Below are 72,089 nucleotides of genomic sequence, written 5' to 3' on the forward strand. Positions count from 1 at the left end.
TCAAAGAATGTGTTTGCAGTTGCGAGTCCAATATTGTCCACAGATCAAAACAATAAATGTGCCAGCGTACCTTTCGTCACGATGACTATATTCTCACGATATTGTCGCCATACTGTCATAACACTTGTTCAACTCATTCATTGTCACGAGTCAAGAAATGAATTCGTAGCTTTAATCAAAATTATGTGTCACCTGAGCGTCGTATTCTAAACAGCTTCGCTAGTCATCCACCTTCACAGAGTGGAATGGCTCATGATTTTTTGTCGTATCTGTCCTATCTACAGCTAGATAATGTATACGAGTTCCCCATATCCCCAGACTAGAGTAGGGAACACATCCACGTTCTTCTCTATGCTTTCTGCAATCTATTTTGTTTGCTTTTCATTCATTTTTTCAAGTTGTGATACTATTGGTTCGTGCTTTACGTTAGTATTTATTGCAAATTTTAGGATTAAATGTTTCTGAGCGCTACGCAGGCTAACTTTTCCATGGTAATGTATCAACATATAGTCTAGTTGTTCGTAGAATAATTCTGAGAATTAGGCGGAACCCATAGATGAATGCATGTTGCTGCACTGCCACGTTACCTGTCCATAACACTTGTTCTCTTTGTAAACTATTATAAGGTTCTCTTCCCCGCACATATTCACCGCAAGAGAACCGTTGTAATTATTATATCCGTCTAATTTCTCCATGTGCCCATTCATATATCTCACTAACATCACCTGGCCTAATTTTTGAAGTCGTTAATATCGCTTCTAATGCAATCAATCTATTTTTCTTATTTTTATCTTTGCTATCATTACATGTGCATAGGCAAGCTTATCCAAGGCAGGCCTCTTTGCCTTCTCATGTGACGCTGTTCCGTCAATGCTCCTTACATGTCACTTTCTCGCTGTTCCACTTCATACCTCGCCAAATTAGCATGCCTACGCATCCGCCTTTCCTTCAGTCGGTCATTTGGTTTCAACCCGCACAGACGAAATTGCCATTAACAAGCCGCAGCACCAATGCTTGTAGATGCGTTTGGGTCAAGACGTAAACACTAGTAGCTTCCTAATTCAGCTGCATTTTAACGTTGTTCTACTTGTGAACACCCTGCATGTTTATGTATCAAGTTTTACACTGTGTATTCTTATCATTTGTGCGTCTTTTCTGAAATCTTTTGGTAAATTCGGCCCTTTGTTGCTGTGTCCCTAGATTCAAAATTTAATCTTCCCTCCTGATTGCCTGGAGCCTGCATAAAACGCTACTGCCCGTGCCGTGAATCGACGCCCAACAGGTGTTACAATATCGCTAAAATGTATACCGTTATTCACAAAAGCGCTTTCGCGGCCTGCTCGGTTGAAGACAAAGACAATAAATTTCATTGCCTTGGCTAGCGTCTACATTTCCCTGTTTACTGCAAGCACTGCCGTTTGAATTGCATGCCCCTGCCTTTCGACCTCTGGCACCGTGCACAGTGCAGTTTGCACTTCTTTTGATACATTCCGCAGGTCGGTAACCCTTTGGATATTTGCTTCGCGAACCATGTCCCCCATTCTTGCAGCACGTGAACCGCTCAGGCAATTATCACGACTACTGTGTCCCACTTAGGTTACTTCTTTTTCGCTATCACTTCTCTCTTCGGTATCCCCAGAAGCACGCTAAGCTTGACTCGCTCGCCGGCGCGCGCCCTATCTCTTATCACCGGTACTACTTTTCGCATGTTTGAATCCGCAGCAAAGGCAACTCGACGAAAAGCTGCATCTAAGGCCGCGATGCCCCCCCCCCTTCCCCGTCTCACCCTCACCCTTCGCTTTCTCGTCTTCCGCGGTCCTGTCGTCGCCCACGTTAGCAGTAGTCCCTTCATGACCATCACTGACGTGTCTGCTAATGTTTTCCGGCATGGTGTTTTGGCCTCCTTACCTGATCTAACTTAGGCGCCAGCCCCGTTCGCCATGCTCGTATCAAAGTGTTCACCATTGCTTTGCGGAATGGTGACCTTCAACGTTATTTCTACATTTGCTAGTTTAACTTCTACATCCTTACTAGGCTTCTGTTGCCTTTGAGCTTATTTTCCAACTTTCCAATCCGCTTATCACCGGTACTACTTTTCGCATTTTTGAATCGCAAGCAAAGGCAACTCGACGAAAAGCTGCATCTAAGGCCGCGATGCCCCCCCCCCCTTCCCCCTCTCAACCTCACCCTTCGCTTTCTCGTCTTCCGCGGTCCTGTCGTCGACCACGTTAGCAGTAGCCCCTTCATGACCATCACTGACGTGTCTGCTAATGTTTTCCGGCGTGGTGTTTTGGCCTCCTTACCTGATCTAACTTAGGCGCCAGCCCCGTTCGCCATGCTTGCATCAAAGTGTTCACCATTGCTTTGCGGAATGGTGACCTTCAACGTTATTTCCATATTTGCTAGTTTAACTTCTACATCCTTAAGCCGTAATATCCATGTAACTAATTTTCTAGAAAAGAAGACACCTATTTTTTTTACCTACTTACATCCAACGAAAAAAGCCAAGAAACTGAAAAGCATGAAAAATAATACATATTATTACGATATTACGATACTCAAGAGACGAGCCACCGCGAGAACGACGACGAAGTGGGTCTGTACCCTTGGCGCGAGCGAGAAGAAGCGTTCCACCCGGAGCATCCTGGTCCCTGCTGGCCTCGACAGAGCGACCGTTTCGTTGGCCTGCAGTGGTGTTTTGGCTGAGTATCGGGTGGTTTAAGGTGTCTGAATAACCGTATTTTAATTCCTGGTTGATTGGCATTCCTTGCCTCAGCCGTCTTGAGCTGATGTCGACCAGTTCTCCTGGCCAGGCGCGATCCGCCTGGTCAGCATCCCTGCCACCTAATGAATTGCCCATAGATTTATTTTTTCGCAGTGGCGTCAGCACCATTCCTGTGGCGCTTGTGCCTACCAATGGAGGCTCCATCAGGATCACGAATCCACAGGCTGTCCAGAAGGCACTTAAGGCCACGTCCAACCACTGCCAGACCATCACTGATGTGCGAGCGTTCGGACGGGGAGGTATAGTGTGTCGTTCACCCGACCAGACCGGTGTAGAAGACCTCTTGAAATGCACTTCATTCGCTTCCACCCCGGTGAGTGCTTTTATTCCGCCTCACCTTGCGTGCACCAAGGGTCTTGTACGGGACGTAGACTCCCGATTAAGTCCTACTGAAACCCTGGACAAGCTATCCGCAGCAGGCGTCATTGCCATCTACCGTTGTAATCAACTGGCCAATAACGAGAGGGTTCCGACAGAATCTGTTATTGCAACGTTTGTGGGCACATCATGTCCATCTGAAATAAAGGTGTGGCTTCTTGTGTTCCGTGTAGAGCCGCTTGCGTCACGTCCAATCCAGTGTAAGAATTGTTGGAGATTCGGGCGCAGCGCAGGAGGATGTAAGTCTAGCTTGCGTTGCCGCACCTGTGGGGATTGTCATTCTTCAAGTGAATGCTCTACTCAATCTCAAAAGTGCTGCCTCTGTGGGGGAGAACACCCAGCAGACTATTCGAACTGCTCAGCTAGCGCTCAAGAAATACAAATTCTTGAAATAATCGACCGCCATCGTTGCTCCCGAAGAGACGCAATTTCAGTTATCAAAGACAGGGCCTTCGGATACTCTGGTGTTACAGCGCGCAACACTCCAAGCATGGATCTGAACCTCTCAGAAGCAATTGACTCTGCTGTGGAAAAAGCAATGGCTAAAGCTATGGACAAATTGATATCCAGTCTCTCTGATTGCTTAGCGCAAATCATTTCCAGCCACATGATGCAAATAATGCAGCCCAATAAGACACCAATGCAGTGCCCAGGATGAGCCCTCTTATTCAGACACTGTTATTGTCACAGACATGGAACTTGACACTCGAGCTCCCAAACGTATGGGGTCCCCAATTTCAAAAACCATGAAACCAAAATCAAAAAAAAGTCAACCAACTCCTGTGCTTACAGAAAGTATTCTAAAGGCGGCAGTTGCCGCTGCTGTGCGTTCAACACCATTGGACAGTTGAAAGTGCTGCAGTGGAACTGTCGTTCTATATTTTCAGCTTCAACAAATTTATCTTGCCTATCTGTTCAATTCAATCCAGATATCTTACTTCTTCAAGAAACGTGGCTTTCACCAGGGAAAAATTTTCATTTAAAAGGTTTTCGGTCCTTCCGATTAGATAGAGACTCGCGAGGTGGAGGATTAATGATACTTGCTTCCAGTAAAATTTGTCACAAGGCAAAAATTTCTTTTCAAATCATGGACTGCGACTGTGAAATTTTGGCCATAGATTTATGTCTCCCAGGATACCATCCATTTTCAATTATAAATGCTTATTTCCCCAGCGGCGTGCAAAGTACACGTCAACTTGATAGGGCTGTGGCTGCCTGTAGAAAAGAAATTTTGTTTGTAGGGGATTTTAATTCGCATCACGTGTCGTGGGGTCAAAAAACAGATGTGTGTGGTAAGCGACTATGGGAGTGGACGATTCATAGTCACCTTTCATGTCAGAACACAGGACAAGTACCGTTTGTTAGAGGACCCTTCCGTTCAGTGTTAGATTTGACATTTTGTAGCGCAGGCATCAAGGTTTTTCATGGGTAGCGGTTGAATCAGCAACCAACAGTGATCATCTGCCTGTGTCATTTGAAATCAATTGTCCAATAACATCTTTAGAATACCAGGCATGCACATATATGGACCATACGAAATTTAAGACTTTCTTGCGTTCTGCCGTTTCGAAACTTGCCAATGCCAATGATAAGGAAATCGCTTCAACCATTTGCTCAATGCTAGAGGATTCCCGGAAGCAAGCTGAATTTGTCATCCCTTCGGCTAAAGGCACCGCTTGTCGTTGGTGGAATAATGAGTGTACGCGGGACTACAGAAAAAGAAAGGCCGCTTGGAAAATGCTTCAGCATAATCAGTGCCCGACAAATTGGAAAAATTATCAGTTTCATGCTGGTGTATTTAAGCGTACTGTTAATAGAGCCAAAGAGGAATACGATATTCGACATTACGATTATCTATCTAATTCAAAAAATAAGCGTGCTTTATTTGCATTCCTTCGTGCTAGGAAGGTGCTACCAACACCCTTAACATTAGATTCAATTGTTTTGACCCCGCAGGAACTGAGCGCCTCTCTAGAAGAGATTGCCGAAGGCTTAGAAAATCGATTTACGGCCAGGCTTCCGGCTATTCATTCTACATTAGGTCCTTGGGATGGCTTTACTCCAATTTCCTTAGCTGAACTAAATGAGAGTGCACTATGTTTACCGAATTCAGCCCCTGGCCCTGATGGCGTCACAAATGCAATGTTAAAAATATTGTTACAGGAACCACCTAACGTTCTTTTAGACCTGGTGAATTATTCAATTAAATATGCTTGGATTCCGTTGCACTGGAAGCTTGCCAAGGTAATATTGATGCTTAAGAAACAAGAAGGAAGGTATGTATTGGAGAACATTAGGCCCATTGCGCTTACATCAAACGTAGTAAAATTCATTGAGAGGCTTCTTCACCGTCGCATCATGAAATTTATTAATGATAATTCCATTCTTAGTCCCTGTCAGATTGGTTTCAGGGCCGGCTGCTCCATCTGGCATGCCCACGTCGACTTAGAAAGCCGAATACAACTCGCTCGACGTCATAAGCAATACGCTGCCTTAGTGACGCTCGATATCGCTAAAGCATACGACACTGTGGAGCAGACTATATTGATCAATCGGTTAACTTCCTGTGGTGTTCCTTGGTATACAGTAGCGTGGATTCAGTCATTCTTAGGTGAAAGAGAATTCTATTGCTACGAAAGTGGCGTTTCTTCTTCTAAACACAAACAAACGAGAGGCGTACCGCAAGGCTCAGTGCTTTCATCGGTACTTTTTAATATTCTCATGAGCACAACACCTTGTCATCAAGAAATAACTACTTATACTTATACAGACGATATTGCGTTTTTTGCATCTGCAAACGACATCCACACGCTATACCAACGACTGCAAACTTACTTTTATGATCTGGAGAGGTGGTTAGATGCTAGTCACTTCACACTCAATGTCAGCAAATGTGCTGTTCTCGTTTTTCCGATACGTGACATAGTGCACATTTCATTGTCTTACCACCTTCAAGACATACCACAGGTGGAATCTGTTAAATACCTCGGAATTATTATAACGCCTCTCTCAACTGGCGCTCACACATAGATTTGTTGACTGGGAAAGGTACCCGTGCAATTGGCATATTGCGTAGGCTGAGCAGTCGTCGAATAGGATTGAGGAGAGATACACTCCTAATGATATATCGTATGTACGTTCGCCCTGTATTAGAATTTGGTTGCGTGTTCTTCTCTGGAGCTCCAGCCTACATGTCCCGTCCTCTAATCCTCTTAGAAAGAGAAGCATTACGTCTGTGTTTAGGTCTTCCTAAATTTGTTGCAAATTCTATTCTTTATCTAGAATCCCGTGTTCCGCCCCTTTCGTGCAGGTTCCGGCTTTTGACGGTGCAGACGTTCTTAAGGATTTACGAATCACCACTGCGTCATCCCCAAATAATCTTTATTTCACAACCTGCGTTATTTTTCGGTGTCATCTGGCCGCGACTGCATAATCCGCAAATTATATTCGTGCAACAATTACTTGACTCTTTGGGCGTGCGCATATGCGATGTACTTCCTATTACCGACAGAGCTGTTGCCACGGATATTCAATTTGATGGCATCTTTCCTAATAATGCAAAATTACTTCCACACCGTATTCTAGACGGTATATTACAAGATCACCTGAAATACCTTCAAACAAACGTTGTAATTGCTACAGATGCTTCACAATGTGAAGAAAAGTCAGGTGTAGGAATATTTTCCCCGATTCTCGATTGGACATTTTCTCTTCGGCTGCCAGATTTCATACCGATTTCTTTAGCCGAATTCATGGCCGTGGTGCTGGCATTACGCAAATTAGGACCATCAATTACGTCAGCCGTGATAGTCACTGATTCTTTATCATTGTGCTCATCCATTACTGCTTCTAGTGATTCTCGCGTGATGAGGACATTTCAATCATTGGTACCTGGTTACTTGAGAAGCGTGCGTTTGACTTGGGTGCCGGGCCATAAAGGACTAATCATTAATGAAATTGCAGACTCTCTAGCCAAGGCATCGATAAGTGGCCCGATTCTTCCTTGCTGCCCTTTGACTGCTTATGTTACTGCAGCTAGATTTCGCAGGAGTATCATTATACAGTCAGTATCAGGCTACGCAATTACTAACTCTGAGGATTACGGACATCTCCTGCACCCTTGGAACAGAGATTTTTGCCGAACACGGAAAATTGAAGTGTCCATCACGAAGCTGCGCTGCCGTATACCTGCATTGAACTTCTACCCCCACAGGTCTGGTCTGGTCCCCTCACCATTATGCTCATTCTGTGGCGAAGCGGAGACAATCGACCATTTCTTGTTGTCTTGCAGACGTTTTTCTATTATAAGAAAACGACTACTCGAAATCCCGCTTCGCTCCATTGGTCTAACTTTATCAGTGCCTGTGATCCTATCTTTTGGAGCCTCCATTGTTGGGTTCAGCCACAGAAATGTTTGCTTGGCGATCCAAAATTACCTAATTGAAACCAATCGATTTCCATGTTAGATTGATCGTTCTCCCTCCCAACCATAGCTTTCTTTTATTTCTTATCTATTATTAATTATTATTGTTATTAGTATAATTATTTTCTCATACCCGGTTTTCATCTGATTATCTATTTTTTTTCTCCACACACAAAACATTTACTTTTAAACTCACACGCCCAAATTGTTAACTCCCTTGTTATCATTATTATTTTTAGGCACCTAATTAAACCGCCCGATTCTTGGCCAATCCCCCACTGTGGGTATGTGCCACGGCCACTCAGGACAACAACAACAACAACAACAATGTCGGCCGGACGCTCTGGCTCCAGTCCCGTGTAAATTAGTGTAAATAGCCTGTAAATAGCCTCTTCCGTCTGTGTCTTTCTACACGTAAAATTCTGGTGGAGGTGAGCGACCCCTGTCGTCGCCACGGAACTCCAGAGTGGTCGGTACATCGAGCTTGTCACAATGCCTCCCGGGGACGAGACCGCCTCTGGAACGGCTTCGGCTTGTCCGACTGATCCCGTCGTCACGGTTGCCCAACATCGCGACTCTGGTGTGTTCTCTGGACTGGAGGGAGAGGACGTTGACGAATGGATCAACCTATATGAACATGCCAGCACTAATAACAGGTGGGGCCCAAAGATTATGCTCGCCAATATCATCTTTCATTTCGGCGGCACACCACGCGTGTGGCATCACACGCATGACGACCAGATAACCAGTTGGGACAGTTTCAAAGAAAAGCTACGGGGACTGTTAAAAAAATTATGGGGTTTAACGTGCCAAAACCACTTTCTGATTATGAGGCACGCCGTAGTGGAGGACTCCGGAAATTTCGACCACCCGGGGATCTTTAACGTGCACCTAAATCTAAGTACACGAGTGTTTTCGCATTTCGCCCCCATCGAAATGCGGCCGCCGTGGCCGGGATTCGATCCCGCGACCTCGTGCGCAGCAGCCCAACACCATAGCCACTGAGCAACCACGGCGGGTGACGGGAACTGTTCGGTGGCCCCATTGGGCGCAACGTTGCCGCGAGAAAGGCTCTTGCGTCTCGTGTTCAGACATCTACAGAGCCGTACGTTTCATACATCCTCGACGTCTTGGTTCTCTGCCGCAAAACTGACGATGCTATATGTCTGAAGCTGATAAAGTGACACATGTTCTAACAGGCATCGCCGAACACGCTTTCAATTTGCTTGTTTTCGGCAACGTCTCGACAATCGACGCCATCATTAAAGAATGCCGTCGCCTTGAACAAGCTAAAAGCCGCCGTATCACACACCGCATCACGCGGCTACCCAACACTGCTGCTACGTCGACATGCGAGGGTCGACCATGTCAGGCCACCACCTGTGACGACGTCACTCGCATTGTTCGCCGCGAGCTCGAGGCCACCTGTTCGCCAGCTTTCTCCGCGACGCCTCCCGATCCGCCAGCAACCACGATTCCGATGATTCAGGCGCTAGTCAGACAGGAATTTGTGAACATGGGTCTGCACTCCGTGCGTTCAACATCTCAACCGAGCGTTCCCCAGTTCTCTACCGGCCCTCCTCGTCCCCGGCAGTCATTTTCTACCATATGTCGCCGCAACCCGTCGGAATGGCGTACCCCTGATGACAGGCCAATCTGCTTCCACTGCTGTCGCATCGGCCACGTCGCTCGTTATTGCCGCAACCGATGGCCACCGCCTCTTCGGACATACGCCGCCACTTATTCCCGCACCTGTGGACCTTCTGTTCCCTATGCCACCCGCCATGAACCCATTGCCGCTGATGCCCTTGCTCTGAACCTTCGCTGCAGCCACTCGCCCTCACCTCGACGCCATCAGTCTCGTTCGCCCCAACCCCACCGCTTCTCTTCGCCGCCTATCGCCTCCCGGACAAGGCCGCAAAACTAGGCACTGCAGCTTCTGAAGGTGAAGCTTCGCTGTCTACCCTGCCCTCAAATCCTCTTCTCACGTTACCTACGAACCAAAACCTTCTTGACGTTGACGTTGACGGCTATCCTGTCACTGCACTCATCGATACAGGCGCTGATCTTCCTATTTTGAGTGCTACCTTCCGACGACGACTCAAAAACCTCTTCACCCCAGCGTCGGCACGCGTCGTCCGCGTTGCGGATCGCAGTACTGGGCCCATCGTAGGCATGTGTATGGCGCGTGTCAGCATCGCCGACCGCCACACTCCTGTCCTCTTCACCGTGATTGCTGATTGCCCCCACGACCTAATTCTCGGCCTCGACTTTCTCTCCGCACATTCTGCCCTTATTGACTGCTGTGCCAGTACCCTTCGCCTTGAGTTGCCGATTCTCGCAGAATCTTCTGACGCATCCCAGTGCCGCTTACGCCCCACCGACTTTCTTCGCCTGCCGCCAAAGTCAATAGCCTTTATTCAACGGTTGCCTTCCCCGCTAGTTCCTGATGGCGAGTACCTCGTCACTCCTCTGCCCGATTTTTCCACTACATTATGACATTACCGTGTCTCACACTATAATTACTATTACTGCGAACCGCACTCGCATACCTATCTTTAACTTTGGATTGGCAAAGCAAATTTTGCCGCAAGGAATTTGCCTGGCCAACATTGATTGTCTCAGCGACCATCATGTGGCAGCGTTATCAACCGGTGGTTCTTGCGAGCTTCGCAGGCCCGTCGCGCCCGCCTCAGGCGCCGATCCCAACATAAAGAAAATGGTTGCTACGGACCTGTCCTCCGCGCAGGCTGAAGACCGTTGCCAAGTATTCTCGTCGTACCGAGATATTGTCGACTTCGACGATCGTCCTTTAGGCCGGACGCTCGCGGTCAAGCATCGGGTTCTTACTTGTGATGCTACGCCTATTCACCGACGACCGTATCGAGTTTCTGCGTCGGAACGCCGAGTAATTCAAAGTGAAGTGCTAGATAAAAACATCATTGAGCCTTCTTCGAGTCCCTGGGTGTCACCTGTGGTGTTGGTTAAGAAGAAGGACGCCACATGGCGCTTCTGTGTAGACTACCGTCATCTGAAAAACGTTACTAAGAAGGATGTCTACCCGCTCCCACGTATAGACGATGCCCTTCACTGCCTCCACAGTTCCAGCTATTTCTCTTCTATTGATCTTCGTTCTGGATATTGGCAGATTGCTGTTGACAATATGGACAGAGAAAAAACTGCGTTTATCACACCTGATGGCCTATACCAATATAAAGTATTGCCGTTTGAATTATGCAGCGCCCCTGCCACCTTTGAGCGTATGATGGACTCCTTGCTCCAAGGTTTCAAATGGTCCACATGCCTCTGCTACCTCGACGACGTCATCGTCTTCTCGCCAGCGTTCGACACACACCTTGAGCGTCTAACAACTATACTTGATGTATTTTGATAGGCGAAGCTGCAACTTAGCTCGTCCAAATGTCGTTTTGGCCACCGTCAAATTACTCTTCTGGGCCTTCTAGTTGACGCCTCCGAAGTACAGGACTTTCCGGTTCCGAAGACAGCCGCAGACGTCCTCAGTTTTGTAGGACTATGCTCGTACATTCGTCGTTTAGTTCCAGATTTTGCGACAATTGCTAGACCCCTCACTAATCTTCTGAAAAAAGGCATACAATTCCCGTGGGGCACTTCAGAAGCCGCCGCCTTCTCTCGTCTCGCCACTCTTCTAACCCCACCACCTATTCTCGCCCACTTCAACCCTGATGCCCCTACAGAATTGCGTACAGATGCCAGCGGTCATGGCGTAGGTGCCGTCTTAGGCCAGCGTCAGCGTTGACAGAATCGCGTTATTGCTTATGCGAGCCGCCTCGTGGCACCATCGGAGCGCAACTATTCCATTACGGAACGAGAATGCCTTGCTTTTGTCTGGGCGGTTGCGAAGTTCCACCCTTACCTTTACCGTCGCCCTTTTTCCGTAGTCACTGACCATCATGCTCTCTGCTGGCTCTCATCGCTAAATAATCCTACAGGCCGGCTTGGTCGATGGGCTTTGAGGCTACAAGAATTTTCATATTCCGTGGTCTACAAGTCTGGCCGCCTGCACCAAGACGCTGACAGCTTGTCGCGTTACCCTGTTGACGACACTGACTCCTCCAATATTACCAGTGCTGCTTGCGTATTCTTTGCATCACAGCTGCTTCATTTCGCCGACGAGCAACGTCGTGACGCCTACATCAGAGCACTCATCGACCGTTTTGAACACTCTCCAGCCGATGACACTTTACGACTCTTCATCCTCTGCGACGGTACTCTGTACCGTCGTAACCTTCATCCGGACGGCTCTGAGTTCCTACTTGTCATACCTAAACACCTGCGCTCAACTGTTCTAGAACATCACGACGCACCAACGGCAGGACACCTCGGCGTATCTCGAACCTATGACCGTGTATGTCGCCGTTTTTTCTGGCCAGGCCTTGCCCGTTCCGTACGACGTTATGTCGCCGCTTGTGAACTTTGTCAACGACGCAAGAAGCTCCCCTCTGGTTACCTGCAGCCGCTCGACATCCCTGCCGAGCCCTTTCATCGTGGTGGCTTAGACCTTCTCGGCCCATTTACTGAATCTACATAAGGAAACAAGTGGGTTGCAGTCGCGGCGGACTACGCAACCCGCTACGCCGTAGCCCGCGCTCTTCCGACCAGTTGCTCAACTGATGTTGCGGATTTCCTTCTACATGATATCATTTTAATGCATGGTACTCCACGTCAATTGCTAACAGACCGATTTTGGCCGAAGTCATTGACGACAGCATGCGAGCCTGCTCCATACACCATAAATTTAACACCTCCTACAACCCTCAAACGAACGGCCTCACTGAGCGTTTGAACCACACCCTTACCGACATGCTGTCGAAATACGTTTCAGACGACCACCGTGACTGGGACCTGGCTCTACCTTACATTACCTTTGCGTACAACTCTTCCCGTCTCGAAACAGCTGGCTTTTCCCAGTTTTACCTCTTGTATGGCCGAGAACCGATGCTACTTTTAGACACGGTCCTTCCGTCCACCAGAGCTTCAACTAGCGCTTATGCCCGTGATGCAATCGCCCGGGCTGACGATGCTCGTCAACTTGCGCGCGTTCTTCTACAAGTGTCTCAAGACGAACAGAAGCAACCCTAGGACCTCCATCACCGTGATGTCCATTTTGTGCCCGGCACCCTCGTGTGGCTTTGGTCACCATGGCGTAAAGTTGGCCTTTATGAGAAACTGCTTTCCTGTTATACAGGCCCATATCGCGTGCTCCGCCAAGTGACCGATGTCACCTATGAAATTGTTCTAGGCACGCCCACTACGTCTTCCGCTGTGACAACCAGTGACATTATCCACGTCGCCCGACTCAAGCCCTACAACTCTCCACGCGCCTTTGACATTTAACAGCACCGTGACGGCAATTTGGCCGCCGGGGGGCAGTATTACAATATGGCGATACTCAACAGACGAGCCGCTGCGAGAACGACGACGAAGTGGGTCTGCGCCCTTGGCGCGAGCGAATGTCAGGTTGGCACTCTGGCTCCAGTCCAGTGTAAATTAGTCTAAATAGCCTGTAAATAGCCTCTTCCGTCTGTGTCTTTCTACACGTAATCTACACTTAAACACTTAAAGCCTGTTTCACATGCAAACGATTGCGCGAATGGTGCGAACAGCGGCGCGGCGCAGCGAAGCTTTTCGCGAGGTTTCATTTCACATTCATTGCCGCCGCGCGTTTTCCGCCGCTGCGAATAGCAATGTTGCTGGCAAAAAACACGGGACTTTCAGCTAGTTTCGGTAGCTTGCGACTAACAACAAAAGCATTGCTTTATCCCTGCCTTTTAAAGTTTTCTGAATATGTATCCTGCGCTTAACAATTAGCAATTCGTTGAAAAGCTGTACCGAGTGGAGGAGCCGCCAAAGATGAGAGCGACAGGGCGCGCTGCGAGTGATGAAAAAAAGTGGCGAGAGCTAAGAGGAGCGAGGAGGAAAGTGGAGGAGGGTACGGCTAAAAGAGAGTTGAAAAGCGGAGTGACGGTGGCGACGAGGCATGCGGCGAGCTCGGAAACAAAGCGCTCGCGTGGGCTTCGAACCCACTGCGCACATGCGCTGCTTTGCTTGTGACGCCGCCGCTACTAGATAATGCACTCCGCGCGATCCATGCATTCCCGTTTTCACACTTTTTTCTGAACAGTGAGCGACGCAAGCAGTGGAAATGCTTTGTGTGGTGCTGCTGCTAGAAGACATAGCCGACCATAGGCTCAGCGCCGCCGCCGAGAGCACCCTGTCTTTGAGAATGAAATTATTGCCAAGCTATATCGCGAATTCAAAACACCTGAATAGTTGGGCTCAACATTCGCATTAAGAAGCATCGTAATTGTTGGCGAAATTTTTTACAAGGCGAAAGCCTTAGTGGCTCATGGGTTCACAAATTAACCATCCGGCATTATGGCATCAAAATTCAATGGCACGAAATGTGGGGGTCAGACCCTCGACATTTCGTGGGAGTTGAACATGGGATCTTTGGCGGCAATTAAAGCGAAGTTTATTAGGGCATAGTTAAGTAAGAAGTAGGTAATTAGGGCACTTGAGCGCCTGCAACATTTGGTGTTGGTCGAGCACTCGACTTTTGTAGGGAGTCGAATACATGACCTGTAGTGCTAATTAACACCAAGGTAATTAAGGAAAAGCTAAGAGAGAGTTAATTAGGGCATTCGTACGTGCGACCTTTGGTAGCAGTCGAACCCTCTAGTTCTGGTGGAGGTCGCACCCACGACCTTCACATTAATTTGGGCACATGTAATTATGGTGGACCTAATTAAGGCACTCATAACTACGATATTTGGTGGGAGTTGAACCATCCACCTTTGGTGGCAGTTGAGGCTAGGAACTGCGCGCGCCATATAATGCTTTCGGATTTAAACATATCACAAGAATACAATAGACAGGAAACCACGCATTCGAATGTCCTGTAATTTAATGTGTCATGAGCGCGCAGGCTTTCGCCTTCATCCTCGTCAGCATATGCTAAAATGACTGAATTTCTGAGTTGTGGTCATGCCATTTTGATCGTTCAATTGTCTTAATGTTGTCATTCTCATTCGAGCGTCTTCAAGCCATGATGGCCATGCTATCGTCGGCATTGCCTTGTCGCCATGCCGTCTTCTTCATGCCGTTGTCGTGCATGGTTGGTGAATGATCGAATGCCACAAGTATATGATATAGACGGCAGTTCCGAAGAAAATAAGTACAACTGTGCCGTCTGGTCTACACTCAACAATACTCGCTAAGCAGAAGCACCATTTTTGAGAAACATCTATCACAGCAGCCTCCTTACCTGTTTCCACTGCGCGTATCTGCCCAATATTCGTGCGCTTACCTGTCATTGCCGTTCTTCCCTTGTAAAGGTTCACACAACACTTTCTTTCAGCCCACGTCGCTGCATAGACGTCTGATATTGTACATCCGCCTGATTTATAGTTTAAATATGGACCTAGCTTGTGAGCAATGTGTGGCGGATAAACATTAAAAAAGTCGCAGTTTCACTTGAAAGGGGAAGCATCAAATGCGATAATAAATTAGTAGACAGCTATACGATAGTACGCTAGTAGCTTTATCAGCCGGATAGACTTCGAAACATTCGCTTACTAACTAAAATAAGAAGCAAGGTGTTAGCGCGCACGAGCAAACATGAACACATAACGCTCGATAAGCGACGACACTCGCTGCAAAACGCTGCACGCTAATGTGAGCAAGCGCGGTACCAGCAGCCAGGGAAGTGACCTTCATGCGGTCTATCAGTGTAAAGCAAGACTAGCGTGACCACAGCGCGCACAAGGGTAGACCCCTTCCCGATACGGCGTGCGACTGCGCGCGACCGGGCGAAGTATACGCTTGTTGGAGTAGTCGAAGCCCTCCCTCCTGCGCGGCCTCCCTGCTTTCCTTCATATATGGCACGCGAGATTGAGCCGCGATTGTAGGCTTCCCTCGTGTGTTTTCACTCGAACGTACAGTCTACGACGTGCGGCGACGGTGTTACCGCCCTTGGACTTAATGCGGAACATCACGGTGACGGGAAAATGCGACTGGTGCGTCCATTTAATTGCTATCGCAATGCAATGCATGATAGTATTTTTTAACGTTTGTGGTGTATAAACATGGCAGGAGATGAAAGCAAACAATTATCAGATACGGACCATTACTTAGCATCGGTCAAGTTCTCCGAGCGCAACCACTCGGCGTCGCATTCCAATTATCGTGTGCCGGTGGGCGATGACCATGTTACCGAGCCAGCAAACAGGCTGCCCGTCGCGCCCTTGTGTGTCGCGCCTGTAGCTTTTGTATCCCCCCTTTGTGACACTTCCTGAAAGTGTACCCGGAGCTCGGCACGGTTCTAGGTAGTTGACCTTACTCCTGAGAAAAGTTGTGTTTTCACACTGGAAAGTCGTTCACGGAGGACCAGGTGAGGAGGCAACGCCCGATATATGTGGCTATCGGAGCAAAAGCCAAGAGAGTGTCCCCATTGACCGAACGTGTGGGCGCTTGCACGTGCCCTACAATTGGTTGAAAATTAAGATACCTGTACGGGCTCGCCGATTGAATTAAAATTACGAAACCTGGTATGGGGTTTACGACTGGCTGAAAATAACGCGACCCCGGCAAACTGAAGAAGTTCTAAGCAAGAGAACCATCGAAAAGAGAGAGACGTTCTTCTTGCCACAGCCCTCAGCGTAGGATTTGCTGCTGGCCGTCGATGAACTTTTACTGTTATTTTACCTGTTTCCAATCCTGTACATAATGTAAATAATCCTTCATTTCTCTAAGTCCCCCTCAACGTCGGCCAACTGCTACGTACAATGTCAAGATCCAATACAATGTTTCAAGGATCGTTGTCAGTTATGAGGTACTCTAATTTCCACTTCATTCAAGCTTTTCTTCGCGTTGCTTTCAATGTAGGCGTTGGATCTGGAAAAATTTCCTACCAGGGGCAACATAAAATTTGTACTGTCAGATCACGATGCAGTGGTCATGTAGTACCAGAAGTGTAATCTGCAGAACGTTGCATGATATTCCGAACACCACAACGTAATATTTTTCATGGCGACACCGCAAACATGAGGTGAAATGTGAAAGAGAAGGTGCACAGACTGAATGCTGTAAACAGTATCGCTTTCTTCAATTAGGTCCTCACAAAATTGTTGGTGTTCAAGCAACATTACGAATAATTGTTTTTTTGTGTGCATTGAAGATCAGGCCGCATATTTGTACATGTTAGAATAGGGAGGGCAGAAAGTTCGGAGTGAAAAAATCTCAATTCTATGGTTACTTTTGGGAGGTACACAAAGTGAGATCTTAAAGTACTCAAATTTCCGCGGAGACCCTTAAGACTGCTTACGTGTGGGAATGCGAAAGCATTACATTAGATTTGGTGAAATGTTTATTTCCCAGCGTCCCCTGTACGCGCATGCCCTTTCCCGCAGTCCAGCTGGTCTTCGGGAACGCCAAATCAAAAGGCGCCAAGCTTCTCAACTCGTTCGCCTGCCAGCAAGTTTATAACTGGAAGGACCGCTCAATGGAGCCTTAATGCTTTTTATTTTGAACGCTCACTTTAAACACTCATGACGTGACGCCACGTTAATCCTATTGGTTGCGCCGTCGCGTGCCTAACGACGCATGCACTATGCCACACGATTAGTCAGCCAGGTGGCTACGACGTGACGTGTATAATGACACACGCACTAGGGACAACTAGGTACACCGTGTAGTCACCGTGGCACCGGGGAAGCTCGTCGCGCACACCGGAGCGTAAGGTTTCATACACACCCAGACCGAAGTCTATTAACTTTTTTCAACGTCATAAATTTGTTTACACGAACGTTTGAGAAATTCGACGTCAAACCGTGCATTTGACGTATTTCGTACACCTTGTTCCGTCGGCCACATTTGGTGCAATCATTTGGCCACTTTTGCTGCCATCATACGGTAATGGGCCATATAATGCTTCCAATGATCGCAATGTTGTTTACTACTTCTTTTGTAGAGTTATAAAACGCCAATGCTCCAACGAGGCTAAAGAACTGCAGTAGCGCCAATACGTTTTAGAGCTAGTGAAGTAGTATGTTAAGGAAAAAGAAAATTGGGCGCTGACATGGACGCGCACTAAGTGAGGGCATGGCAGCGTCTGTAGTCTTCGCGTATGTCTTCTCAGGACATCATGTACGCAATTTGCGAGGTAAGAACAGGCAATTAAAAAACATCGAGCCCCGGCTAATCAATTAAAACCTAGAGCCCAGCATGAATATTACGATTTGTCGAAATATAGGACGTGGATTTTTAAGTATTGCGATATGCACAGTTGTGCCCACTTCAAGAATTCATAAGTAGAGAAGAGCTCGATCAAACACGATTATTGTTTAAAACGCAAACGCTATTCTACTCCAAAGTTATCACCAAAACATTTTTGTATTTTATAGTACCGTAGCTCTTAGATGGCCATACTTCATACACGCGTTTGTGCATTCTGTTTGCTGGATATAAATTATTTTTAATAGGAAATTCTAAATGTGGACATAAAATTTGAAATTTTGAATTTATTTTCTCTTTCAGGGGACTTTCTGTGAGCGTGGTTCATCGAGAACACCTACCGCCCACCCTCCAGCTACATCCATTCAGTGAGAGCTCAATCTTTTTCTAACGCTTTGTTTTATTTTCTTTCAGTATATTGCTTTTTATTTATGACTACTACTGAAGCCTATTTAAATATATAGAATAGTATAAACGCCCATACACTCCTTACACTGAAATGTGCCAAATAGGTGCTCACATCAGGCACAAAGACGGCCAAATATCAAATTGGTATAACCTAATAACACTGCTTCTGCGGGCTTTTCGTGAGATTAACTTTTTCATTGTGCATAATGTTACTCTACGATTCCGCATAAACGCGACAGCGGCACTTTTAGTTAAGGAACACGATGTGGCGGGGAGGCGACGCGCGAGTTGGCGATCGTTTGCTTTATGATACCTTTGTATATAGTGCATACTTACTCACTTGGTTTTTTTTTTTTCGTACACGTAATACCTGTTTAAGCTTAGTCGTGGCTGTGGTGTGCCCCTAACCCGAGCACGTAAATATACGGTGGTCGTGGCTTCAGTGTTTTCACAATCCCGCACGAGTCGGGGAGCACGGCAAAAGCAACATGAACGATTGTCCTTTCGCACCCTCCCGACCAGAGACACTCTGTGGTATGGATGGCATTGACGTTGAATATTAGTTGGACTATTACGAGCGTGTGAGTCACCACAAGCGTGGGCATCCGATGCGCATGCTCGCGAACGTGTTATTTTACCTCAACAGAAATGCAAATGCACACATTCACAACCACTACGCGGATCTTTGAAGCTGGGACGCCTGCAAGGAAGAACTGCGCGAATTAATGATCAGTCCATTAAGAATGAATGTATTAAAAGGCTAAATTGGCAGGAGTTACCATGCTTTGTTGACTCATGTTTCTCCTGCATGAAAAGAAAAGAAGTTGTTTTTTGAGGAGTTGCGATAAGTAGTACAGTTGCGTGTAAAACCTGTATATATTAAGTTGTTTTTCTTTATATGACTAGTCGATTTGAAACCTTCGCCGTATGTAGCGCTTTCAAGCTCTTAATATGAAAACTCTACAAATGCAGTACTTCATTCACACACATTTCACATTGCTAGAACATTGTTAAGATTTCTTCTAACCTCCACCGACCCCCACCGCCCCCACCAGAGGCTGTACAAACCAGTTTTCACTAAAAGTGACCTCATTGACGTTGACAGTTCTCCTAGGGCAAAAGGTTAAATTCTGCTTGTTCGTAAACACACCGACAACATCCCGGATTGCTCCCATGCAATAATTACCTCAAATGGTGCACTTGGCGTTCGTATCTCGATCGAATCCGGACCAGGACGAATTCTTCTTTACCTGCGAAACTTCATTTCTAAGAAGCTGCATGGGCTTTCTCTTTATCTCAGTGCTATATTTAGGTGAAGATCAGTTTTTTTTTTCCGTTTTATAAAGTTTATGTAGCGCAGCTTTCTCAATGTATATTGGGAAACGTCAATGATATCGGCCCCTCTACGTGTTCTAAAGGTTTCGCAAAAATGCAGAAGCTTTATTTGATCCACATATATTTGACGTCGCACATAGATTTGTCATTGTAGTTAGTCCTTTCTTCCTGAAACCCCCATGGGTTTGAGCTTGATGGCACTTGTAGTTATTCCAGGTCAGTGTGCTCAATTGGGCGCAGATCCTAAGCCACAGTGATATCACAGCGAATCACTAACACATGCAATTTATTGCAAAGCCCAGGAAATTTCCGACATGCATGAATGTTGGTGTTAGTGCAGTACATGAACTGCATCTTATTTTCGCTATATGTAAACAAGGTGTTTTTGTTCAGCTTACTGGTGCAGCAGCAAAAGCAGCTACAAGCGCGCTCATGACTAGTCCTAACTGGCAGTAAACGAGGGTTACATTGTTATGAAGAGATCCTCTAATTGAGCCAGGGAAAACACGGGGAATGCGGGAGATGGAAATTTAAGACGATTAGCAAAACGTGAACAAGGTGAATGCAGGAGCCAACGTTTCGAGAAGTGGACTTGTCTTCTTCAAGGCGACGTACGCTTTCCTCGCCACAGTATATATAGGTGGGGTTCTTCTAAAAGGGAGAGGGTGTGAGCGGGAGGGTGTGGAAACGAGGGATGGTGTGCTAGCGTGTCGAATTGACATTACAGGAACCCTGTGCACAAGGTCAATGCCGGGGTCACTCCCCCCCTCCCCCCCGTTCTGTCAAGGCACGCGTGTTAGCCGGTGTGTCAAGGGCGTATGACACGCCAGCTGAAAAAAAAAGAATGAAAAAAAAAGAAAAAGAAGGGGGGGATACGCTAAGAAATCAAACTAAGTGTTGTTGCCTATAGCTTGAAGTTTAGCGTAGCGAATAGATTCTAACGCTCCCTTTGAAACGTTTATGCTTATTGGTTGCAATGTCTTGAACTTATGGATAAGGTATGATTCTCTGTATTTTCTTTCTCGTTCAGAACGGAAATTTAACTGTAAGATGTAAAGATTAAGTTAATCAAAGTTATGACCTGGTTGGCTGAACTGCTCGGCGACGGCTTTGGAGAAGCTTTTTAGCTGTGTCCGCGCGATGTCCGTTTAATCTGACGTTCATTGATTGTCCTGTTTCACCGATATATTGTTTCTTGCAGAAGGAACATTCAAGCATATAAATCACATCCGAACTTGTACAAGTGCCTGATATATCATTTGCTGAAGCCAATAATTGGTGCACTCTACTGTAAATAAAATAAACTCCCTAGTGGGACATGTCACACTGTGTGCTAAGATTGTGTCCAGTCGAATATTTATGTTTGCAATATATATAAATGTGCAGCGCTGTCATCAACAGAGGCCATCAATATCATGAAGCTCACTCCGGGGCAAGCGCCCTTGGCACGCGGCTGGGCTGGCCCGGAAATCTGGAAAGTAGCCGCAGCAGTCGGTACCGGGGTTGGGCCAAGTAAAGGTAGTCTTCTATGCTTGCCTGCCTGTTTTGGTCTCTGAGTGCTTCAAGTTGCCGCGTACCTCAGCAACCACGGCCCTCATTCCAGCTTGACTCGCACAGTGGGGCCAACTCAGGATTTCGGAGAGCCACTCAGGCAGGCAAGCATATAGCACCACCTTTACTTCGTCTAACGAGGCACCAACTACCACGACTGCTTTCGAGCTCCCAGCGCTGACTCCGGCGCGTGCCGCGGGTGCTCGCCCCGGAGCAGGCATCATGGTGGATATGCCCGATGTTGGTGGCAGCGTCCCACATTAGACCTCCACTTATATGTCTATATATAGTCATAATCATAAATATCCCTAGTCGTACGTAGGCCACAATGAAATCCCATATATAGCCCCCACAGGACTCTACGTATACCTATGGAGCACATCGTGGATTGTGGTACAGATGGACGGAGAGGCAGACATATCTCTAAGATATGTAGCCCTAGTATGATAAAGTAATAAAAATCTACGATTGAAATAGCACAAAACAATGTGGAGCCAAATTCAGGAGCAATAATCTATATTATTCCAAGTGATGCAAACACTCAAGTGGCAGATTGTTTTATGCTGAAGAAGCGTTTCGCCAGAGAAGCCCAACAATGATAAGGGCCATAACGCAAACGTGAACATTAGAAGCCGTATTACACTGAGAACGTTTGTGCAAATACCAAGAGGACGTATAAAGCCTGCTTAAATTAGTGACTACATACCACACACTGCATATTTTGTAAGATACATAGGAAGGGTCAAGCATATAAAAATGGGAGAAAATTGAGCTCTGCTCGAGGAGCCTTACGCAACTGCTTTTTCATTGTAGCGTGATCACTGTGACATTATGATAAAACGAGAGCCTTATCTTTGCAGGTTCTCGAAGCCTACCTTCAGGTGCTCAGACAGAGTACGAGGTTTTGCACGCGAATGGAGACTGCATCATTATCGGCAAATATCCGCAACGAGGAAGTAAGCACCTACTGTTTAAACAACAGTCAAGATTCCTTTACAGTGCCTTCAAAGTAAAAGTATGACTAAGTTTATTAGGACTACATGGGTTGTGGCCCGAATGCCTCTTGCAGGTGTGGTTTATTCGTTTCGGTGGCCACATTTTTTTTCAGGTGGTGTGTGCAGTCACCAGATGTACGATGAAGATAACATGTTAGCTGCCTTTAAAATGTCACAACTATGACCTATGAGTATTTTTTATGTAGATTCACGAAAAAACAGCATTCGAAGACTTGTCCATCAAACGTGAAAATTACACAGCGTTCGTGTTCAGAGATATAGATCTTACAATGGAACGCTCAGTACAATAGGCGTAAAGATAAATAAATATAAACGCGAAATACAGTAGCATATGCCGTATAAAAGACCAATCTGGAAGCGAAGTGGAGATGAGGACAGCTGCATTCCACCCCGCGGAGTAGCAAGCGATAATTGTGCTGGTTTCTCCCTTTCTCAAACAAACAAATATCGCATGGGCGAGGCGATTTGTTTGCGTTGACCTATCATTGAATTAAAAAATAGCGTACTGGCCTCTAAATTTGATCAGAATTATGTCTGAACAAAAGCGCTGTTGAAGTGTCACAAATAATGCAACTATATTCGAATGTGATTTTTTCTACACTGTATATAAATGTACTGGTATTGTATAATCATCAAGTATAAAAGGCATGTAATTATATTTTTAAGTATTTACCAACTACATTTGTCTGATGAAAAATTTGACTCATCGGGACGCGCAAGGAGCCTGGGCAAGCGTTTAGAATTTTAGAATCATCAAACAAAATATTATGCAGATCCCACGCACTGTTGGAATCGCTGTAAGAGGAGCTTTCGGTGCTGTTTAGTTTGATTGACGATAATAACGATGATATTGACGGCAAATGTTTAATTTGTTCATAGTTTAGCCCAGCACGAGAATTTTGAGTTGACGTTAAACGTTACTTTGCGTGCACCACTGCCGGTGCTCTGCGTAGTACAAAGAACACGCAGGGGAGGTTTTTGCTTGATGCGTTGTTGTGCTGCATACTTCTTGAGAGGGCTGAGCATATTCATTAGATCACATGGCACATCTCACCGTGGTAGGAGAATTATACCCTAATTGAATTGTGGGGCCGTACTTACCGAAACCACAATCGGATTATGAGGCACGCCGTAGTGGCGGACGCCGGATTATTTGTGCCACTGTGGTTTTCTTTAATGTGCCCGTAAGCTTAACTGCAAGTGCGTTTTTTTTTATTTCGCCACCGTGGAAATGCGGCTGCCGCCTTCGGGATCGAACCCGCGACCTCAAGCAATACCATAGACGCAAAGCTACCGCGGCGGGCACAGAAGTATTGATTGGGCGTGTGACCGCTTCCACAATGTCACCTAGACCCCGTGGTGTACTTTAATGCGGCTCGGCTCCTGCACGCCCTGTGTAAGTTGTCCGCTTGAGAAATTTCATTGGGAAATTCGTTTTATTTAGAAATAGCAGAAATGTACCTTACTGTGCCTTTAACTTAAATTTATCCCCTTTTTCCGCAACCACTGTCGTGTCTGTATAGTAGCGTTTCCTCGCCTTTTGACGTCACCTTTTTATATTCCCCCCTTGAATGGTACTCCGAGCAAAAAATGGGAAGGCTTATTTACTCGTTTCGCGACTGCGTCGCTTTCATCAATTCTCTGCTTCCCCTCGCCCCTTCTCTCTACCATTCTATCTAGCTTCCCTCTGGACTTGCGTCTTAGTAGAAAGTAAACACTGCAATTTATGCAATGCTCTTGCCGGTGGTCATGGAGAATTACAGCTGCCAAACCACTAGTATTACAACACCCAGGGAGCTCCACAGGGCATTGTGCAAAGTCAACGCTTTGCAAAGGTCCAAAAGAGTTTCTCGCATCTTCTTTCCTCTCCGCCGCGCTTTTGTCATGTCTACACGCGCGATGAATTCCCTCGCCCGACACGGTGTGCTAGACAGCAGCAGTAACAGCAGAGGCAAAGAAAGCTTCGCTTTGAAGAAGTACAAGGATGGTTACGAGTGTGTAACCATATTTTAACCGTTGAGGCCGAATGTACAGGCAAGCTTACAGGCGCGCCTGCGCATTCGCACATGGTGCGGGGCAGATGGTCGGCCCCAAAGCGCGGCGTGAGCATGGATATCTGCGCCAAACAGATATCGGGGTCTGGCGTGCTGGCAAGATTGCATGCAGTTTGGTCTTTAGTCGTGGTGCAAGATACCGCTTTAGATCGCCATGTAGACAACGAAGAATCAACTGGGAGTTTGAGCGACCATCCTCCTGCACTCTGTTTAGGGGTAAATGATGTTTTGTGGCGCTCATGCTTAAACTGCTACGCTTCGCTTTAATGCTCCAGTGATCACAGGAATTCTAAGCATACAGTGGCCCACACTGGCACAGAGCAGTGCACCATGTGAGGCACCGCCTCTGGTGTGGCGGGTTCTGTGATGTTGTGCACAACCTGGCAAAGCCGACGTGGCATCCAACGCCCGCCACGTATTCACGAAGGGAAAACGAGGAGTGCCGTAGACGTGACATTACTTCCACAATATGGAGCGAGCAATGGGGGGTTCTCGCCATCCGTGATGATGATGGCGATTATGTGGTAATTTCATTGGCTTCTTCTTTGAAATGTAGTGGGGCAAAATATAACTGACCCTGCCGTAGATGTTCATGTTTTATTACAGTTATCACAGTTTAGCATTTTGCCTAACTCTCCTTGATGTTTTCTTTCTTGAATAAAACATATATCTCTATATTATGCAGTTACCAAGGCCTGTGACGACTCTGGTCCTATCCATCACTTCCCTGCTTTTTTTCCAGCGATACTCTAAACGCATCTTACTTATATCGGCTGCCTCGCCAGTTAAACCTTCCACCCACTATTAATTTCAGCGTATTTGGAATGTGGTCATTTCCTACCGGTGATTGTCGGATCTTGGCATTATATTAAAACGTCATAAACACATTGAGGTCTTTTGCTGCACGAGGCAAATGCGCCGTCTTGTTGCTAATGTTTTTTCTGATATAATTTGGTCCTCAAGCAGCCAACTCGTCCCTCGGATTCATAGATAGGCAGTGTTCTTTTTTTTATTGTAGAAGTTTTCACTCCTGATATATATCTGGCATCATTACTAAATATCCATGGTATTTCTTGTTAGCATCCTTTGCATTCAATTTACCGTCTCTGTTTCTCCCGCTTTCTTTCTGACCAACTCATAGCTGTTTCCTTAGACTTTCATTTGTCATGAAACTGCCTGCAAACTTGCTGGAACTTCTCTTGAGCTTTCGAGCCTAAGTGAATTACTTCACCTTTTTGTGACACTTTTGAGCTACATATAAATGCGCCCTTAAGTCGTTGGGTTACTTCCAATCAGAGGCCAACCCCATCTGATGGTTTTACTGGGAACCGAGGGTGCACTTTCCCCAATAGAGCCGAAGTACCTTCTTGCTCTGAACGGTGCCAATGCCGAGAAACTGAGCGAGAGTTAAAAAACGCTTAGGCATTCAAAAGGAGTCGTCTTCGGAAGTGATCGTCTTTAAATGTCAATAGAGACGTAACACGTAACAATGAAATTAAAATAGTGTTTTCAGAATTCCTGTTGCCAATGTACTTGCTCTCTCTATACAGAACAGTGTGTTACAGAAATTAGAATTGCACGGTATATTGTGCCTGTGGACAGAAGAATGCAGAACAATACAATTCTACGTTCGCAAGGGTGCAACAACAGGATATTCAGCAATTTTTGTCTGCAATCAGCGGTAGCAAATACAATTGCCATTTATTTTTATTCTTTATTTTAATACATTCAATGCCCGAAGGCGTTATAGAAGAGAAGGGAGTGGCGACGAGAGACGAAAAGTGCATAGTTACATGATGAGGTTATATTGCCCAAGTTTCATCGATGACAGCTGTAAATACAGAAATAATAATCACGCTTACGATGGAGGTGGACAGGCAATTCTCACAAGTTCCTGTCTTCGGTACAAAGCAGTAAACGAAGTGTTACACACAAGGAACAACAAAATTCTTTCAGTGCTCTGTACGCAACGAATCATATGAGGTTATCTAAGTAATTCACTCAGTCAGGCACTGTGAAACATATAATTTTGTAAAGTGTCAATAAGCGAGACATTTTTCTGTACAGGGGAAGTTTAGAAACCTGTAATTATGTTTTCTTAAGCAACGCTTTTGAATGATGTAAGTAATATCCACACGCAAGGGTGTTCTCGAAATGATTTTGAATATCAATCTAAGGAAGACTAGTGGAACAGAGAGGATTCTTAATTTATTTTTAAGGCAATATTCTGAGCAGATTTCTGTATTTCTTACGGTTATTTTCAACGTATCACTGAGATCACACGATATGCCATATGATTCGCTGATGGCATGCATTGTGCCAATTTATCGAACAAGGGAGTCGCCTGCTGATAACTATCGCCCAGATTCTATCACCAGTTCAATTTTTGAAGCAGTTGTGGCATATTATTGTAAGTTACCTGCAGCAATTCTTGGTCAAATATAAGATACTCTCTTTTACCAGGACAACTTTCGGAGAGGTATATCTACAGTCACGCAGTTAGTCTCAACAGTTCATGAATTGTTTAGTGTTCTTGACATCTCTGGCCAGGTGGATGTCTTGTTCTTGGATTTTTTAAAGAACTTTGACGAGGTTCCTCATGGTAAATGATTGTTGAAGTTACAGTGCATTGCTCAACCGTTCAATATCGTAGCATGAATTGCTGCGCATCTTAAAGACAGACAAGAATTTGTTCAAGTGCAAAATAATTCATGCAGCACGCTATTACCTACCTCCAGAATTTCCGCACGAAAGTGTATTGCGACCGCTGTTGTTCTTAATTTATTTAAGTGATTTAATAGATATGTTACCGCATGATGTTTCAATTGGATTTGTAGATCACTGTGTTGTTTTTAAAAAAAGATGTTGTGCACGGACGAGTATAATCATCTAGAGGCAGCTCTCCAGGTAGTTGATGGCGGGCACGTAGAGTGGCGCAACAGGGAAAAAACAAGAAAGAAATGTATCCACGCATCCACGTATCACTTCGGTTGGAGTGCGATTTGCGAAGTTGACGAGTATAAATACTTAGTAGCTACCCTTTCGAAGAATCTATCATGGTCCATACACACACCCGACGTTTGTGCTTCTACTTTACAAAAGTTATGTTTTCTTAAATTGAAGCTTAAAAAGGCCATAGCGAATACAAAGCTTTCAGCATATAATGCATGTATAACGTCCAAGTTGGAATATGCGTCGGTTTTGTATGACCCCTACGCAAAGAAGGACACTGAAAAATTGGAACGCATTCAAAGAAAAGCGGTAAAATTGATATGCCATAAATATAGAAGACGAGGTTCTCCTTCCTTGCTCATGGAAGAACACCACATTCCAACGTTACAAATACGCCGGAAAAGAAGTTGCCTTCTGTTCGTTTATAAACTTTTTTTTGTTAAAAATGACGGTCAACCTTCCAAATTGCATTCAGCAAGCAACTACCAGGCGAACAAGGCATACAACACAGCACATTGACTACAATTTTTTCAAAAGCAAACTCCTATGAGAACAGTTATTTTCCCTAGAACAATGAAAGAATGCAGCGAATTACCACTAACCGCTTTCGAATCAAACGACTTCCCCGCTGAAATGGAATGTATTTTTTGCAAGCAAATGTGCCTTGAGTTTTAATGTGTCCTCGATTTGTGAAGTCCTTTTGCGATGGAAGATTAGGGTTGAAATGGTGGTGTCGATCTTCCTCTCTCCTTTTCTTTTTAGTTACGTATTTGGAAGCCTACTTGCACTTTAGCAATACTTGATTTTATGTTCTGGATTTGTGTCCTTTTTCTTGCTGATCTGGATGGGGTTTTATTACAGGCAGATCTTGGTTCTTATTGTTGTAGAGCCTCATTACTTTTCAGACTTGCAATTTCCCTCCTCTTTGGGCCATTGAATAGGCCTGCGGAATAGGCCCAGATTACAATATGCTAAGATACTAATTACACATATGTATTCATGTTCAGAACGCACAAGTGGTTTATACTGTATAAGTTTGAGCCTTGATGGTTCTCTGCAAAAGCAGCGACTTAAGCAACCTAACATTCAATTAGCGTCATTGACTACATAATGTTTGGGAGGTTACCAGGAGAGATCAGCAATTATGTGTTCTCCAAGATATTTATAGGAAATTATTTTAGCAACACAAATCCACCTATCGTATATGAAAGAGGGTTGGCTGGAGGCGCTTTTCAAGATATTTTCATGGGAAAACTTGGCGAGACAACGTAGGGTTAAAATTTTTCAAATGGAAAGAAATGCCAAGACCAATTCCCGTGGACCTAGTGTGCGTGTTTTCTGCGGTAGCGAAGGACAATCACTTACCACGATGGCTGCTTATGTACAAAGCTCCAATTTTGACCTTGCTACCTCCGAGAGTGAAATGTTTTTCAATTTTGCTCTCCTGTGACATCAATCTCTATAGATGACCTCCAGATTAGACAGGTCAACTTGATTTGCACGAAAAGAATGGATTGACATGGCAGCACTTCATTCGTCACTGGAGCAAGTGCTTGCACACAAATCAACGTGCTTACAAATCCCCATGGTGAGTTCAGCCACGAATTATTAAAGGGAACAAAACACGAACATCAAGCGTGTTTGGGTTGCAGTCCGTTAAACCAATTCAGGCTGTCAGTTAACCCCAAAATCCACGACATCAAGCGTCTGCTATTGTGCCTAAGCTGATTATCCCTTCCCAGTCTCATTAGCACGTCTAGACAATAGAACCACTGTAACGTGATGGCTTTCGTCATGGTGGTGGAGTGCCACATCATGCCGCTGGAAAACTGAAGCCTGGCTGGCCCTAAAGCGCGCTGCTTGATAAGAAAGATATAAGAAAGCGGGTTCTGGTCAGTGACCACACTCACTAGAGCCCCGCAAAATCACGTGCAAGACTTACTTAATATATAAATTAGTGTCAATGATGCCAGTTCTACTGTGAACTACCGAGCTTCATTTCGTATAAAATAATATCTTGAAAAAGAAATTGGAACTGTCCGTCCTTCACTGAGAAAGTTCACTGATTCAGTGAAATCTGTGAAAGACAAGCACCAGCAGTGAGAGACGAAATGTCTGTGAAGCGAATGTCTGGCTTTAAAGGATCAGAGGTCACAAGGACAGGAGCCTCATGAATTTTTGTTTGAGCAAATTAGAGACGCTTTCCGATTCGTTCGGGGAATGTGTTCGGTTGAATATTTTCTTGTCCGTGAAGAATGTTAAAGACTGGTTGTTAGATACATTAGCTATGTGGTTATACAACTGGCATGCCTTCCTTCCATTTTTCTGCATTGACCCATGCAGCTTGCAGTTCTTCATTACGCTGTTTCCATCGAAATCAACGCGCATCGTTCTGCTGACTTCTAACATTGCCATATATTTCTAGAGTTTCCGTCATGGTTATCTAGTGCAACATCTCAAATTTGTCTGATTTACGGACAGCTTTCGACTATCTGAGAAGCATTGACTAATTCTCCGCTCTGAGCGCTCGAATTGATGCAGCCCATATGCCCTCCTCCGCCAATCTTTTATGTTCGTGGAGCTGCAGCAATAGCTTTGCCCATATGAGACAGTCGTCGCCAACTCACTTATTGATAAGAACGGCGACTGTAAAGGTGTGGCCTCTACGTCTTCAATGAAAAATGCCGCACCACGTAACAGAAGTGGTTTTACAGCGAACTTTGCCTCCGCCTTACCACCGAATGCTGTCGCCAAATGTTTGTTCCGTCGGATGCTTTAAAGCGCGCCGGAACAATACTTTCCCGCAGTAATTCGACATTAGCACTGGTAGGGATGATAACGCATATCACTTTGTCCTTGCAACTTATTTTAACATTCCAGCGATTTAAACAAGGAACACTTAAGGTATGTGCTGCAAAAAGCACTGACAGTCTTTCTCCGTTGTTATCCTTGTTACCTATATTTTCATGATGACAAGGCATTCAACAGCATAATGCCTACAGCTTCCCCAGTAAAATCAACCTCATCAGTCTGGCTTTTCTTTTTCAGGTACCTTGCTTCAACCTAGTTGTCTCTTACGTGCCTACACATTCACGAATACCTTCGCCACAATCAGCCCTTTGCTTTTTACCACCTTCTTGTCCATACGCCTAATGGTCCATATCAACCAACGCGCGCTCCTTTTGCCCATGCCGTTGCCGTAAGACTGCAAAATGGAGTTCTTTTCTCGCTTCAAGCACTTCGTCTCGCAACCAAATATATTTATTTTCTTTTGCTATTGCGGCCTTCAAGTGCTCATCTAAAATCAGCTCGATGTGGGCCTCGAGGTCCTTATTCTCAGGTGCCGCCACGTCCTCTAAGTCTTGGTGGCGGTGGAGACATATCGCGAATGTTTTTCACCTATCCATTTTTTCGCATTCAAAAAGCGTGCTTGATACTCAGATTTCGACAGCTCTGGCTATAGGAGAACGATTCATTTGGTCACGGCATTGTCCTCGTATTGCTGGACAGTGAATCGAATGTTTATGTAGTATAGGATTGAAGATTAGTCGGAAAAGCGCCTTGTCCCGTAGATACTGGGTGAGCTTCTAGTGAGCTCTCCACAGAATCAAGCCACATGAGAACCTCTCCGTTTCATGGCAACTTTTGACATGGCCCTGGAAGGAGCTTAAAGAAATGTTGAAGACCCATTAGACGTCCTCAGAGATTGTGCGTTTCCTTACCTGTCAAGCAATATACCGACGATGCCTAATTAACTTCGAGCAAGCTCAAGTTCAAGCTCCAAGTCTTTTCTTCTGCTACGTTCGTTGTGTATATTTCTCTCACAGAGAGAAGCATACTTTACTCGCTCGAACTGTAACAACCGTCACTATGCCGAACGCTAGCCATCTCTCTCGTTTGTTTTCCGAACTGAGATGACCGAATGAGATTTTATTAAAAGCGACCTCGTCAAGGAGCTTGCGCACTCTTAAACAACGTTGCCAAGGGAATGGCTAAGCGGTGAAGAGTCTTTCAAGTTTTCCGAAATGCTGGCCTGTAATGTTGCTCGCTTGCTTAATGGCCAGAATGTTGTTAACGCCGACAAAAAGCTGCCTCTGACAGCGCTTTGCTGCACAAGCCGACTTCGCCTTGTCGGCTGCCTGATCTCCACACCATGCGGATTTTGTTCCCTTATACAATGCGCGTCACCCTTCGAGTTTCCGAGATACTTGACAGCGCGCTTTTTTCCGAAGTGAAGATGCTACGTGGTTCTCGGCAGCGCTCACAAGAGCGGACGGCCCGATTTTCATATCACGCTGTGGGATCAGTATTGTAAGGTCCGTGTGAGCCTCCGCTGCTCGACATCGCTGCCATCAAAATTTCTGAATCGGCCCATATTGCCAAGATGCCTTCAATTGGGTGTCCTCGCAATCGTCCTAAAACTCCCTTAGTTGAGAGGCGCCAGTAGGCGAGCGTGCGTGACCAAACTTTACTAGTCGCTACCCGATACCAGCACTCGTCTGGTTAGTGCAGCAGCGGCGGATGCTCGGAAATTTCGCCAATCTTGTGGTAAGAAAAGACACAAACACACACGCACCATCAAAAATGTCTATTGGGCTTCTTGTTGAGATTAAAACCCAAGTAAACAAACGAGCGTCGGGTTGTGGTACAGCCCGACCCATTAGTAAAGATTGGTACAATTGTAGCAGAAATAGATTTGATAGTAACTTCCGCTTACGAGATGGGTGGTCCACCATGTCAACATTACCCCAAAGGCGAAGTCCCTGCAGTGGGCACCTCTGTTGTCACTGCAAATACGTCTGCGATGCACGGATGCTGCTTGACTGTGCCATCAAATTCATGTTCTTGCTTCAGACAGCTTGGAAGGTAGTTGGAAGAAATCGAGGCAAGTTCACTATATGTAGTGCGCGAAGTTTATATAGCCAAAGCAGCTATATTGAAGGTCGCGAAGTATGTCTGGTGGTAGGCAATTTTGTGCAAGTCCCAGAAACGTAGCCTGTGGATGAAGAATGTGAAGGTACCTACCCTGATCATCACCAGGTGATAACGTTCGTACAGGCGCCTGTATACAAAAAGAATCAGTGCGACATGGGAAACTGTGGGAGTGGCAACATTCTTTCAGTTCTTCATTGGTCACGTCTGATTTCGCTATCTATGCCGGATGTGAGGCATCCGCCTCGCCATTGGCCAGATTTATCATTGCATCACTGGTGCATTTGTGTGGAGCAATCGTGTATGTGGAGAGGTCCCGTTAAGTAGGTCCATTTCATTGTTAAACAGAGGCACGAAAAGTAAACAGACAATAAATGCCAAACAATGCGGAGATCTCTGGCTTTGGCTGTAGTGCACTGTCTGTAGCCTCTGCGACGTTCATAATTGTTTTACTCTAGGTGAGTATTTTCCGTTTTTTCGTATGCGAACGAGGAAGTTATTGGTGTTCACATCGTTTTGCTTGAATAGCTTTATTGATAGATCGCATAAAAACCATTGCATTTCAAATAATTCACTGAACTCTCGAATGTTTCTTCCCGGTGCTTCAATAAAATACAAGAAGTAAGTTTATCTCTTCATGTCGAAGTTTACATGTATGAGAGTTTAATAATTATGCATTCATTTTGCAGTGACGGCAGACTGCTTTTTCTGGACCACTCAAAGCAAGGCTAGAGGGCGCCATTTCGAGTGCGATTTCATTTGGGAGTACTATTGTCGTTTCTCTACTGATGTGCCATTTGATGGCAGAGAATGTCCGTAGTTGTGTAGCGTGTCAATAAATGCGAGACAGCAGCTGCACAGTGCTATACCATCTTTGACAAGTTTCATTTCTTATTCTACTGCACGTTAATTTTTTTCTCTGCAAGAGTAATGAGCTTATTTAAAATATGTCTTGCTAGTGTGAACGTGTTGCTGATATGTTTTCTAAAACTTTCAAAAGGTAAATAGTTTGAGATGTCCTGATTTTTTTCAGCACGTGTCATTAATTCCCACAGTTGCCTCATAACCTTGGCAGGTAAAGCAACTCAAATTCATGAATATGGCGCTTGTATTCCCGGCAAAGTTTTATTTTGCTTTTTCGATGGGAGGGGGGGTGTGGTGTGGAAGTAGCCGAGATAACCGTGATGCTTCCCGTGGGTCACATGATAGCTTGACGGGGTGGTGGATTACCGAAAAGAATTTGAACTTCCACGCCGAAGAACAGAGTAATTGGAAACTAAACACACAAGCCATTGTCTTTTATTGCATTCAAAAAATATATTTGTTTATTTATTATTTATTTATTTATTTATTTATTTATTTACATGTACCTTACAGGCCTTCGAGAAAGCATAGGGTAAGGGGGGTATTCTGTAACATATTAGTATGGAATCGGGAAAGAAATAAACATCAACATAATGAAAGGAGTACGCACAGAACAGGGAAAATAATACATTAGCAAATACAATATGTAGAGCAATAACAATAAATGGTAAACAACATCATAATAGCATAATAACATTGTAAACGTTTTTGCATGTTATACAGTAGTAAGTATTGTAAGAAAATTGGGAGCACTGAAATTCTTTAACTTGTAGAAAAATGCTAGGAAATTACAAAAAAAAAAAACATGACGTGTTTAGACGGTTGAAACGGCATACTGATCGGTTAGCATATTGCGAAATGCAGTGTGTTTAGATAGGCATGCAATGGTATCTGGTAGTGCGTTCCTTATACGGAGCGCACGGGGCAAAGCTGCAATATTAAAAGCTTGTGTGTTGCCATAAATTCGGGTGTAGTTGACCTGATTGTTCAGTCGTTGTGACGTCGAGGATGTTTTTTTCAGGTTTGATAAGGTTGGGCCTACTGTGTGAACAAATCTATGAAATAATAATAGAAGGGAAATATCACGGCGAGTAGTTAGTGGTTGCAACGAAAGATCGATTTTTATTTGGGTTACACTTGACTGGTTACTATATTCTTTAGAAATGAAACGGCTCGCTCTATTCTGGATGTTCTCCAGGAGTTCGACGAGGTAATTTTGATGAGGAGACCACATACAAGAGGCGTACTCAATTTGTGGCCGTACAATAGTTACGTAAGCTAGTTTTCGTAGTGGTGAAGGCGCACTTCTTGAGTTGCGGCGCAGAAATCCCAATGATCTCGAGGCGTTAGCTGAAATGGTGGTGATGTTTTCAGTTCATGAAAGATTGTGTGTAAGGAGCACTCCTAAGTACTTATATTCTGTGGTGTGGTCAACTATGTCAGAATGCAGATGATAAGAAAAGTGAGAGTTAGCAGTTTTTCGAGAAAATGAAACTACTTTGCACTTCGGCATGTTTAGGGACATGAGCCACGTATCACAACAATCACTGATATGTGCAAGATCATTTTGGAGTGCCACGTGGTCAGAGGGATAGTTAATCGAACGGTATACAATGCAGTCGTCAGCAAATAATTGTACAGAAGATGATGTATTGTTCGGTAAGTCGTTAATGTAAATTAAAAAGAGAAGAGGCCCAAGTACACTGCCTTGAGGTACACCAGAGGGGACGTCAGAGCGGCCAGAGAAAAAGTTAGCAACAACAGTGAAGTGCTCGCGATTAGTAAGAAAATTACGAATCCACGATAGGGTTAATGAGTCGAGTTTATTTGCTGAGAGCTTTGGTATCAGGCGATTATGGGCTACACGATCGAATGCTTTCAAGAAATCCAAAAAGATGCAGTCAATTTGTTTATTACTGTTCATATCAAAGTGTAAGTCTGACGTGAATTCTAGTAGTTGGGTTTCGCAAGAAAATCCTTTTCGGAAACCATGCTCTTTCGGGTAAAAAAAGTTATTACGTTCAAGATGTGAATATATATGGGATGCGATAATGTGTTCCAACATTTTGAAGCAAATGCATGTTAGTGATATAGGACGGTAATTATCACTAGAACTCTTGTTACCTTTCTTAAAGACAGGAACTACTTTTGCTATCTTCCAGTCTGTAGGAAGCATACCAGTTGTACGCGATTGGTTAAATAGGTGTAGCAGAATTTTGCTTGATACTAGTATTGTGTTTTTTAGTATTTTAGAATTTATACCATCTATACCAGAGGATGAAGACATTTTAAGTTTATCTATAAGATTGACTACGCCTTTTAAAGGGATAGTGATGGGAGCCATGTACTGGAAATCAAAATCGGGAACAAAAGGTATGTTACAACTATCTTCTCTTGTAATGACTGATGTGAAAAATGAGTTGAATAGGTGTGTTGTTTTGATCCTGCAATGAAATATTACTGCACTTATTACTAGGGTTAGCTGTGTTCCAGAATTTTCTTGGATTGCTTGTAAGAATTCCCGGTAAGTCTTTTGAAAATATTTATTCTTGGCGACCAATAAAGCTGTGCAGTACTCTTTTAGGTAGCTTTTGTATTTATTCTGAGCCAATGTTGTTTGTACATCAACATCAACATCAACAATACATTAACAAAAAAGTCTAGTTGAAAATTGATGATATCATAATTACGTTTATTGTAGTCTCTAATTTGCTTTGTTGTGGAACCGGTGGACGCGCACGGAATATCGATGGTCACTTGGAGTAGCAGGTGATCACTGAATCCATCTAAGTAAGTTATATGTGTGACAGTTTTTGGACCTGTTGTTAAAATGAGATCTATAAGATTGGAATTACGAGCCGGTTGATTAACTACTTGAAATAGGTTAAAATCTAATGTTAAGAAAATAAATCTTGTGCACATATGACACGAAGAGGATAGATTAACCCAGTCGATTAAAGGAAGATTGAAATCTCCGAATAGCTATATTATATCTGCGTGATACAGACCGATTACCTCATTAATACTGTCATGTAATACAGTTACGAAGGAAAAATCAGAATCCGGCGCATGGTAACGGTTACCTTCACGGTTGATACAGAGCAGGCTACCCAAATGATTTCGAGGTTAGTACGGGTTTGAACAACAAAAGATGTGACATTCTTTTTAATTCTTACATATATTCTTATATATATTCTTTATATTCTTATTAAGCAATTGAGCTACAGGGGCGCCGTTTCCCCATTCACTTTCTTGGGTATTTATGTACCCTTGTACTCCCTACTAGCGCACATAAATACCCAAGTAAGTGGATGGGGAAATGGCGCCGCTGTATCTGAATTGGTAGAGCATCGCACGCGAAATGCGAAGGTTGTGGGTTCGGTTCCCACCTGCGGCAAGTTGTTTTTAATCCACTTCAATTTCCAATAATTTATCGTTTCATTATTTGATTTATTAAGCACAAGTAATTTCCCCTCTTTTGTCCTTGGTGTGAGTGATTGTTGGCTTCCTATGTTTATATATATATATATATATGATAGGGTTGACAATGTCCCATTGAGCTTGAAAATACGAAATAAGAAAAATATTTACGTTAGCTACAAATTTTAATGTTGATAGGAATGTCGTTCCTCTGCAAACCCTCGGTGCTACAGGTGCATTTTAGAGAAGACATTTGTTGAGAAGGGCTTGCAAATGCGAATAGCGAAACTACTTGAAGAGCGCCTCTGGATTATTGGAACGTTGCTTTCTCATATGTAACAGAGAAAGGCGGGCTAGTTGGTGGTCGATATTTGAATGCATGATGTAACTGTGCGAATGACATTGGATGAAGAAAGAAGCAGCCTGGACAAGCTCAGAACTTCCACTACGTGATCAACTCCATCAACTTCATGCTTTCTCATGATAGTTCTTGAAAGACATTATGAGGTAAAATCCCACACCACACTCCTTCCAACAGGGAATCCTATTCGGTAAAACGCAGCAAAACATAGACAAAATGACGAACCACAGACTCACACATGCGCTTGCCGATACCAAGCTTGTGCGCGTCTGTTGTTTCTTGTTTCATTGTTTTGGTGCGCTGTTGTAGATGACTAAACAACAACTGACAGTCGCGACTCAATATCGCGCCCCATATATGGAGGACGGTGGGGAGACAGTGCGGGAGGGAGGCGTGGCGGTTTCGACTTCACCAACAAGCGCCTACATTGCACGGCCGCGCGCGATTGCGCACGCTGTATCATGAAAGGGATGTGCACATGGCTCGTACCATTGTGCGCGCGGTCTTCTCGCTGCCAGTGTTGCTAGGTTTGGCTATATATTGCCAAATTGGAGGAGGAGGAGGAGGAGAAAAAAACTTTATTCTTGTCCTGCACAAGGTGTTGCCACCTGCCTAGCTAGTCCCATATTCGTACCGGGAGGTCAAGCCTCCTAGCCCTATTACGGGCGTACTGGACAGCCTGGACTTGAGAGATATGATCTGGAGATCTGATCATTCCTAAAAACCGATTCCGGGAAATGCCAGGGCCGAGCGACCCACACTCCCAGAGCAGATGTTCAAGCGTGCATATCTCCTTTTTGCATACTTTGCATATAATATTCATGTCTGCAATGTCATACCATTCCTTTATTTGTGCAGGTGAATAATAAGACTCTCTTTGTCATTGCCTAAGTGTAACTGCTTGTGCGCTGTTTAGCCTATAGTGAGGAGGTGGAAACTCCCTCCTTCCCATGTAATAATTGAAATAAAAAAACTTGTAACTTGTAATTTTATAGTATGTAATGAGCGTATCTCCCTGTAAGTTCCCCAATCCAGCAGAATCAGAACCATATGTGAAAGCGGCCAGGTCTGTAAGGTCGCGGGCGACGCTGTTGGCCGATTCATTTGGATTGACAGGAATACCATCAAGTTAACCAAGGTGCGCCGGGAACCAATAAATGTAACGTGTAGCATTTGTTTGCATTTTGTTAATTATTATCGCAGCCTGTGGGGCAATTCTTCTGCTATTGAAAGCTCTAATAGCTGTTTTCGAGTCGCTATATATTTCTGTGAATCTATCGCCTGTTAGTGCCAATGCAATGGCAACTTGTTCAGCAACTTCAGGTTTGCTAGTTTTTTGAAGCAAACTAGCAAACTAGCTAGAAACTGAAGCAAACTTTAGGTTTGCTAGACCGTGGGGCAGTTGTTGCAATTGACTTGATGATCCACTACTGCCGCCGCGAACTTAGTTCGATCCCTGTAGACAGCCTAATCAACAAAGCAGGCTCCTCTGCCCCCTTTATCCATTTCCTTGATTAACGCCATGGCTCGTGCAACACTCCTGTTGTTGTTATGTTTTGGGTGCATATTCCTGGGTAGCGATGCGACAATTATGTTGTCTGCGAATTCTTGATTAACTTTAGTGTACTGTGCTGGTTCCGTAATAGGGTTGATCATGATCTTGTCCAGGATTGATCTTCCCGTGCTGGTTGTAGATAGTTTCGCTATTTGTGATGTTTCTTGAGCCTTCGTGATCTCCATGGTCGTGTTGTGTATTTCTAACTTGAGCAGTTTTGCAGGGCTGGTTCGAATGGGGAGCCCCAATGCGCTTTTAACAACCTTCTTGGTCGCTGCGTCCAGCTTTTTGAGTTCAGCCTGCGTCCAGTTGTACATGGCAGCGGCGCATAAAATATGACAGAGTACGAAAGAGTTGATTCACCTAATGAGGTTATCTTCTTGCGTGCCCTTGTGTCTTCCTGCCAGGCGTCTGATCATCCAGCACGCGTTATCCGTTTTAAGGGTGATTTTCTTGACCTCCGTATGGCTTCCACCGTTTGCATCAATGAAAAAGCCTAGTACCCTGATCGCGTTGACTCTTGGTATATTGGCACCATTTTATCTATGCAGGTGTATATTGCTTTCCGATAGAGGTTTCCAGCACTTAGGCCTGCCCCCTTTTTCACGTCTATAAAGTAGCAAATCCGATTTATGTGGAGAGCACCTGAGTACAGTGGGTCTCAGGTATTCTTCCACCGTCTTGATAGCTTCAGTCCGTGCTTCCTGCATCTGCCTTCACTGCCACCAGCACACAGTACAGTGAGACCATCAACTTATATGGTATGGTCAATGCCCTTAATGTTGACCAGCTTTCTGAACACACCAATCATGCACAGGTGTAAAAGGACGGGAGAGATCACTGATCCTTGGGGGGTTCCTCGATCTCCGAGCTGAACCACTTCCGAGTTTGGGTCTCCAACCTTTATCTTAACCGTGCGTGCTTCGAGAAAGGATTTGATGTATTTAAACATCCTCAATCCGAGTCCAATGTCATCTATCGTTTTGAGGATATAATCATGCTTGATGCTGTCGAACGCTTTTTGCAAGTCTAATCCCAGTATGGCTTTAATATTTCTATAATATCCGTCGAGTATGTGGTGCTTAACTTGCTTCATGTCATCCTGCGTGGAAAGTGCGGACCTAAAACCCAGCACGTTGTGAGTGTATATATTACTGTCCTCCAAGTGGTCTTTAGCCTGCTAAGGATTGCGTGTTCAGCGACCTTCCTCACGTATGGTGCAAGTGATATTGGCCTTAAGCTGTCCAAGCTTGGAGGTTTACCCCGTTTCGGTATTAGTGTAAGTTGTGAAGTTTTCCATTCTTCTGGGACTTCGCCTGAGATCCATGTTTAATTGATGAATTCAATTGACGGCACATCAAGATTGCTAAGTGATCTGTTTGTTACTCTATCAGGACCGGGGGCTGACTTTCGATTTAGTTCACTTAACACCCTCCGGATTTCGTATGTGGTGAAGGGTTGGTCGAGTTCACGTAGAGCGGCTCCCCTGTATTCTGATGGAAGTCGCTGGTCCTGCTAAATTTTAACTGGTAGGTATTTGTCAAATAGTTGATTGGTAACTGTTTGGATGGGCTGATCCTTAAGGGCTACGTGTATAGCTCTGGCAAGGCTGTGTCTCGGGTTGGATTTAGTGCCTCTTTTATCCAGCAGATGCTTGATCAATTTCCACGCCTTGCCGTTCCTTATTTGCCCATCGATTGACTCACAAAACTCGTCCCATTGTTGGTGGCGGAGGGTGTTACAGTATTGTTCGATTTGTTTGTTATGTTCTGCGATTCTTTTTCTCAGCCTACTATTTAGCCTTTGGGACCACCACCTTCGTGTTATGGCTTCCTTGGCTTCTATTAAGTGGGCAAGTTTCGAGTCCGTTGCCTCTACATTAGTTTCTGCAACAATTCTTTTGGACGCCGTTTTAATGTCCCTTCTGATGCCCTCACACCAGTCTGAGATTGAGTTTGGTGGTTTGTTTTCCGCTTTGGGCTCTTAACTTACGAAAAGGTCCCAATGTACGACCTCGAATTCTCGAGTTCGGTCTTTCTCAACTTCCAGTTTGACTTATATTACGTAATTATTGCTGTCAAAATTCATAATTGTGCTAGTCCACGAAACATGCTCTGTGTTCTTAATGAACGTAAGGGCAGGTGTTGTGTCTCTGCAGGCAGAATTGCCAACCCTTGTAGGTTGTGTCTTATCCGTGACTAAGACCAGGTCTAGCTCATCCGCATGGTTGCACAGATTCCTGCCCGTGGCATTCGTCGTAGCGTAGCCCCATAGCTCCTAGACTAGTGGGCTACGCTATGGGGCTACGGTGTTATCGCATACGCCATCAGGCTCCTCTCACCCGCGGAGCGCAACTATTCCATCACTCAGCGTGAGTGTTTGGCCCTAGTTTGGGCGGTTGCGAAGTTCCGCCCATACTTATATTGCCGGCCCTTTTCCGTTATCACAGACCATCGCGTGATTTGCTGGTTATACTCGCTCAAAGATCCTACCGGAAGACTTGGGCGCTGGGCCTTACGCCTCCAAGAATATTCGTGTACTGTCACCTACAAATCTGGCCGAGTACACAAGTACGCTCATTGCCTGTCTCGCTACCCGGTAGACGAGCCTGACGACGCCGACAGTAGTACCGCCAACGGCATTTTCTGTGTGTGTGTCTTCGCTAACATCGCCGATGAGCAGTACCGAGACCTATCGCTGCGAGCACTCATCGAGCAGCTGCGCTCTACACCTACCAACGCATCTGTTCGCCGATATGTTAGTTAATTCAGGTTTAATGGCGCAAAAACGACTTAGGCTATGCTGCGCCAGTTACAGGACAGTTTAAGATCCAATGTTAAGGCAACATTAGCTGTGTTACCTTATAGTCGATGTACATAACCGGTTTCATCTAAAAACTCCAACAAGTTAGTGAATGGCACTAGTGGATCATCGCCCAATATTAAGGCAGGGTGCAAAGGTGTAAGCGATACAAATTTTTGAAATGTTTCCTCCCCTGTGTTTCAGTGTTTGGACATGATATAATGATGTGGGGTACTGTAAGCGTTTCATGACATTTCTCGCATGTTGGTGGGTATTTGTTTCGAAGTAAGAAATTGTGTGTTAGATTCCTGTGTCCAATCCGAAGTCGACAGAACATTACCTCATAGAACCATTCTTGGAGAATACATGATTTCCACTCGCGAAGGAGCACTGTAAACAAAAAACCCGGATGGGCGTTTTTTGCTTGTCCTCTAGCGCATGCCTTTTTGTACATCTTTTTGCTCCCATTGAAATGGCGTACGTTAAAACTCTCATTGACGTGGGCATTAGTTGGGCACACAACGGGAGTACCGTAATACGCCTACTTCACCCTCATTTGACTGGGAGGTACAATGGGAGTTTTGTGAAGGAATTAAAGGCATTCCAGTTTAGGTGCGGCAAGCACGTAGCGATATGCCTGGTGGCGCGGGTCACGCGCTTACGCAGCACCAGACGGAACACCGCAGGCCGAAATGTCTAACGCCAGCGATCAACGCTGAAGGGAGCTCGGCCGTCCGTGAGCTGCCACCCAAGCAGGCGTCGCACCTGCTCGGAGCGAACGCCCGCGTCCGACACTGTGGCCTGCGGTATTCCGTCTGCTGCTGCATAGGCGCGGCGTACCACCACGAAGCATTCCGCCGCGGGCTCGCCACACGTGGTCCACACGACGGCACAGGGCCACTGCTGAATCGACCACGTCACGTGCACACGTGGTCCAATGGCCAATGGACGCGTCACCGCACGTCTTCATTTTTTTTCCTTTCGCTGATCACTCTTTGCAAAGCTTTTATACAGTCGTCCTAGCGAAACTGCTAGTTATCAGCAGTGCCTTCGAGGCCAGCAAACGCCTTCGAGAGCAGTTGCTACTTGCTGAAAGAAAAAATGCACGCGACACACTCTGACAGCGAAGAAAATATATTAGACACCAAATCTAAGAAATAAATGCTCACTTTCGGGCCTAAAAGAAAGCACATTTCTGCCCCAGTAAAACAATTGTCTGGATTTTAAAAAAGAACACTGTGCATTGTAAGTATGCCAGTTACTAGTATTCTACATGTCCTAACACAATAAAATTAGTAAATAAACGAAATGCTAAGAAATCTTGTCTTGTTTCATACTGAACTGTAACTACAAAGTCACGTGTTTGAACTGTTACTTTGTACTCACACTCCACACTTTTGCACAGACTATATATTGCGCGTGCTTGACTAACAGTAAAACTTCATTTGGGCCTAGTTGGTACACAATTCTGAACTTAAACTTACAGGGCAAACACCTAAGACGGACCACAAAAGGCAGATACGACACACACTGGTGCTAACTGACAACTTCTTTATTTCTTCGTCGTCGATGCATATATAAACCCTAGGCCACACAACCGCACAGATTACATTGCAGAGATCTGCCAAACTATCACATATGCAAATGTAGGAAGTCAAATTCAGATGGGTGCAGGGACGAATATATGTCATTTATGCAATTATCACCTTGCCTTTTTATGTAGTAGGCCTCTAAGGCAAGCCATGCATGCTCATTCTTGCTTTTGCCAAGAATCAACGTCCCATCAAGTAATGTCTCACAGTTGTTGCAAGGGTTAATATGCACAAAGTGCACACCTGCATCTACATTTTTGTTTACTTTTAGCACATGTTCCTTGCATGGTCCGTAAAACACATAAGTTCATCTATCAACTCAAGAACCTTGCTTGCAGGCACAGTGTTCCTTTGGCGTTTTCTGCACCCAACAAGCTTTTAAAGCTATTCTCCTGCAACTGCGGAGAGATCAGAGGATGATGCCAAATTCGGCATGGTGCGTCATACGTGGCCCGCGTTGTTGGCGTCATTTATACCATTACACTCTCATGTGATAAGACATAGCTTGGGTAGATAGGGCATTGCGTCAATGAGTGACTCAGGGAACATGCGCAAAAAGTAAACGAAAATTTAGAAACAGGAGCGCACCTTGGTGCGAATAAAAACTCTTGCAACAATTGTGAGACACAACTTGATGGGACGTCAATTCTTGGGAAAAGCAAGAATGAGCAAGCACAGCTTGCCTTAGAGGCTTACAACATAAAAAGGCAAGGCGATAATTGCATCAGTGAGATATCTTTGTCCCTGCACCCATCTGAATTTGACTTCTTACGATTGCATATGTAATAATTTGGCAGATCTCTGTAATGTAATCTGAGTACCTGCACGGTTGTGTGACCTAGGGTTTATATAACACAGATGACGAAGAAATAAAGAAGTTGTTAGCTCCAGTGTGTGTCGTATCTTCCTTTTTTCGTCTGTCTTAAGTGTTTGCACCCGCCGTGGTTGCTCAGTGGCTATGGTGTTAGGCTACTGAGCACGAGGTCGCGGGATCGAATCCCGGCCACGGCGGCCGCATTTCGATGTGGGCGAAATGCGAAAAACACCCGTGTGCTTAGATTTAGGTGCACCTTAAAGAACCCCAGGTGGTCGAAATTTCCAGAGTCCTTCACAAAGGCGTGCCTCATAATTTTGGCACGTAAAACCCCATAATTTGTTTAGGTGTTTGTGCTGTAAGTTCAAGTTGCTTGACTAAGCTATTTCAAATTAACAGTGGCTTTTATAATGAGGCCGATCAGTGGTATTTTGCATGGACTAGCACACAAATATAATAAATGTCAAAGTACTACATTAAGAAATTGCGAGTCATCACACAAACAAGCTACATAATTTAGTGTAGTTATTAAGCTGTCTTTCCGAGCAAACTATTAAAAATTATCGTATTTTAGAAACCAGAACCATGCCGTAGCGAGTAACCCTGGAATAATTTCGACAACCTGGGGTTCATTACATGCACCTAAGTCTAAGTACAGGGGTACTTTTGCATTTCGCTCCAACTGAAATGCGGTTTTGTTTACGACTAGATTCGCGAAAGTTCCAAACAGGATCCCCCCTATATTTTTACAGTGGGCCCTCTTTAAATGGAGCCTCAAAGGGCCAGGGAAATCGGTTCCATTGACCAGGCGTTTTATTTACTGCGAGACATTGCAGAGAGCCTACCAACCATCAGGATGGTGTCCTGTTTAGGCGGCAGTTTCGCTTAAGCGAGTTTCGTTTATCGAGATTCCACTGTAGTTCATAATAGTGGATGAGTTGTGTTCTACATGGACACTTTAGCATGGCTACCATGTTTAGTTGTGTGAGCAGCAACATTTCACTGTACCCAGTGCAATATATAAAGCCAGCAATGTAACATGTTGCAAATGCAGCCACGAACAAGTACCTCCCCTGATCATATCCAATAGCAGCATGTTTAGACGAAATTATTCATGGTTTCTCATGTTTGAGTGCCTTGTTTTCAGAAATCAAATCCTCCTTATCACATCGGCCTCCAATCGTGTCATCCCCCGAGCTGAGGCCATTTGAGATTGCATTTAATTGCTCTTCAAATACCATATTGGTCTTACTTAAAAAGCACATGGCATAAAAGTCACCACCTGGATATAAAATTCGAGTTGCAACGCAGTACCAGACATTCTGAGGTAGAAGCCTAATTATTATTTTGAATCGGGATGCATACTCAAAACACTGCTATGCAATTGCAGACAGGGCTGGTAGTGTAGCAACCAGGACAGATTTAATGTACATAAAGGAGCAAAATTGTGTGAGATTCAAATATTTATTCTCTCTGAGGAACCATACTGCCCAGTTATAAAATGAGGACCAAAATAAAGTAATTGTAAAGCAACCTACATTTCATTAAGTAAATAAAATACAGTTCATGCTACCTTCCAGGGTGCAGACTACATTCCCTTTCTTTGAATGTGAATTTGTTACCTTGCCATGGGTTGCCAAATGTATAGGTGTATTGTTGGTCAAGGGTGGTGGAACGGATATAGGTCTCAGACTAGAGGAAATACTTCGACAAGGAGACTTGTCAGGTTGAACAACGCATGTCTCAGGCTGGAGCCATTTGGTTCCCTTGCAAAGATGTTGGCTCCAGCTTGAGACTTCTTTTGTTGGAAAACTGTTGTTGGCTAATGTCGCCATTTTTTCATCTACCCTCGTCTTATTCAACCTATTGCTCCACGCTGGAGCTGCACTTTCTTTAAAAATAAATATATTATAGAGCTCGAAGGCTTTGTGCATGGCTGCGTCCGCAAGTGCAAAAATTTGTTTTCAATGGATGACAAAGTTGGTACCTTTCTTGAAAATTCAATAGGAAGAACAAAAAATTAAGGTAACAGACTGGCTATGACGACAAGTAAACATGAATTGATGTGGAGTGCCATTTCTTCATTTCACACCAAGCTTGGTGCCAGCCGGACTTCTTCCTAAAATTGAGAAAACTTTTCTAATGAAATACATATTAAGAGTATTCGCTTCATAATCTGTAAATAAAAAAATGGTTATTTGGTTGTTCATATTTAGTTGGGAACAGCGCAAAGGACGCGACGAAGTAAGTGTGTATACAGTGATGACACATAATGCTGGCTGACAAGAGATCTAATTTTACAACAGACAAACAGTTAAGTACTGTGGAATGCTTCCTAATAGCCATAAAAAACCAAGGCAGGAAGCAGTTGCTCAAAATAATGTGTGTGCATGAAGAGTGCACCTGATCATCAGTTTGCAGACATATATGCCATTTACTTGTTAAAAAAACATGTGTTACACTGAAACATTTCTCCTACAATTTGGCAATTGTGTGGATTTTGATTATTGCTTGGGTCAGTTGGTTGCTGTTGTTACTGCTATTAGTGTACGGTGAAGCGTAATGTAGATGGGCAAGTGCTACTGACAACTATAAACATCGGAAAATTTTGCTGCACCAGCATAATGCACGCATTGTCCTGCTGAAGCGAAACTTTCCAGTAAACTTTCACCGTTTTCTGTAGCACTTTCCCTTCTTTCTCGCCTCACACTGTTGAATCTATTACGCTTCACCATACTGTAATATGCACCACCAAGTGACAAAAAATTCTGCCATTCTGATCTTCTTACTGCTACTTCGCACTCGTCACATACAGGCCACCAGCCGTACTGAGCCCAATGTAATATAACTGCATGGACTGGCAGCTGCTGTCATGGATTTATTCTGTTGTAATGGCACCACAGAAGCAAACAAAGACAAAGACACGCAGGACACAAGCGCCTAGCCTCAACACTGGCTTTAATAAGAAAACAGACATCAGATACATAGTGCACTGCGTATATATCGTAGTGACATAAATCGACGTCATTAGGTCGAAAATAAAATTCTTCGTGCAATGTAACTGAGAATGACTGATGCATTTGTCCTTTTCTTTCTAATATGCCAAAGCTTAATTATGTTATGTACGTCTGCTCATAATTTCTGGCTACAAGTTTTAAAGAACACCGGAACGAACCAATCTATTTTGCAGTGCATCACAATGGCCGGATGAGAGTTGTTGCACACAAACTTCATTAGCATCAATCTCAAATTAATACAATGTGTGTCTATGCAATGCAAGCATGACTGGATTGGAATGACAGACTGTACATAACCTCCGTTGAAGTGCACCGCCTGCAAATTGTGCTGCACGCAACAAACAAATTTATTTGTTTTCCTGGCTTCAGTCTACACAATTACCCATGATAATCACAAATGCATACGAAACAACCGCAACCACTTTTTCATCTCATTCATTATATTCTATATTCATGCCTAATTTAGTTGTGCAAATCATTCTTTTCTCAGGCCCTTGTTAGGAGAGCCTTGTGCTGTAACAAAAGGCAGAAGCCAAAAAAAGGAAAAGGTTGGTTGTGGCTTGAAGCACAAAATGCATCTAGTGAGCTAGGCAGCAAGCGTTGCCTTGTCTGCTGCCATCACAAGGCCGTGCCTACATCGGACAGGTGGGATGCTCTATTATTGCGAAATCAGGGAGACTGAGGGAGTATGAGTCATCTGTGTGAAACAACCCTCCCTCACACAATGGTAAATACTGCAAAGAATGCGACTGCGATCCTGTGTTCCATAAAACTTGCATTGTAGCCAGGTATTGCGACCTGACAACATGCCAGGCAATTGTGGCTTGCAATATTTAAAAAGAATGACAAATGTATCAATGATCCATTAGTTGCACTGCATAAAGAATTTCTTTTAACAGATATCATCACATCATGTCTCCGCCTGTTATTAAATATTGCCTGTTTCCTTAATTTAGAGCTTGAAGTGAGATCCGGTGCTTGTGTCATATGCATACATATCTTTCTTCGTTTACACTTTGTGGTGTCAATACACGAGAATTTGTATAACCAAATTGCCACACACTGCTTTTGTCACGTTATAGTGGTGATTGTAAAGCCTCGCAAACAGCAGCCTATTTGGCCAAACATTCTTTTGTTCATGTGCTTTTCCAAAAAGAATAGCTGCCAAGAAGGTAAGAAGAATCAAGAGCATTAAGTTAAACCCACGGCAATGCTTTACTTTTTTGCCTTTATTCCTTACACCTAAGTGGATAAGCCAGAGTGTGAATGTTACAGAAATACACCAAATGAGTTGTTGAAATTATGCAAAAATGTTAGCGCAACTAAGCATAGATTTTTGTGCAATAATACACACCAGTCTCAGTTTCTTTCCTTCTGACACAAACAGTATATTTTATTTCTTTGGTATGAAGCAAAGCATATGTAGAGCAGACAAGTCTTTATTTTAATGAGAGCCTTCATGATTAAGCACCACTATAATGTGGCCATTAGGGTACATATACTAAACAGTGCAGATGACGCCGCGAATTTCGCAAGTGCAACATGTTAGCGAAAGCAGCAACCATTAACCCAGAAACTAATAAAATCCCACAAAATAACAACAAAAAAGATTAATGTGCCAGTGCAGCACCTGTTTTCTGAAGTTGCAGGAAAATAGCATGCTTGTTAACAAACCTACAACCACGGCACATTTCTATGTGACCACCCACTGTCTCTTTATGTGCTTTCATGCCTTTGACAAGGCGTTACTGCATATTTAATTGCTTGTCTCTTGCAAAAACACATAAAATATCAGTTAGTGACCAGTGCACCATGCCATTTATCTATGTGGTGAGACTCACTTTGTGTCCTTAGCAATGCTCTCACCTGTTGAAAACGAAGAATCACAACAAGATTTGTTCTACTTAAATCTACATGCCTGAACATGTGGGTTCTGCAGTTGAAATAGGGTAACTATAAGTAAAACGAATGACATGTTCTGATGAACTTTGTTTTCATAATCTAATTGTTTATTTGGGCACATAACCAGTCCGATCATTCGTACTAAAACAAGAAAACAAATGCAACACACTGGTTTATCCTTGTTGCTGCTCTATTGATTTTGTACAGACATTGAACAAACGACAGGCAGTGAGAAATACCCCCAACCACTAACTTCCAGAAAGCATTATTGGTCACATGTGCACATGATATAGCTACAAACACCTAAACGAAAGTACACAAAGGAAAAGTACATTTTACCAGAAAAGAACAACACAAAACAAAGAAGACTGATAGCTAAGTCACAATTAAGGTGCAAATGACAGCTTTAGTTTGGCAAGCACAAGTTTAGTTATTTTGCTCAGTCCCTCGATATCACAATGTCTTGTTTGACAGCAACACCGACGGGACATCGTTGCATATCTTTATTGAACATGCCTTTATTGTGGTTATTCCTTTTGTAGTTATTCCGTTAGTACCTGCTTCGCCTGTACTGGCATTGCAGGGGGGTATACATTCTGCGTAGTGTAACTTACATTCAAATCAGGCAGACATAGCAGGTACGGAATTATCTTTGAAAACTATGCAAACATTTGCAGGCGGAAAAACCTTGCAGTCCCTCTGGTCCAAGAAAAAAAAACAATGTGAGGCATCACCTTTAAGTAAAAGCAGATTGTGCGGGAAAGGTGCGCAGGCTGCAGATGTGCTCAGCTGCGCTCACAGCCATGTGCAGCGACGACTGCGCTAGAAAAGAAGACACCCACGGACTGGTCCCCTCTGGGGGCCCCCTTAAAAGCTCAGTTTGTCATTTTTTGTTTCTGTAATGGGCTAGTGCAAAAATTGACTTTGCTTCATTCCTACGCAGAAATTACGCTTGGTTAAAAACTTATGAATGTAGAACATTTCGTTACTTTTCACCCCTCTCAGTTGTAATATCGTACAAATGCATAAGCAGCCATTTTTTCCTTGTTTCATCTAAGATATTTTTTTCATGCTGAAAGAAAGGCATATGTTTAAGGAAAGAGCTTTGTTGCAACATGTAAAGGAATTGTGTAATGTCACAAGGGTTGCTGAAATCAAAATATATTTGTGATTTCCTTGCAACTGCAACACTCAAAAGGGAAATGACCTTTTAGACAGACTGAAAGAAAGCCCCAGCACATGCACCCAAACTAAGCCAGGGACTGTATCAAGCTGACATGAGAAGCCTTTCAAGACAGAACGTTTCCCAGTTTGGTAAAATTTTTAACACAATGGTTAACGCCTGGCCCCACGCCGTAAATGTAGAAGGAATAACGTTCTTCTTAAGTTACTCTGTGTTCTTTCTTGAACCCAACAAATGTGCCTAGAAAAATGACTCAAGTCTACATCTGAGGCAAGGTGTGAACAAGAAGCTCGCTTTAGCTGGCTGCAGTGCTCCCTGCGACGAATATTCAGGCAGAAAATTGTTACCCCAATATGACTGTACCCCCAAGAAAACCAAATGTGGATGACTACAGCAATGCGCATGGAAAAATCTTTAGTCCATGCTTGCTGGCACCCTGTGTCTGTATTGGCCTCTAGAATTGTGGCTCCCACGTTCTGGAATCTTTCCGTGGCATAGAAAACAACATAGTGTGATACCCGCTGTGGAGTGTTAATCAGTTTAATCATGGCAGCACTTTATTCACAGTTACTTCCAAGTGTTTACATGTTTTAAGCATTGCATGTGGGCATCTTGGCTACAAAATAACCTAGGCCTTACATCCCCGTCTGGTGTGTAGCGTAACAAAGGCTTTTATTTGAGCAACTTGATGCTCTTATATTGGTTATTCAGTTGGCATGATCTTTCAGAAAAGAGCTATAGGCAATTTCGCTGCATAACATACTGTCGTGGGGAGTGCGGCTTCATCATGAGCATTCGTCGTGGGGAGTGCGGCCTGCCCCTTTTGCCAGAGTTCTTGCTGAACGATGAGTTATTATCGGTCTGTTATATGTGGAACTTGAACAGCTTATATTTTTGTCTCCTCAATCCACACTTCTGCTGCACTTCTGCCAGCATCTCTATACAGGGTGTTTTGACTGATGTCATACCAAGTGAGCACGCTACAAACCATGTGCGAATCGTTTTCACGACCCTTTCGTTGACCATATTTCATTTTCAGTGACTTTATCAACTAGGTATCTAATGGGAGCTTGAACATGGGTACTCATGAGAACTCGCACCAGGCTTGGTCAAATACGTCCAGCACTGCAGCACTGAGTAGTGAACCATGCTGTAAGAGTTGGCAACTACATTGCCGCCTTGTGATTGAAACTTTTCAACCTTACAATCAAGGCTTCAATTGCGCAGTCAGCGAGCTGCAGCAAAGGTGTGAACTATAGTCATCTGATGTAACATTTTATGTCATAGCGATAGCAGCTGATCCCTCCAGTGGTGGCCCTCAAGGCCAACAGGCATCCCTTTCTGTGCACGGGCTTGTGTAGTACTAGGCAGATGCTGCCAGTTTGTTCTTCAGGATTAACACTATGCTCACAGTGTATAGGGAACACATTTTCTTACTCAGTGCGATAGCCCTTGAACCTACATAATTGCCACCAAGATTTCTTTGTCTACCAACCTTTCCTTTGCCATGTCATTTGCTTCTGCCTTGATGTCATGGAGCAACTTATGCTAGGTGAAGCAATGGTGGTGTTTCAGTACCCACACAGCCTTGCAGTTTTCGAACCTGAACATTGCTTCATTGAAAGCTGACATGATTTGGTCTCAGCAGACAGATCAGACTTAAAAACGAACCCTCATAAATTTCTTTCAAAGTCATTCTAACCTTGTCAATATTCCCGTGCCTTTTGATGAGTTATTCAGCATTGTCCAAAGCAAGTTGGCTCATAAAAATTAAAATACCAACTTTTCGAGGCCAGCTACTAGGCTACCACTGTCTCTTCAGCCAGCCTGAAGTGTCTCGCAGCCACCAAAGCAAGAGCGCAAAAAATGACAAAAAGTGTGGCAGACAAAATGTTCATGGAAATCCTTATGTTTATGGACTGTTACACTGGCTGAAAAAGATGGTGGCTTCCCAATACAGTCTTGATGTGCGCAGTTGTTTCAGTCACGAACAAACGGTCAGTTGACCAGTCCTACACAAGCACAGTGTACAGATGCTTATGGAATAAATTTGTTGTGTGTGCATGTGGTGCAGTGCACCACATTTCATTTTCCTGAGGCTGCAATACACTGGGAAGACTGGTTGCTACTTCAATAGTAGGCCCTTAGAGTATTGCAGCCCTTTGTTCACATTTTGCTGCAGATTGTATCAAATGCGAATGCAAACTGTTTTGCAGGACACGGCAGTTAAGTTCAATCAATCAGACAGAGTGACCCAAGAAATAGTTTAGGCCTCCAAAATGTCTTAATACAGTCCCTAGTACAGGTTTTCGCCTGATGTTTTGGCTTCTACGGTATAATGCTGTGTATAAGGCTTGCTAGGTACTGGTGGTTTGATGTGCACACTCTCTTGTGTTGCTATAATGACAACTTGTAACAAAGATTTTCCTTCCTAACAAACGTTTGGGTACAGTGCCTGTGAACTCATCTTTTAACCTGTTTTTCATTCGATCTGTGCATTTACATTGAACGTAAATTACGAAATATCAGTACTGAGAATCACAAAAGAACACACCCGTGTAACAATTCTACCGAGATCGTTGGAGTGGTCAGCCACAGGATGCAACGCACTTAGAAAGGCATCCTCAGTTAAAGCAAAATAACAATCGTTGTAAGATGCGGATCAAAAATTTTATTCTGTGAGGCTTTTGGCATGTACACTAACCACAACATTCTTATTTGTAATAGTTTTGCATAATAGCTGAGCAAGGTCAACGTCTCGCCCTGTGAGTGTCAGCCTGTGCTACTCATGGCAATGGTGATGAATATGGCACATTCTTTCAAATGGAACTTTTGTAGGGTATATGAATTCAAAAGAACTTTGGTTCACATAATACATGACACCTGTGCTTAGAAGGATGTGTTGCATGCAGCACCAATGCCACGAGTGGCTCTGCCTAACACTTCCAGGTTCAGACTTAGTACATAAACAATACAATTGTGCAACAAAGTGAACAGGCGGATAGCTGCTGCTATAACTCAGACTGCATTCATCATGCAGATGTGAATGCAGCTCCTATGAGGAGTGAGTTGCCCTTTGGTGCACTTCTCTTCCTTTTTTGTCTTCATTGCATGATGGTGCCATATGGTAATAATGACCGAATTTAAGCACATCAGTTCCATTCTTCTTTTACTACATGCTGTAATACCATCCAAATGCGCTTAAGACTTTCAAGGTTGTACATTAGCCATATTGTCTTAACAATATTTTTCGCTTGGCTTCAATACACCTTAATGTAGTGCAAATTCTAGACAATGCTTACAAAAAAACCTACTCCACACAATAACATCTCGAATTAGGATTACAGTCTATGGCTTCGAGATGTGTACATACAGCCTTTATACACCGTTACAATGAAAATATAAGTGACTGTTCCAATACGCACACTTAGCATACTGTATAACAGTCACCTGGTTCCAATATGGTTTTTTTGTTATCACACATAGGACGGCCACAACTATAAATTTAATTCTGGCAGTGACTTAAGTCATGGCCAAAACCTTCATAGTGCAATCAATGAAAATTTTGGAATTTAAAGCAGTTAGACAAACAGGGCAAATAGTTTTAAAGTGCTAAATATAGAAATGTTATGAAATATGGCGGTAGAAGGCCATGCGCCTGAAACATAGGTACTCTTTATCATATAAGCACATTCTTATATTTTTGTTTACTTTCCTAGGGATTGCGTCGAACAGTTTGCTTACGTGTAAATTTTGCTACATGGCTGTATCGTATTAGCCCTTACCTTTTCACAATTGGCTTAGTGCAGCTTTATGCACATGCAAATGGGCCACTACTACCTTCAGCTGAAGGTCAAACACTATGCTCTCCAACATACATGCATTTCACAACACCGAACAGTAGACTTACAGAATGAGCAACTCTTTTAAAAAGTGCCGTTCTTTGGTCACACATTGATATATATCTGGAAAACAAAGATTTTTGCTAAAATGATAACTTAATCTAATTGGTACTGAGCATAATGCATCATGCAAGAAACTTGCATTTACCGGACACCGCTATAGACACTGCGGCCTCTGCGGCTTCTCCACAATCTGACACAATGTGCTCAAGCTACCTGTAAACCCTGAAAGGTGTCTATGGTACCTTAAGAAGGTCAGCAAACATGAGAAGGACCTAAAATGAAGGTCGGAGAAGCAAATGAAATTTTTAACCATTCCACTCTATGTTGCTATGAATGTGAAGGTGCCAGTAAATGATGTATTTGAACTGTGTTTTTAATCATGCAATACTAGAGAGCACATTTTGGCAATATAATGTGATAGAGAAGAATGAAAGAAACCAACCTAATGAATCGTTTTCTAAACTTGCACGAGGTTTTCGTCATTATGTTGATGCACACACCTGCATACCTCTACTGTGAAGTCTTGTTTCAGTTTAATTTATTGTCACATAGTAATTTACATCATACACTTGTCCTGAAATACATCACGTCGGGCTCCTTCAGTATTTTTTTTTCTTACTGGAACACACATGCCTATACAGGGAACCACTCAAATACATCCAAAACTGCCACGGGACTGGCCACTCGAGGTCAACTTTTGTACAGCGCACCATGTATAAAGTCTGTATGTACACATCTCAAAGCCATAGACTGTAATCTTAATTGAAGGTGTTATTGTGTGGAGTAGGTTTTTTTGTAAGCATTGTATAGAATTTGCACTACATTAAGGTGTAGTGAAGACAAGCGAAAAATATTGTTAAGACAAAATGGCTAATGTACAACCTTGAAAGTCTTAAGCGCACTTGGATGATATTACAGCATGTAGTTAAAAAAGAATGGAACTGAGTTGCTTAATTCTTGTTCATTATTACCATATGGCACCAGCATGCAATGAAGACAAAAAAGGAAGAGAAGTGCACCAAAGAGCAACTCGCTCCTCATAGGAGCTGCATTCACATCTTCATGATGGATGCAGTCTGAGTTATAGCAGCAGCTATCCACCTGTTCACTTTGTTGCACATTTGTATTGTTTATGTACTAAGTCTGGACCTGGAAGTGTTAGGCAGTGCCACTCGTGGCATTGGTGCTGCATGCAACACATCCTTCTAAGCACAGGTGTCATGTATTATGTGAACCAAGTTCTTTTGAATTCATGTAACCTACAAAAGTTCCATTTGAAAGAATTTGCCATATTCATCACCATTGCCATGAGTAGCACTGGCTGACACTCACAGAGCAAGACGTTAACCTTGCTCAGCTATTATGCAAAACTATTTAAATAAAAATGTGATAATTAGTGTACATGCCAAAAGCCTCACAGAATAAAATTTTTGATCGGCATCTTACGATTGTTATATTGCTTTAACTCAGGATGCCTTTCTACCTGCGTTGCATCCTGTGGCTGACCACTCCAACGATCTCGGCAGAATTGCTACACGGGTGTGTTCTTTTGTGATTCTCAGTACTGATATTTTGTAGTTTACGTCCAATGTAAATGCACAGATCGAATTAAAAACAGGGTAAAAGATGAGTTCACAGGCACTGTACCCAAACGTTTGTTAGGAAGGAAAATCTTTGTTACAAGTTGTCATTATAGCAACACAAGAGAGTGTGCACATCAAACCACCAGTACCTAGCAAGCCTTATACACAGCAATATACCGTAGAAGCCAAAACATCAGGCGAAAACCTGTACTAGGGACTGTAATAAGACATTTTGGAGGCCTAAACTATTTCTTGGGTTACTCTGTCTGATTGATTGAACTTAACTGCCGTGCCCTGCAAAACAGTTTGCATTGGCATTTGATACAATCTGCAGCAAAATGTGAACAAAGGGCTGCAATACTCTAAGGGCCTACTATTGAAGTAGCAACCAGTCTTCCCAGTGTACTGCAGCCTCAGGAAAATGAAATGTGGTACACTGCACCACATGCACACACAACAAATTTAATCCATAAGCATCTGTACACTGCGCTTGTGCAGGACTTGTCAACTGACCGTTTGTTCGTGACTGAAACAACTGCGTACATCAAGACTGTATTGGGAAGCCACCATCTTTTTCAGCCAGTGTAACAGTCCATAAACATAAGGATTTCCATGAACATTTTGTCTGCCACACTTTTTGTCATTTTTTTGCGTTCTTGCTTTGGTGGCTGCGAGACACTTCAGGCTGGCTGAAGAGACAGGGGTAGCTTAGTAGCTGGCCTCGAAAAGTTGGTATTTTAATTTTTATGAGCCAACTTGCTTTGGACAATGCTGAATAACTCATCAAAAGGCACGGGAATATTGACAAGGTTAGAATGACTTTGAAAGACATTTATGAGGGTTCGTTTTTAACTCTGATCTGTCTGCTGAGACCAAATCATGTCAGCTTTCAATGAAGCAATGATCATGTTCGAAAACTGCAAGGCTGTGTGGGTACTGAAACACCACCATTGCTTCACCTAGCATAAGTTGCTCCATGACATCAAGGCAGAAGCAAATGAGATGGCAAAGGAAAGGTTGGTAGACAAAGGAATCTTGGTGGCAATTATGTAGGTTCAAGGGCTATCGCACTGAGTAAGAAAATGTGTTCCCTATACACTGTGAGCATAGTGTTAATCCTGAAGAACAAACTGGCACCATCTGCCTAGTACTACACAAGCCCGTGCACAGAAAGGGATGCCTGTTGGCCTTGAGGGCCACCACTGCAGGGATCAGCTGCTATCGCTATGACATAAAATGTTACATCAGATGACTATAGTTCACACCTTTGCTGCAGCTCGCTGACTGGGCAATTGAAGCCTTGATTGTAAGGTTGAAAAGTTTCAATCACAAGGCGGCAATGTAGTTGCCAACTCTTACAGCATGGTTCACTACTCAGTGCTGCAGTGCTGGACGTATTTGACCAAGCCTGGTGCGAGTTCTCATGAGTACCCATGTTCAAGCTCCCATTAGATACCTAGTTGATAAAGTCACTGAAAATGAAATATGGTCAACGAAAGAGTCGTGAAAACGATTCGCACACGCCTTGTAGCGTGCTCACTTGGTATGACATCAGTCAAAACACCCTGTATAGAGATGCTGGCAGAAGTGCAGCAGAAGTGTGGATTGAGGAGACAAAAATATAAGCTGTTCAAGTTCCACATATAACAGACCGATAATAAATCGTCATTCAGCAAGAACTCTGGCAAAAGGGGCAAGCCGCACTCCCCCGGACAGTATGTTGTGCAGCTAAATTGCCTATAGCTCTTTTGTGAAACATCATGCCAACTGACTAACCAATATAAGAGCATCAATTGCTCCAATAAAGCCTTTGTTACGCTACACACCAGACTGGGATGTAAGGTCTCGGTTATTTTGTAGCCAAAATGCTTACAAGCAATGCTTAAAACATGTAAACACTTGGAAGTAACTGTGATTAGGCTGCTGCTATGATTAAACTGATTAACACTTCACAGCGGGTATCACACGATGTCGTTTTCTATGCCACGGAATGATTCCAGAACGTGGGAGCCACAATTCTAGAGGCCAATACAGACACAGGGTGCCAAAATGCATGGACTAAAGATTTTTGCATGTGCATTTATGTAGTCTACCACATTTGGTTTTCTTGGGGGCACAGTCATATTGGGGTAACAATTTTCTGCCTGAATATTCGTCGCAGGGAGCATTGCAGCCAGCTAAAGCGAGCTTCTTGTTCACACCTTGCCTCAGATATAGACTAGAGTCATTTTTCTAGGCACATTTGTTGCGTTCAATAAAGAACACAGAGTAACTTAAGAAGAACTTTATTCCTTCTACATTTAAGGCGTGGGGCCAGGCGTTAAACGTTATGTTAAAAATTTTACCAAACCGGGAAACATTCTGTATTTAAAGTCTTCTCATGTCAGCTTGATACAGTCACTGGCTTAGTATGCGTGCATGTGCTGCTGCTTTCTTTCAGTCTGTGTAAAAGGTCATTTTCCTTTTAACTGTTCAAGTTGCAAGTAAATCACAAATATATTTTGATTTCAGCAACCCTTGTGACATTACACAATTCCTTTACATTTTGCAGCCAAGCTTATTCTTTAAACACATGCCTTTCTTCCAGCATGAAAAAAACATCTTAGATGAAACAAGGCAAAAATGGCTGGTTATGCATTTGTACGATATTCCAACTGAGAGGGGTGAAAAGTTACGAAATGTTCTACTTTCATAATTTTTAACCATGTGTACCAAATTTCTGCATAGGAATGAAGCAAAGTCACTTTTTGCACTAGCCCATTACAGAAATAAAAAATGACAAACTGAGGTTTTAAGGGGGCCCCCAGAGGGGACCAGTCCGTGGGTGTCTTCTTTTCTAGTGCAGCCGTCGCTGCACATGGCTGTGAGCGCAGCTGAGCACATCTGCAGCATGCACACCTTTCCCGCACAATCTGCTTTTACTCATAGGTGATGCCTCAGATTGTTTTTTTTTCTTGGACCAAAGGGACTGCAAGGTTTTTCCGCCTGCAAATGTTTGCATAGTTTTCAAAGATAATTCCCTACCTGCTTTGTCTGCCTGATTTGAATGTAAGTTACACTAAACAGAATGTATACCCCCCTGCAATGCCAGTACAGGCGAAGCAAGTACTAAAGGAATAACTACAAAAGGAATAACCACAATAAAGGCATGTTCAATAATGATATGCATAGATGTCCCGTCGGTGTTGCTGTCAAACAAGAAATTGTGATATCGAGAGACTGAGCAAAATAAGTAAACGTGTGCTTGCCAAACTATAGCTGTCATTTGCACCTTAATTGCGACTTAGCTATCAGTTTTCTTTGTTTTGTGTTGTTCCTTTCTGGTAAAATGTAGTTTTTCTTTTGAGTATTTTCGTTTAGGTTTTTGTAGCTATATCATGTGCACATGTGACCAATAATGCTCCCTGGAAGTTAGTGGTAGTTGGTATTTCTCACTGCCTGTCATTAGTTCAATGTGTGTACTAAAGTCAATAGAGCACCAACAAGGATAAACCAGTGTGTTGAATTTGTTTTCTTGTTTCAGCACGAATGATCTGACTGGTTATGTGCCCAAATAAACAATTAGATTATGAAAACAAAGTTCATCAGAACATGTCATTCGTTTTATAGTTACCCTATTTCAACTGCAGAACCCACATGTTCAGGCATGTAGATTTAGGTAGAACAAATTTTTTTGTGATTCTTCGTTCTCAACAGGTGAGAGCAGTGCTAAGGACACAAAGTGAGTCTCACCACATAGATAAATGGCATGGTGCACTGGTCACTAACTGATAATTTATGTTTTTGCAACAGACAAGCAATTAAATATGCAGTAACGCCTTGTAAAAGACATGAAAGCACATAAAGAGTCAGAGGGTGGTCACATACAAATGTGCCGTGGTTGTAGGTTTGTTAACAAGCATGCCACTTTCCTGCAGCTTCAGAAAACAGGTGCTGCACTGACACATTAATCTTTTTTGTTGTTATTTTGTGGTATTTTATTAGTTTCTGGGTTAATGGTTGCTGCTTTCGCTAACATGTTGCACTTGTGAAATTGGAGCCGTCATCTGCACTGTTTAGTGTATGTACCCTAATGGTCACATTATAGTGGTGCTTAATGATGATGGCTCTCGTTAAAATATAGACTTGTCTGGTCTACATATTCTTTTCTTCATACCAAAGAAATAAAATATACTGTTTGTGTCAGAAGGAAAGAAGCTGAGACTGGTGGCTATTATTACACATAAATATATGCTTAGTTGCGTTAACATTTTTGCATAATTTCAACAACTTATTTGGTGCATTTCTGTAACATTCACACTCTGGCTTATCCACTTAGGTGTAAGGAATAAAGGCGAAAATGTGAAGCATTGCAGTGGGTTTAACTTAATGCTCTTTAAAGGATAAATGTATCAGTCATTCTCAGTTACATTGCACGAAGAATTTTATTTTCGACTTCATGACGTTGCTTCATGTCACTACGATATATACGTAGTGCACTACGTATATGATGTCTGTTTTCCTATTAAAGCCAGAGTTGAGGTTAGGCGCTTGTGTCCTGCATGTCTTTGTCTTTGTTTGCTTCTGTGGCGCCATTACAACAGAATAAATTCATGACAGGTGCTGCCAGTCCATGCAGTTATACTACATTGTGCTCAGTACGGCTGGCGGCCTGAATGTGACGAGTGCGAAGTAGCAGTAAGAAGATCAGAAGGGCAGAATTTTTGGTCACTTGGTGGTGCATATTACAGTATGGTGAAGCGTAATAGATTCAACAGTCTGAGGCGAGAAAGAAGGGAATGTGCAACAGAAAACTGTGAAAGTTTACTGGAAAGCTTCGCTTCAGCAGGACAATGCATGCATTACCCTGGTGCAGCAAAATTTCCCGATGTTCATAGTTGTCAGTAGCACTTGCCCATCTACATTACACTTCACCGTACACTAATAGCAGTAACAACAGCAACCAACTGACCCAAGCAATAATCAAAACCCACACAATTGCCAAATTGTAGGAGAAATGTTTTAGTGTAACACATGTTTTGTTAACAAGTAAATGGCATACATTTCTGCGAACTGATGATCAGGTGCATTCTTCATGCACATACATTATTTTGAACAACTGCTTCCTGCTTTCGTTTTTATGGCTTTTAGGAAGTATTCCACAGTACTTAACTGTTTGTCTGTTCTAAAATTAAATCTCTTGTCAGCCAGCATTATGTGTGATTACTGTATACACCCTTACTTCGTCGCGTCCTTTGCGCTGTTCCCAACTAAATATGAGCAACCAAATAACCATATTTTAATTTACAGATTATGAAGAGAATACTCTTATTATGTATTTCATTAGAAAAATTTTCTCAATTTTAGGAAGAAGTCCGGCTGGCACCAAGCTTGGTGTGAAATGAAGAAATGTTAGTCCATATCAATTCATGTTTACTTGTCATCATAGCCAGTCTTTTAGCTTAATTTTTTGTTCTTCCTATTGAATTCTCAAGAAAGGTACCAACTCTGTCATCCATTGAAAACAAATTTTCGCACTTGGGGACGCAGCCATGCACAAAGCCTTTGAGCTCATTAATATCTTTATTTTTAAAGAAAGTGCAGCTCCTGCGTGGAGCAATAGGTTGAATAAGACGAGGGTAAATGAAAGAATGGCGACATTAGCCATCAACAGTTCTCCAACAAAGGAAGTCTCAAGCTGGAGCCAACATCTTTGCAAGGGAACTGAATGGCTCCAGCCTGAGACATTCGTTGTTCAACCTGGCAAGTCTCCTTGTCGAAATATTTCCTCTAGCCTGAGACCTATATTCATTCCACCACCCTCGACCAATCATACACCTATACATTTGGCAACCCATGGCAAGCTAGCAAGTTCACATTCAAAGAAAGGGAATGTAGTGTGCACCCTGGAAAGTAGCATGAACAGTATTTTATTTACTTAATGAAATGTAGGTTTGCTATACAATTACTTTATATTGGTCCCCATTTTATAACTGGACAGTATGGTTCCTCAGAGAGAATAAATATTCGAATCTCACACAATTTTGCTCCTTTATGTACATTAAATCTGTCCTGGTTGCTACACTACCAGCCCTGTCTGCAATTGCATAGCAGTGTTTTGAGTATGCATCCCGATTCAAAATAATAATTAGGCTTCTACCTCAGAATGTCTGGTACTGCGTTGCAACTCGAATTTTATATCCAGGTGGTGACTTTTATGCCATGTGCTTTTTAAGTAAGACCAATATGCTATTTGAAGAGCAATTAAATGCAATCTCAAAGGGCCTCAGCTCGGGGGATGACACGATTGGAGGCCGATGTGATAAGGAGGATTTGATTTCTGAAAACAAGGCACTCAAACATGAGAAACCATGAATAATTTCGTCTAAATATGCTGCTATTGGATATGATCAGGGGAGGTACTTGTTCGTGGCTGCATTTGCAACATGTTACATTGCTGGCTTTATATATCGCACTGGGTAATGTGAAATGTTGCTGCTCACACAACTAAACATGGTAGCCATGCTAAAGTGTCCATGTACAACACAACTCATCCACTATTAGGAACTACAGTGGAATCTCGATAAACGAAAATCGCTTAAGCGAAACTGCCGCTTAAACAGGACACCATCCTGATGGTTGGTTGGCTCTCTGCAATGCTCATGACATTACCGGCACAACCAGCCACAAACAATTTCGCACCTGTTATTCCTGAAACTCTTGTTGCTTGCTTCCTCCTTTTCCTTAGTGCTTTTTAAAGCTTTTCGCTTTTAAAGCTCATCGCTTTGACCGTGTCAGCACTATTCTCGCTGAACTGGTCCCATTTTACATGCAGATCTCTCAGTGTCTCATGTACATGACGAAGTTGCTGTAAACGTAACCCTTAACAAAGCTTTCTTCGTTCGGCGTTTCTTGACTCTTAACATTTCTCTGTGGCAGCACTAAAAAATCGGCTCGCACAATTGCTGTGTAAGTAAAAGGATAAATAATTTTGAGCCAATCGCGTCTACCATTCCTCAGTACATGAAAAACGAGGGCCGGTTCCTGCAATTGGAAAAAAATTGGAGGCTTATCAAGGTTAAGCCCAGTGGATGCGAAGCATGTTAAGCAGCTGCCTCAGTGTGGATGGGGCTAAGTAACGGAGACGTGGTTTTAGGTTAATCGTCGTACTTTATTCTTTGCAGCCCGACAAACACACTCTTATGGTCCGTAAATGCATGACTCTTGGTTTGCACGTCACTTATTCTGTATTGACATTGAGCATTTCTACACAACGCCAAGTCTAAACTGTTTCCCCACTGAGTCGTGGACTTTGGCTGTAGTTGACACAAGCCGAGGGCATATCTTTCTTCGGCGGCCTGCAGAAATGTCCTGTCTCTCACCGGACAGGACAGGACCGGTTCGCGCGCGACGGCGCGAACCGAAGCGTGGAGGCCTCCGCCGGGCGACGTCCGACGGCGCAATATGTGGCCCCATCTGGAGCCGGTGTGACGTCATCACGTGACGTCACATCATGTGATCTCACTTCAGGGTCAATGGTGGCCACCGCCGGGAGGCGACCGACGGCGCGATATGAGGCCCCATCTGCAGCCGGTGTGACGTCATCACGTGACGTCATGTCACGTGACCCCACTTCAGGGTCAATGGTGGCCACCGCCGAGCGTGGCGCGAAGGCCCGAAACCTACGTTAATATGCTTCGCATAAAACACAAATTTTGAAGACGAAGACATAGTTTCAAGACATGTTTGTTTTTAGCATGTGTGGAACATGTTCATGCTTCTAAAGAAATCTAGAACGGTGCAGGCACCCCCAGCTGCATGGCCGAAAAAAAAAACTTCGCTTCAAATTAACTCGCAGCCGTAATCATCTACTGCTTAGTTTATTTTTATGCATCACGACAAAAAGCTGAGGATCAACTCAACATAACCACGGATGAAACCAAGCCAGCAGCTTTGCGGCGGGGAGCTATCTCATGACGTCATAACCTGCAGCACGCGTTTATTGCTGATTATTCAGAGAACCTGCGCGACTTATTCATGATGACGCTGTTCATGTTTCGCGGCAAGAACTTTTGCTTGCTATAAATCTTCCGACAGCTCATTAGGAATTGGTAGTGGTTGACTCTAATAAGATGTGTCAGAGTGATTTCTTTGCTGCAGCTAGAGAATCAGCGACACTGCAATGCAAATGAACGCACTCACTTCAATTTACAACTTTTATTTGGTACTTTTCGTTTACCTGGCAGTTTGTAATTGGCTTGGACCAGTGCATTTCCCTGAGACAGATAAAGGCCACTGTGCGTGATGAATGATCATTGAGAGAGAAAATAAAATAGTTCTTGTGAGGCTCGTTTGCAGAGCCATTCATCGTTTTCATGCACACGCTTGTGTGCACGCACAGACGCAAATACACTGATCCAAGAAGCAGAAATTAATAAAATGTATTGTATTTTGGATTGAATGAACTTGATGCTCTGCCGAGAACATTTACTTGATGCATAATCCATTCTACTTGGTGTGCACGTGTTCCCTACATCTGGCGTCGTTTAATTCTGTGCCTTCACACTTATTTTCTCTAACACAAACACGGCATCAAGCCAAACTATCATTTTCAGCCCTGGAAAAAGGTACAAAGTGAAAGTATAACTTAATGGGGACAGCTTTGAGTATCACAGCTCAGAATGTTTTCAGCTATTGCGTCAACACGACAGAATTTCGTCGATTTATTGGACCTCATCTAGAGAGCAGTATAATTGAAGTCCTGGTTCCGAGAATAAGTTAGATATCAAATTTTTTATCATCAATCATCGGTTTTTGGTTGCAAAACAAAATATTTTGTAGGTTGTAATTCTGAATAAGCAATAGCGCACTGTAAACGCAGACCAAGAAAGGCGTGCATACAACACCAACGCTTACTTTAACCTGGAACAAGCGTTGCTGCTTATTTACCATAAATCAATACCAACTAGCTAGTTTTGCATGTACTTCAGTGTAATCGTAAGCTGCATAACATGTAGTCCGTATTTCATGCGATTTCGTAACTTGGAATAAGTGTAATTATTATTTGGAAGTTTAAACGACCTTGATAAAACACCTTGTCGAATATCTATGCCCGTCTCGGCATTTTCTAGTCTACTTGCAACATCTTTCGTTATCTAATCAGAGTTATTCGGCTGCTCTAAATTGTGAGATCTTGCCTGCTGGTCTGACATGAAAACACCAGCGAGTAACAAAGCATAGCTTGTCGACAATAGTTCAAAGGCTATTGTTACATTTTCTAACATCATCACCGTCTGCTGTTGTTGGGCGCGCTTCACGACTTTGTATACGAAGCATTGCGCGTGCCAACAGTATTAGGACTTTGTAGTAGTTTTTTGCCGCTATAGAAAGACGTTGTGAGGACAAGAGGAAGATGGTGGAACGTTGAAATTGATCAGTGGTTTTGCCCGCCCTGTGCTTTCGAGGTACGCACTCTCCCAGTATGTATCACATGTGCATACTCTTCCCCGTAATAGTTAGTGGATTTGAGGGGTAAACTCGGCAAAACTTGGATCAGGATCTCCATAGCAGACGACACGTTTGTTCTGCCGCAATGGCTAACCATCCTGCCATGCCCACTCAGACACCACCGCTTGTTGTCCTTTCTTACCCACATGACCCGGGAATTTTCACCCCGCAGGGGCGTCTGCGTCAGCAGGCGTTTGGTGTGTTGCGACACCACAGACCCGAGCACACGAGGGTTGGACCCTCCCTCGTGTAGCCGTGCGCGGCTTAGCCGTGTCTGGAGAAAAGGGGATTCTGGAGGTTGAGCCGATGCCGAGTGTTTGGACCTTTAAGGCCCCCCGGCGGAGGCAACACACCTCTTTGGCCTCTGCTTCACATAGACGGCACCCCCGGACTGACCCACCCGGGGGAAATCGGTAGTTGCCTTTTCCTGTCTCTCACTCTCCCTCCACCCTTCGTCTTTCTCTTACTTTCCATCTTTCCTGTCTTCTCCTAACTTCCGTTCACTTCCAATTTTCCAGGCAGCAAGGGTTAACCTTATGTGAATAACCAACCTAGGTTATCTCATATCTGGTTATAGTGATAACGTACAGCTGGCGTTTGCAGGACCTGTTCTTACAGTCCCTGTAGCGTCCTCTTGTAGGACTCCATGGTGGGTGGCTGGCGTTATTGCCGAAAATTCTATCCCTTTATGGCAACCTCTTTCCCTCCGCTTCCTGATCGCCCTCAGAAAAGAGGGCGCACCGATGATGTATTCCAGTTTTTTGGTCGGCAAAAAGAATCCTTCCCTCGTTTTCACGTGATCCACTCTGAAAAACCGGCTAAGCAAGTGCGAACAATCTCCCCGTTCCTGGTATCTAAGTCTCTTACCGAAGTTTTTGGTCCAGAATATAAGGTGTCGAGGATGGCTAGCGGAGACCTCCTCTTGGAGCTCCGCGATCAGAAGCAATTTGAGAAACTGCCTCAGCTAGTATCATTTGGGGAGACCCAAGTAGTAGTAACCCCGCACTGCACGATGAATACCTCCCGCGGCGTTGTCTCGGACGATGATTTGCTGGAGCTCACTGAGGCTGAGCTCTTGGAGGGCTTCAGCGAACAGAATGTCATAAATGTCAAAAGAATCAAGATGAGGCGAGACGGTAAAGAAATTGCGACCAAACACCTTATACTCACCTTCAATTCAAGTGTCCTGCCCGAGTCAATCGAGGCCGGGTACATCAAGCTTCGTGTAAGACCGAATGTGCCAAATCCCTTGAGATGTTTCAAATGCCAACGTTTTGGCCACAGCTCGCAGAGCTGCCGAGGCCGCCAAACATGTGCGAAATGCAGTGCCCTTGAACACGCCACTGAAGCATGTAATAACTCTCTACACTGTGTAAATTGTGATGGGGATCACGCCGCGTACTCGTGGTCGTGCCCCTCCTGGAAGAAGGAAAAAGAAATTGTAACCATAAAAGTAAAAGAGAATATATCGTTCAAAGAGGCACGAAGGCGGGTAGCATACCTGCCAAATAAAAGCTTTGCCGAAGTGGCGCGTCAGGGGGCAGCGTGACAACGGCCTCCGGCGGCTGTCCGACCCACAAGCAGTGAGTCGGCAGTCACGCCATCTGCCCCCGCGGCGGTTGCAGCTAGCGCTGCTCCATCAACCGAGCAGAAGGGACCATCGACCCCGCAGGTGGGCGCAGCCGAGGCTGCCTCAACCTCCCAGGTCCCTCCCAGCGCTGGCAACGGCTGGCGTAGCCAAACCCCTCAGGGAGCCCCATCAACCTCCGGGCTGGTGGGCGCAGGGGTCTTGCCCTCTAAGGCGGGACTCCCCCTGAAAACCTCTCGCTCACAAGAGCACGTGTCCGGCGCCTCACAAGAGGCAATGGACACAACACCTGTCCTCAAGGCGCACCAAGCGCCTAAGGAGCGGCGAGGCTCGCTCGAACGCTCCAGAAAGGGCAAAACTCCCGTTACAGGGCCTCGAAAGGGCTCTCTAATTTAATCACTGCAATTTCCATAATCACTACTTCTGTTTCTGTACACACAGCACCTATTAACTCCCAATATGGATACACAAATAATTCAATGGAACGTCAGAGGTCTTCTCAGAAACCTTGATGATGTGCAGGAACTTATACAAAAACACAATCCAAAAGTGCTGTGTTTACAGGAAACACACTTAAAAAACAAACACACAAACTTCCTTCGACAGAATCTAACTTTTCGCAAAGATCGCGATGATGCCGTCGCATCATCGGGCGGTGTTGCCATAGTCACTCATAGAAGTATAGCGTGTCAACATTTACAGCTACAAACGCCCCTTGAAGCAGTGGCGGTTCGAGCTGTCCTACTAAACAAACTCATCACCATTTGCTCGCTTTACATACCCCCGCATTATCAACTAAACAAACACGAATTTCAGTCCTTGATAGATCGATTGCCAGAACCTTATGTTGTTCTTGGCGATTTCAATGCACACAGCTCTCTCTGGGGCGACTCTCGTATAGATGCGCGAGGTCGTCTCGTTGAACAGTTCCTTTTTTCGTCTGGTGCGTGTCTGCTGAATAAAAAGACACCCACATATTATTCTCTCGCAAACAGAACATTTTCTTCAATTGACCTCAGCCTAGTTTCCCCTTGTATACTGCCTGAACTCGAATGGGAAGTGACCAACAATCCTTATGGGAGCGACCACTTCCCCATACTGCTAAAAACACATAAAGAAAAAGAATGTCGACCACAGGCTCCTAGGTGGAAGATCAATACAGCCGACTGGGAGACGTTCCGAAACTTAACTAGTATCTCATGGAATGACACGTCTTCTTTAGGAATTGATGCTGCTGTGCAGTATCTCACAGCTTGGCATGTAAACGGCGGGTCCCGTGGTGGAACGACGATTGTAGGATCGCTCGTAAGAAGCAAAACAAAGCGTGGGGGTTGCTACGCGTTTCTCCCACTGCAGAGAATCTAGTCAACTTTAAGCGAGTAAAATCCCAAGGCAGGAGAACCCGCCGACAGGCCAGAAGAGAAAGCTGGCAGAAGTACCTATCGAGCATTAACTCGTTTACAGACGAGGTCAAAGTCTGGAACAGGGTAAATAGAATTAGAGGGCGACAAGCATATTCACTCCCTCTGGTAAATACACAGGGCAATGCACTGCAAGATCAGGCAGACTCACTTGCGGAGCACTTTCAGAGCGTGTCAAGTTCAAAAAATTATTCGCAATCTTTTCTCATATATAAGCAAATAGAAGAACGTAAGCCATTAATAAGAAAAAGTCGAGAGAATGAGCCTTACAACCGTCCTTTCAGTATTGCCGAATTGAGAGCTGCCTTGAGCGCATGCAAGAGCTCCGCACCAGGATGTGATAGAATCATGTACGAAATGCTGAAAAACTTACACAATGACGCGCAAGTGACACTACTTACACTTTTCAGCACTATCTGGGACGCAAGGGTACCTTCCGACCGCATGGAAAGAAGCCATTGTGGTCCCTGTTTTAAAACAAGGGAAAGATCCTTCCTCAGTGGCAAGCTACCGCCCGATAGCCCTCACAAGTTGCATGTGTAAGGTATTTGAAAAAATGATAAATCGTCGACTGATCCATTTCCTTGAACAGAACAAAATGCTTGATCCCTATCAGTGTGGCTTCCGAGAAGGGCGCTCCACAACCGACCATCTTGTACGTATTGAAGGACATATTCGTGACGCGTTTGTACACAAACAGTTCTTCTTATCGATATTCCTCGATATGGAGAAGGCGTACGATACGACCTGGCGCTACGGAATCTTGAGAGATTTGTCAGAAATGGGCATTCTTGGTAATATGCTAAACGTAATAAAAAGCTACTTGTCCAATCGTACCTTCCGGGTGAAAGTCGGCAATGTGCTGTCACGTCCTTTTACACAAGAAACCGGTGTGCCCCAGGGAGGCGTGCTCAGTTGCACACTTTTTATTGTTAAAATGACAACGCTTCGTGCTTCCTTACCACCAGCCATTTTGTATTCCGTCTATGTGGACGACATTCAAATAGGCTTCAAATCCTGTAATCGCGCAGTATGCGAGAGACAGGTACAGCACGGTTTGAACAAGGTGTCAGGGTGGGCAGAGAAAAATGGTTTTAAAATCAATCCTCAAAAGAGTTCTTGTGTGCTGTTTACAAGGAAGAGAGGCCTAGTTCCGGATCCTTCCTTACAAATGTGCGGACAACAGATACCAGTAAACAAAGAGCACACATTTCTAGGTGTCATACTCGACAATAGACTCACTTTCGTCCCACACATTAAACATCTTAAAGAAAAGTGTCTAAAAACAATGAACATAATCAAACTTCTATCCCAGACTACGTGGGGTAGTGACAGGAAGTGCCTAATGAATCTCTACAACAGCCTAATCCGGTCACGATTAGATTATGGTGCCGTGGTGTATAACTCTGCCGCCCCGAGCGCGCTAGAGATGCTAGACCCTGTTCACCATCTGGGTATCCGTTTAGCCACAGGAGCTTTCAGAAGGAGTCCCGTACAAAGTTTATATGCAGAATCGAATGAGTGGTCACTTCATATCCAGAGAACATACATCAGCCAAACATATTTTTTGAAAGTCCACTCTAATCCTGAACATCCCTGTTTTAACACCATTAATGACATGACATATGCTAAACTGTTTCGTAATCGTCCTTCCGTAAGACAGCCTTTCTCGCTGCGTGTGAGGGAGCATAGTCATGAAATGCATGTTCCACTTCTCGAACTTCGCCTAATGCATCCAGCCAAGCTGCTACCTCCTTGGGAGTGGCAGTTGATACAATGCGATACATCTTTCATGGAAGTTACAAAAAACGCTCCAGAGATTTAATCCAAATGCATTTCCGGGAACTCCAGCACAAATACTCCTGTACGGAGTTCTACACAGACGCATCGAAGTCACACGACGGGGTGTCCTATGCAGCCGTCGGTTCATCCTTCTCGGAATCCGACGTACTGCGTCCGGAAACTAGTATCTTTAAGGCTGAGGCCTACGCAATATTGTCGACCATGAAGCATATAAGGAAAACAAAACTAAAAAAATCAGTTATTTTTACGGACTCCCTAAGTGTTGTGAAGGCTTTGATATCGTTATGTAAGCGCAAAAATCCTGTTTTAATTGAACTCTATTCCGTGTTATGTAAAGCATATGTATCTAACCAGCATGTGATTATATGCTGGGTGCCTGGCCATAGGGGCATCCAGGGTAACGTTCTAGTGGACCAGATGGCCACATCAATTTCATTACATACAGTTAATCCTACTGCTTCGGTCCCTGTCACAGACCTGAAGCCTTTCTTAAGAAGGAAACTGCGAAACCACTGGCAACGTATATGGGACGCAGAAGTAAATAACAAACTGCACTTGATAAAGCCACAGTTAGGTTCTTGGCCCTCCGTAACAAAATCACGGCGAACAGATGTCCTATTCTGTCGCCTCAGAATAGGACACACATTTGGCACGCATAACTTTTTACTCACTGAAAATGATCCTCCAACCTGCGGTAGATGCGGGGAGAGGCTGACCGTCCTCCACGTCCTCCTGAAGTGTCGGGCAGCCGAATCTGAGAGAAGGAAACATTTTTCTCTGGCATACCGGCAGCACCTCCCCCTACATCCTGTAATGCTTCTCGGCCCAGAACCTTTATTTCACATCAACGCAGTTCTAAGTTTTCTGAAAGATGTTGTCTTGCATGTTGTTAGCCCCACATGTTCATAGCGGGTCCTCTCTTCAGAGGATGCCGCTGTGATAGCTCTTTCGTATAGCACATGCCTCCAGGCCCTTGTGTTTCAAGGGCTCTGGCGAGGCAGCAGTGCCCCAAGTAATTTTACTCTCTTATATATTGTCTATTTTGCATCATTCTCCTAGGAGGGATTTTAATGTTCATAGTATTCGTCATTAATCATCGCCATAATTTTATATCACGTAGATTTTACGCACTTTACAGCAACTATTTTTAGGCCACTTTACAGCCAAGTCACATCTCGATAATACCTCGTCAACATCACCACTTGTCATGGCGCTCTTTGGCCACACCTGGCCCTTGCGCCATTAAACACCACATATCATCATCATCATCATCGGGAATTTTCACCGGCGCTGACGACGACGAAGAGAGGCTGGCGTGGTAAGAACGCGTCAGTAACCGGAACCGGTTGCACTCCGCACGTATGGAGGCAATTGTTATAATACTCTTGCCAGGAAGTGCGCAGGTAAGCTTTGCGACGCATGAATCCTACCTTACGATTTCAGACACATGCAAAGAGTAGCTACGCACTCTTTTCGGAAAGCCTGTTAGGTGCCATTTACCAGCCAAGAAAGAACTCGCCTCTCGCACTCGGACGTCCACGGAATCGCTCGTCTCGTACATTCAGGGTGCTCTGGCTCTTTCTCGGAAAGAAGATAAGGCCATGTGGGAGGCAGCTAAAGTCGGCCACATGTTAAAAGACGTTGTGAACGATGCAGTCAACCTACTTCTTTGCAACATCTGCACAACGGCTCTTGCAAAATGCCGGCGCTTCGAGCAAGTAAGGAGAAACAAATTGCACAGTACTTCGATCGCCTTTCCAATATAGTTCCCACCTCCTTCTGCGACGATCTACCGACGCTAAATGAATAGCCAGTACCACCAAGCTTGACGAATCCCATCCGTCGCAAGATAGAGGCCACGAATCCAAACACTCAGGGTCCACAGGCGCACAACGCCTTCACCATCTCGCTCATTAAGCCATGGCCCGCAAGAGATTGCAAATATGAGCATTCAGCCATCCGCTGGCCAACGCTTTGTCCCTGCCGCTCCTGTGATTGCTATTACTTTTGCACCCCGACCAAATTCAAGCCAACGTTGTAGGAACGCAACGGATTGCCAAACAGTGGGCGACAGGCGTATTCGTTTCGTGTCCTCTCGGGTTAGACAAAATTCCTGCCACTGCCGCAGCCGCTGGACCTCTTCACCTCGACCATACTCTGACTGCCGTTTTCAACGTGAACCCCGCACACTGTCCCCTCTTGCTGAGCCCTAGAATGCCGACCTTACCAGAGGGAGGAATGCTACCAGTCGTTCGCGCTTACCACAACGTCACCAGACCCGTTCACATACATCTCGACGATCCGCATCCTTACCTCATGCTGGTTGCTTCACTCGAAAAAAACAACACAGCTCCCTGAGATGAGGCTGCATGGATGACCCTGACTGCAAAACCTCTGTTGGCCCTTGCTCGCAGACCGAATCAACACGAAGTTTTTGTTGTCGTTGTGCATGTTAGACCTCACATTTGCAACGGAGCTGAAATGTCAGTAATGCGCTCAGCCTTTCTAGTCGTGTCCAGAAAGTTCTGGCACCTGCCGAGTCGCCTGCCGTTGGAGAGGTTAACGGCACCACTACCGTCGGGATGGAAATGTGCACAGTCCGCGTAACCATACCTGTCATCCAACATCCGTTCTCTTCACTGTATTCGTGTAGTGTCCTCACCAACTGATTCCCGGAATACACTTCT

Source organism: Dermacentor andersoni, chromosome 10 (assembly GCF_023375885.2).
Source record: "Dermacentor andersoni chromosome 10, qqDerAnde1_hic_scaffold, whole genome shotgun sequence".
NCBI lineage: Eukaryota > Metazoa > Arthropoda > Arachnida > Ixodida > Ixodidae > Dermacentor > Dermacentor andersoni.